This window comes from Gossypium hirsutum, chromosome D05 (genome assembly GCF_007990345.1).
Source record: "Gossypium hirsutum isolate 1008001.06 chromosome D05, Gossypium_hirsutum_v2.1, whole genome shotgun sequence".
Lineage (NCBI taxonomy): Eukaryota > Viridiplantae > Streptophyta > Magnoliopsida > Malvales > Malvaceae > Gossypium > Gossypium hirsutum.
This window is the reverse complement of record NC_053441.1, coordinates 57,508,568-57,580,656: the sequence shown is the minus strand read 5'-3', so window position 1 is coordinate 57,580,656 and position 72,089 is coordinate 57,508,568. Positions and strand designations below refer to the sequence as shown.

Sequence of the window (72,089 nt, the reverse complement as noted above, 5' to 3'; positions counted from 1 at the left end):
CTGTTCTGACTAGACCCAAAATCGGGCTATAACAACTTTGATCTGATTTTTCCACTTCTAGACCAAGAAAACATCCAATCTCCCCCAAAATTTTCATCTCAAGACGAACAGACAAGTCATTCCTCAAATTACAAATTTCTGATTCATTATCTCCAGTTATTATCATATCATCAACATATAATAATACCAAGAGATGTGCACCTGATTCCAATTTTATAAATAAACTAGAATCTGATTCAGAAACTCTAAAGCCACAAAAAATGAGATATTGAGCAGCTTTACCATACCATGCTCGTGGCGCTTGCTTAAGGCCATATAACGCTTTCTTCAAACGGCAAACACGATTGGGAAATTCCTTAGAGACAAAGCCAATAGGTTGCTCCATAAATACTTCACGATCTAAATCTCCGTAAAGAAAGCATTCTTTACATCAAGTTGCCATAGTCTCCAACCTTTAAACGCAGCAAGCAAAATAATCGATCTCACCGTCACCATCTTTGCTACTGGGCTAAACGTCTCCTCGTAGTCCAATCCATAATTTTGAGAAAAACCACGAGCCACCAGACGAGCTTTAAATCTATCAATGGTGCCATCCAATTTTTTCTTCACGCAAAAAACCCATTTACAAGTGATCGGCTTACAATTTTCTGGTTTAAGAACCAACTCCCACGTCTCATTTTTGTCTAAAGCTTCAATTTCTTCTTTCATGGCTGCCTCCCATTTTGAATGGCTTTTGGCTTCTCATAACTTACTGGTTCTTCATCAAACGCTCAAACAAAGAAACAAGAAGTGATACTACAATGATTAAGCTGCACCTCATAGTCTCTGAGATACTCAGGTTGTCTCGTTTCTCTAGTAGACCTCCTCACTCTGTTGCTAACCACCTTCATGTCATTGAACATTTTGACTTGGAGTTGGTGTTGGAGATTCATTTTCCAACTCATCATCAATGAATGGTTGCAAATTAACTCTTGGAAATAGCTCATCCAAGTTTTCATCATCATCTTCAAGAATAATATTTTCTGCAGCAAATCTTTGAGTGGAGTAGAAAGATGATACTTCATCGAACACGACATCTCTCGAAGTAGTAAACTTCTTTGTATCCGGATCCATACACCTCCATCCCTTCCTATAAGAATCATAGCCAACAAATACACACTTTTTTGCTTTCGAATCAAGTTTAGTTCTTTTCGATTTCGGAACATGTACATAACAAATAGAACCGAAGACTCGAAAATAATTCACATTTGGCTTTTCACCATATAAAATCTCAAAAGGAGATTTCTGTGTACCTGGCCAAGGAGGCAGCCTATTTGTCACATGACATGCACAAAGAACAGCTTCCGCCCAAAGCTCTCGAGGAAGATTCTTGTCATGCAGCCATGAAAGGCAAATCGAAGCAAGATAACCAAGCTTTCTTTCTGCAACTCTGTTCTGCTATGGAGTATCTGGACAAGTCATTTGACGACAGATGCCGTTGTCAACACAATACTGAAAAAAATTATTGGACATGTATTCTCCGCCATTGTCACTTCGAAGACACTTAATCTTCTTTCCAAACTCTTTTTTAACAGCAGCTTTGAACTCCACAAACTTGGATAATGCTTCACTCTTCTCTTTCAAAAATTTCACCCAAGAGAACCTTGAGTAATCATCCACCAAAACCATAACATAACAGTGGCTGCTACAACTCAGTGTTCTCGTTGGTCCCGTCAAGTCTGTATGAACCAATTCGAGCAAAGAAGATCTCCGATTTGATGAGCTTTTGAAAGGAAGACGATGAGATTTACCATATTGACAGCTTTGACAAATCACATCTTCACGTACACTCTTCAAGATCGGCATCCCATCTAACAACCTTTTCGAATAAATTTGTTGCAGCATTTGGTACCCCACATGACCCAATCGAGCATGCCAAATAGCGACGTTATCGGTTTGGCTTGTTTTCTTCACATAAGCTTCATCTAGAACATGATACACATCAGTCAATTTGACACTTTCGGTTCTCGTATCGTCGACAACATCGATCACCACAATGCCCTCTTTTGCTACCGGATGAGTGGAGTTATCTGCAGTCACAATAACTCGATCTCCATGGTGTTCATGCATCTCTAAGAACAAAGTATCATTTCCGGTTACATGGTGAGAACAACCAGAATCAATGATCCACTCCTCCTTCTTGTTATCAGCATAATTGACAAAAGCTTTTGATGACTTTTGTTCAATAGCTTCAACAGTAAAGCAATGCTCCCATTTGAGTCGATCATCGGTTTCTTCCGTGGACACGATATTGGCCTTGGAAATCTACACACGGCAATTTCTCTTGATATGTCCAGTCTTTCTGCATCTGAAGCATTTGAAAGACTTTTTGCTTTGTGAGTTGCCATCTTTTTCCGAACTAGAGTCTTCAGATCTGCCTTTATTTCCAGACTCATTCTTCTTGTTTGGCTTCCCTTTTGAGAAGAGACTGGCATCAGATTCGAAACTTTTCACCATCTTCTTTGCCAAAGCTTCTTAATTAGAGAGAAAATTCTCTAACTCCTCCACCGAAGGCTGTGTCGACCACCCTTGAATAGAAGTGACAAAAGGCCCATACTCCTTCTTCAAACTGCGGATAAGATAACGACGCAAACGAGCTTCACTAACTTTCTCATCCGTATCTATCTCTGAAATTTCAGCACAAATATTTTTAACTTGTAAAAAATATTCTAAAACTGACATACCTTATTGTTTTAACCCGGCCAATTCGTTCTCCAACAATTGCAACCTTGCAGTATTCTTCTTGGTAAACAACCTTTCAAGCGTTTCCCAAACTTCTTTTAGAGAGTTAACATCATGAACATGATCAATGAAGCTTTACCGCATTTGACCTTCCACCTCCTTCGTGACTTGGCATTCTCGAGAATATTGGGAGGGATTGTTGCATCAGGTCAACAACCAATCCCCACAAGTCCTAGCCTTGAAGAAATGCCTCCATACACATCCTCCAATACTTGTAGTTAGTGCCTACAAGCTTCTCCATACCAATCTGATTATTTCCTCCATTTGAAACCTCCATTGCAGCAACTAGCAAAACACCCTTTCACACAATTAACCAATGAATAACCTGGCACTGACACCATAAAACAAAAAAGAATGACCGATGTAATGAAAGAAATAATAACAAGAAAAGCTTAAAGTATTAAAGAACGTTTTTGATTACTAAAAAAAAACACACAAAATTACATTAGATAAAATGACATATAAATAGCTTAACTACATGTAACGTTAAAGTTAAAAAACCTGCAACTAATAGCCCACTAAAACCTCAACTAACAAAACATAATCTGATCATATCCCTATAAAATAGGAACCAACTTATTTGATAAAGAAAACAAGTAAATTAAAAAATCCAGTAAGATGCACTAATTTTTAACAGACAGTCTATAATGAAATTGAGGTCGATTTTCAAACTGAAGTTCAGAATTTAAAGTTATGACTATTTCGATTTTAGAGACTAAATTGAAATAAATGTAAAACTTTAAGGGTATCAAAAAATGAATTTATCTAGGTTCATTCATGACATGACATAATGTATAAATGTTTAATATTGATAAATTGAATGGAATAATTGTATAGATCAAGAATTGAATCAAACCAGAGACAATTGAGGAAAAACAAAAATTACAAACTAGTCCTTAAAGTTTTAGATTGTTCGGAGTTTGCTTCGTCTTTACGAAATTAAATAATACTTAGCTATGTTTTGAAACAATATTTTATTGGCATAAAAAAACATTCAAAAATAATTCAAATTGACATTTCTTGTACAATTTCAAATTGGAGCTTTAAAAAAAAATCATGGTTTTAAAAATTCATATTAGTTTCATTTTCGTAAAAACCACGCATGAACTTCGTAAATTTAGGCTCAGTATAAAATCCATAGTTTCTAAAGTTTAGTCCAAATAACACTTTAAGAATGTCCAAAATAAAATTTATACCACAGTTCCTATCAATACTGTAACCTCCCAAACCTGGCCTAGACGTTATGGCTAGAATGAGAAGGCTACATTAGCCACCGAAATGGCTAAGCTAACTTACATTACTTATGAAAACCTTAAATAAACTCATTTTAGAGAAAACCATAATTGTACTTTAAGTTAGCTTAAAAGCATTCATTCATTAGGTTGTGTATACTTAGAATTCATTTTATTGTTGATAGTGTTGTTTTAGAAAAACCATTTGCTTGTTGCTCTCCTTTAAAAAAAATTTGATGTTAAACTAATCTAGGGGAAAAACCATTTTTCAAGTCATTTTAAAAACTTAGTTACCTTATCAATTTGTTTTTCAAAAACAAATCCTTTGCAATGTAGCAGAATCTAGGGAACAATATCAAATTTTACTTAAGCCTGATATCATGCATTATCCGGTTATTATGCTTGAGTAATCCATGCATGCAAAAATCCCAAAAGAAAAGTTATCAAGCCACAGACTAGATATAATTAAAAATTACAAACCAAAACCATTAGAGATTGATTAATACTTATTAGAAAAATAATTCAAGGTCCAAGGTGATTCTTCGAATGCCAAGTCTGGTCTTAATTTCGAGGTTTACGTGAAAAGTTTAACACTATTAGGGGTGAGCTTATGAAAAGCTCAGTGTGAGTCGAACAATTATTTAAACAAACATAAATATCAAATACAGTGAAACATATTAGCTTTAATAGAAGAAAATAAAACCATTATAGGAATTTCATATCGTTACATAGCCATTATTAAATTGATGTCAAACAGTGTATGAGCATAGTTCATAATTCATTCGAGTGACAATCATTAATTTTGATACCATTCAATACAAAAAAATACAATGCGTAGCATAAACCAATAACATTCGAATATGTCGTGCACATGATGCAATGCAAAAAGGTTCCTACCCATACCATCCGCTACACACCACGTGTTCCCCAGAACCCGTCTATCAAACTCTAAAACATTCTGAGCATAGCTCAATGTGGTAAAACCACCGAATAATCAATAATGCAAAAAATCTGTCGGATATCAAATAGTGCTATACAATCACCAATAACATATAATATGCGATAAAATTACCAATCCCCTCAGTACTCCAGGTGCAGTGCACTAACTACGAATAATGCGGGCTTAATATGCCGACGGTACTCCACAGAACTACTCCGTCAACCAAAAAATCCCAACCCAATGCATATGCAATATGTTACACAATCTCATACATAGTCATATCACAATACTTTTCACATTCATTTGACATGCTCAGCATGTCCTCAATAATCACATACTTTCACGATTTATCAAAGTGAACACTAGTTTAACCATATGATTTCAAAGTAAATTTCTAGGTTTTCAAGCGATTTAAAGTAACTCATCAGGTGTAACACCCCAAACCCGGCCTAGACGTTATGGCCGAATCTGGTGATGTCACATGAAAAGGGATTTGAAGACAAGATTGTCGAGTTTAAGAAAAATCGTTATAGTAAGTTAACTTTTATTTAATTATGAAAAAAAACTAGTTGATTTGCTTTAAAACTTGTCTCTTAGCGAAAACTTTTGTAACCAATTAATTTAGGGAAAATCATTTCTATTTACGAAAATCCTTATTTTTTAGAAAAAAACCGTGTTTTGTGGAGTTGCAGTTTTAAAAAAAAACATAAAAAATAGTATAAAGTCTAAAATTTAAAGCCTATTAGTCCATAGTCCAGAAGATACATCAAAACCCCCAAATAATTAATAAATTCTAGGCATTAACAGAAAACAGTCTGAAATTTACGTGTGGCCACCGTCGAATCCTCCGCTGCACCTACCCATCAAGTTTGGGGATTACCTGTATAGATTAAACAGAGAAAGGGTGAGTTTTCTCAAACTTAGTGTGTAATCCCCATAGAAAACATGCATACAGATAATCAATAGAATTCAGTTAGATACAGTCTGCGTCCTAGGCCCATCACACAATCAGTTTGGGCCTTAGCCCGTTCAGATACAGTCTCAGAAATACATTAGGGCCTTGGCCCATATCAGATTCAGAATGTAGATATAGTAAATTAGAATCCTACCCACCAGCCTCTATACACCATCTCCGTCCAACCCTACACACCATGTAGGGATTAAATTAACCCACCCATCCTTACACACCATGCTATACTGAAATCGACACATAATCAGAAGGTTGCAGCTGAGCTGCCAGATAACTGGCTTAATATCCCTTTAGACACTTCCTCCAAATATCATCAACCCACCCCGATGCAATGCAACATACAAAATATGCCATGCCATTATGCAATTAATAGTACATACATTTAGATATTATAAGTCATGCTCGTTATAGAAATCAGCTAGACAGATCACACATATAGGCGTCTAAGTAAAGGTTACTGACCCTACAGTAGGTCCATAGTCGACTTGGGCGACCCGTGCAACCTTACAGAATTTTTCAAAAAAATGGGCTCACACGCCCACGTGGCCCACTCGGCCCAAATTGGCCTTGGCCACGTGATCCATTTTCAGTGTAACCTGTGTTAGCTAAATATTCATATATGTTATCACAATTTACTTATGTGTTCCTTCAAAGCTTTCTACTTGAGTCACTGTTACTAAATTATTTATATCTTGTGCTACAGAATTTCTAATTAAAATTCGCTTGATGTCTTTAAAAATAGACTCAAATACCTTTCTACCATAAAATTTTTAGAATTTTTGGTTCAGCTAATAAGTACAGTAAAATCTTCAAACTTACCCTTGTTCTGCTGTCTGACAGCTTTGACCCTTCTTTGCTAAAAATTAATTATCTTTTAGTACAAAATTTGGATGAAGTTCCCATTTGTTTCTATTGAAAAAAAAGACTCATTAATAATTTAAACATGTAAATTTTAATTCCTAATTACTTTTCTCCAATTTTTGATGATTTTCCAAAATCAGAACAGGGGAACCCGAATTTATTCTAACCTTGTCTCACAAAGTTTATTATATCCCACGATTTACAATTCCATTACTTACACCGTTTCTTCTATGAGAAACTAGACTCAATAAGATTTAATTTCATATTTTTTTCATCCTCTAATTCGATTTCCACAATTTATGGTGATTTTTCAAAATTAGTCTACTGCTGCTGTCCAAATAGCAAGCAATTTTAGCTTTTCACCGAATCCCTTTTTTTTTTGCGTTTCGGGTACACACCTGGTTTTGTTTGATGCTAAAACAGTCCCCAAGCACTCCAAAGCCTATAATCAAGATACTAAACATCAATTTAATGGATTTACAAGCGAATTGACAACCAAGAACGAACAGAAACCCAACATACCACCAACGATAACCCCCCATTTAACTATTGATAAGATGAGAATACTGAATTCACCAGTCCGAGCCTTCCCCTATGCCCAAATCGCAGAGAAAAAAATTACCACTTTAGTCCCTAGGAGATTCATGATAAAAACAAAGAGAAACGCTTACCGAAACTAAGCGAGCACTAATCGCGTGCGAAAATGAAGGAAAAATAAATGGATTAGGGAAAAATCAAGAAGAAGAAAAAGAAGAGAAAGATGAAAAAACTTAGAGAATATCGACAAGAGGAGAGGGAGAAGAATAGACGACAGAATTTTTTTGGAAAAGAGAGTCAAAATTCCGTTCTGGGAAAAAATAAAATAAAATCCCGAAACCCCTTAATCTTCTCCCCTAATTCCCACTACACATCCACTACTCAGAATCCCCCTATTACACAACTATATCCCGAAATCTGAGCAAAAATAATAATAATAATACCTTTGCCTACATAAGGATTTGAACACAAGACCTTCACCATAATAACACACAATTTAACCACTAGACCAGCAAGCCCATTCTGATATAATTTTCCCAACAATCAAATAAAAGCCTACTGAACAAGAGTAAAGCCTAATTCATTCAAAATACCAAAATTTGCCCAAGCAAAGACGTGAACTTGGGACCTCCCAAACACTCCCAGAACACATAACCACTAAAGCAGACAAATATTTTGTGTCATATTTTTACAATAATAGAATTAGAAATTTTAGGGCGTTACATCAAGATTCAGCCATAACGTCCAGGTCAGGTTTGGGGCGTTATAGTGCATCCATAGCCAAAGACAGATTCCAACTGCAGGTATAGGTTGTATAATCTACATGCAAAAATAGGCTTCATTTGCAGGACTTTTTGCTGTGAACCCATAGCCAAACCTAGAATCCAACTGTGGGGATTTGCTGTGTGTCCACAGCCAAATGATAGTTATTATCTACGGATGAGTATTGGTTTATCCACAACCTAGTGTGTTGGAGAAGGGATTTTAGGCGAACTCCCATTATGATATGTAACGTGGGGTAGGGTTTATTCTGTTAAAACCCAAAATTGTATGGCATCTTCTAAATCATGTGCATACAAATCTAGAATTCTATTATGATATATTTATATATATGTTAATATTGTGAATGATGTGGAAATTTGATATTCTGAAATTACAACTATGAATATTGTGATAATATTGGTAGTTAAACTGTAATATCGACATTCTGAACTGTTATGTGACTGTGATTATTTTATGCAATATTATTTAATGTGTCTTACCAACCGTTTGCATTGAATTTATTGTGAATGAACTCACACTAAGCGTCAAAGCTCACCCCCCTTAAATTTTCATCCTTATAGATAACCCACCAGGATTGAACGTGGGCGTGACATTTGTAAGGTCTTGACACATTATTAAAGTAAAAAAAATTATTTTAGGTTCATTATATGATTTTTTTTATTTTCTAAGACTACAATAAATTGTTTTGCACTGTGGCATGAGATTTAGATTTAAGTTTGTTTTGTTTTGCATGACATTTAATTTAAGTTTTAATGTTTTCGAATTACGGTTATTAATGAATTATACATGAACCCCGATTTTTATTAAAAATAAATAGTTACCACTTCCTGCTTTTAAAATGTAATTAAGATTTCAAGTAATAAATAATTTGGAAATTAAATAAGCTTTTTTATAAATTAAACAAACGTTTTAAAGATGTCTATTTTTAAAAACTCCGATAATCCTGCTAGGCCATATTTATGGCCGATGTAATCCAAATTCAGACTTAACCTTTACGTCGGAGTGAAGAAGTTACAAATATGTTATTTTCTTATCGTCCGCAAAGAAATTTTGTAATAAAATTGAAAATTAGAAGTTAAAATTCAATTCATAAAAACAATACTAGATAATTGTTAGAGGTGTTTTTAGTTGGATTTGGTCAAAGTTAAGCCTTGATTCAAACCAAACTTAACTCTAATTAGCCCATATAAATGGTTCATTTTACTGTTTAAAAAATATAATTAAATTTAAATTTATAAAATTTATAAATATTAATAGAATATTATTTTTAAATTTTTTATTATTGTTAAATCCCAAGATTAAAAACGTAAGCTGAATCCTGCCCCGAAAGTCGGCTGTCTAACCACAAACTTATAACTTGGGTGAAAGTTCTCTTTGTTTTATGTTTAGAAGTTAACAATAAATTTATTTAAAATTTAATTATAGAAATATATAAATATCAATATAACATATATTTATATTTTTAAATAGTAAAATAGGTTAAATTGGGCCAACTTGAGATAAAACCTAAGCTCAAGCTTGACCCAAAGTGGGCTGCCTAGCTATGAATATCTCTAAATATGGTATACTTGTGATGCGGGTTAAAAAAAAGTTAACATAAATTTTTTATATAAAATCTATATTTATGAAATATTTATACACTAATGGAATTTTGGTTGAAATGTTAAAGTTGAGGCTTTAAAACTTTGATATTTTTAGATTAAATTCTACTATTTATGAGTGCTTTTTCTCTTAAAATTATTCTAATTGTTTTTTAATATATTTTTATAAAAAATATAAAAAGAAAAACATCTTAATAATAATATTTGTTACAATTTAAAAAATAACATTTATATGAGTATTATGGAATACGGTATGTATGGTTTGTTCTGTTATGTACAAGCATGTGTAATATTTGTTATACGCTCACGCATGATATGTTAACTCTGGTATCTGTTAATTTGTTTTACCTAATATTCTGTCTGTATCTGGCTATGGAGCGGGATTTGTATTATGAGGAGGAAGTGTTCTGTGTGAGGAAATATCTCACCTATATACTGGCAACTCTACTGCGATTATTCTGAAAAGTGTCGTATAAACACTATACCGTGTGTATGGCTAGGTGGGTGTTTTATACCCCACGTGGTGTGATGGGCTGGTCAGAATTGGTGTGTAGAGGACGAGGGTAGGATTTTGCACATTTGTATCTGTATAATTCTTATTCTATAAAAGGTTTACATTTGTATCTGTTATGCATTAGATTGATTCTAAATTTTTGTTTATATTCGCGTTACGCACTGAGTTTCAAAACTCACTCTCTATTTGTTTGTTCTGTTCAAGTAACCCTTACATTTATGTGGGTCGGTGTGACGGAAGCTCAATGTTGACCATATTTCTATAAATTTTCATTCTTTTAAAATTAGTTCAAACTTTTCTGGTTTTGAGAGTTTTGTAATTTCGGGACTCTTTGGACTTTTTGGGACTATTTTTGGTTTTGGATTTTATTTTGGTTTTCTAAGCGTAACAACCGATAAAATAGTTTTCCTGAAAATGACAACTTTTCTGAAATAACGATTTTCAAGAAACAATTTGATTTGCCAAAATATGACATTTTAAAGAAACTCCACTGCAAAACATTCGGTTTAATAGAAAGGCATAAGCAAGCAACGATCTTAAATCAAATAAGTATATCAAAAAGTTCTCCAAACAAATCAGACATACTATGTAATAATGGTTGCGATGATTTGCCAATAACAAGGAAGTCGTTTTATAAACTTTTTTTTTGTAACACATCCAGATTTGGCCATAATGTCTAGGTCGGGTTTGGGGTGTTACACTTTCGATAAACTGGTTTAAATTACTTTATGTTTAATTTGGACTTTTAAGAATTTAAATCGTAAATTAGTTTGGACTTTGCTTTCGTTTTAGCATGCTTTTCCAAATTAAGTAGTATTAAATTTCTATTTGCAAAATGATTTGTTGCAAATTAAACCACGATTTTCAAAACCTTATAGCTCAGTAGATTCCGTTACAAAATGATACAATCACTTTAATTTTTTATTGTAATAAAGTAGTAGTTTTAATAATAATTTTCCCTAAAACTGGAAAACGATTTATCAAAGTGAACACTAGTTTAACCACATGATTTCAAAGTAAACTCTTGGGTTTTCTAGCGAGTTAAAGTAATTCCTCAAGATTCGGCCATAACGTCCAAGTCAGGTTTGAGGTGTTACAGTGTGTCCACAGCCGAAGGCAGATTCCAACTATGGGTATATGTTGTATAATCTACAGGCAAAAGCATGCTTCATTTGTAGATTTTTTTGCTGTGAACCCACAACCAAATCTAGAATCCAATTGTGGGGGATTGCTGTGTGTCCACAGCCAAATGATAGTTATTATTTGTAAACCAGTAGTGGTACCCAGTGTGTTGGAGAAGGGAGTTTAGGGGAACTCCCATTATGGTATGTAACGTGGGGTAGGATTTATTCTGTTAAAACCCGAAATTGTATGGCATCTTCTAAATCATGTGCATACAAATCTGGAATTCTGTTATGATATATTTATATATATCTAAATATTGTGAATGGTGTGAAAATTTGATATTCTGAAATTACAACTGTGAATACTGTGATAATATTGGTGGTTAAATTGTAAAACCGACATTCTAAACTATTATCTGACTGTGATTATTTTATGTGATATTATTTAATGTGTCCTACCAACCGTTTGCATTGAATTTATTGTGAATGAACTCATACTAAGCGCCATAGCTCACTCCCCCTTAAATTTTCATCCTTACTGTAACACCCCAAATCGGTCTAGACGTTATGGCTGAATCCGGAGTGGTCACAAGGTATGGTTTTGAAAATAAGGTCTTTTTGTCAAATCATTAAAGATTCATAGTTCATATTTCTTTATAACCATTTTTGAAAGTGTTACTTAATTCATTTATTTACCAAAACATGATTTTTAGCAGAAGTTTTTGAACCGTTATATTTTAGAAATCCAGTTCGTATTTTCAGAATAACCTTTGTTTTCATAAAACCGTGTTTTCCATTATGCATCGCAACAAAAGAGTCTAAAATCGCATCCAAAACCAAAATAAAAACCAGCAGTCCGGAGAGTCCCAAAAATTACAAACTCTCAAATGAAATCGAAATTATAAATAAAACATAATTTACTAAGTAAAATAGTTCTCAATCAAGTGGTCACCACTGAGCCTCCGTCACACTGACCCGTCTAAGTCTGTGGATTACCTAAACAAAACCGACAAACAAATGTGAGTTTTCGTAAACTCAGTGTGTAACCCAACAGAAAAATACATGCAATACGTGCAATAAACTCATACACGATCAGATACAATTTCAGATTCAGATTCAGACCTAAGTCCTTTATAGATTCAAATAATAGAACATATATGCATATTAGAAATACAGAATCCTAACTCCATCCTCTACAAACCAACTCTGACCATCCCATCACATCATGTGGGGTTAAAAACACCCACCAATCCCTACACACCATATCGTGCCATTACGATACATGTCAGATAATGTATAGCCAAGCTGCCAAAACATAGGCGATGACCGCCATATAGAACACTTCCTCCACATATAGAAATCCCACCTCAATCAGATATATATAATCAGAGTTATCATGCTCACATGCTCATACATATATATCAGATATATATATATATACACCAGACTAATCAGACATGCATAGTAGTATCATATTTAGAACAAAATATCAAACTAACAGATCACATAGTTTTAGGGTTTGGTTAGCCCTTACTGACCCTACGGTAGGCACAAAGTCGACCAAAATGACCTGTGAGACCCTACGAAAAATTTTAGAATTTCGGGCCCACATGCCCATGTGGTCAACACACCCAGATTAGCCCTGTCCATGTGGTTCACATGGCTTGGCCCAAAACCCACATGCACATGTGGCCCAAAACCCACAAGCCTAACTTGGCCTAGCCTGCGGGCCCACATCGTCACACGGCCATGTCTTCCTCACGACCCTACCCTCGTCAAACACATGACCGTGTCCTACACACAACCAACCACACAGCCAGGCACATGCCCTTGTGGTGTCGATAGTAAGGTGTTTTAGATTTCATCGAAGCTCGATTTTCTGCATTTCGGGTACACACCTGATATCGTTTTGATGCACAAGCACCCCCGAGACCATCGAACCTAAGAAATAGCATCCAGAAGCCCAAATTCAGTACACTTACGAAACTCAATCCAAAACCATTCCACAAACGGAGCCTTACAATAACCAACAAAGAATTTGAAACCTTACCGCCGACGAACAGACACCTTTAACGCTCAAATTGCTGCAGGAGTACCAATTCTTCTTGCCCTTCCCCTAACCGAGAGTAAACACAAAACCCCCATTAAAACACTAACCACTATAGATTATTTCTTTTTACTTTTTACAATGAAAGTTGATACATCAATAGATGGGGTGAACTTTACTAAATTCCATTCACCGAAGCTACCAATTTTCAAGTTTGAAAAATTAGTTAACTTGCGTGAATTTTTGGATGGAGTTCAGACATTTTTCAATTGATATGTCTTCATAGAGTTCTAAGATCTATCACTTAACTTAGAAACTCACTTTTATTCACTCGATTTTGAGTTCAAGAGATCAAATTATGACTATTTTAATGATGACTATGTGAGATAGGTCCAATGCATTATACAAACCCAATATATAAAAACTAATGGATTTATAAGTTTTCTTATAATAAGCTTAACAAAAATATGAAAACTAAAAATATTTGGAAAAAAAAAACTAAAATTAAACTAAAAAGTCAAGAAAAAGTAAATATATATATAATGAATGCTATTATGTTTTTAATTTAGTGTTGTTATTATGTTTTTTTTTTAATTCTTTTAATTTTTTTGAATAAAAAACAAGGAAAAATTGTCGTGGATTGTTCTTTGTTTTAAAATTGTATGAAAAAAAACAAACAATGTGTAAATTTTGGTTAACCGCTCAAATTAACCGAAAACAATGAAGCTAGTTAGTAGGTTTCAAAAAAAAATTGGTTTGATTAATGATTAAGGGTTTCAAAATTTCAGTTAATGATAGTTTTGTACGGGTATTAACTGAATCAATTGTTTGAACACCCTTAGGTGACGAGATCGAAGAGAAAGAAGAAGAAAAAAAATCACTTAGAGGGTAAGGAACAACTCTCACACACCAAGGGAAACTTCAAGCTTGCAAAGACTAGAAAAAAAAGAGATTTGAATAAATTTTCATAAATTCTTCAACTATTTTCTCTATAGATTATTTCTTTTTACTTTTTACCAATGCGAGTTGATACATGAATAGATGGGGTGAACTTTATTAAATTCCATTCACCGAAGCTGCCAATTTTCAAGTTTGAAAAATTAGTTAACTTGTGGTGACTTTTTGGATGGGATCCAGACATTTTTCGATTGATATGTCTTCATAAAGTTCTAAGATCTAGCACTTAACTTCGAAACACACTTTTATTCACTCAATTTTGAGTTCAAGAGCTCAAATTATGACTATTTTAATGATGATTATGTGAGCAGAATTTTTGGATGGGATTATGACGGAAATTATAACTATTTTAGTTTAAAATTACTTCTTAATTATACTAATTAAAGTTTCAAGATACTTGAATATTTTATCTGGATGTACTTGATACTTGAATATTTTATCTGGATGTACTTATCTAGCCTATGTAAAGGCCCTTCATGTTCATTAGAGATGCAATTGTTTTTGTTTATTACTAAAATTTCCAACTCTAAAAGTTAGTTTCTTTGTGCAAGATTTGTTTCTTGTGATTTTTAGAAGTATTTTTCTTCTCAATTTTTTAAGGAGTCATGGGAATTCATTCTTCGTCGTTCAATTTGCCAATCATTATTTCTTGGTGGGTTGATTAAAGCCATTAATTGAGTTTGTCCGAGTTTATATCTTAAAGGTTTCAATTGAACACTGTCGTGTGTGAAATGATATGCGATTTGTGCAAGTATACAGTTGAATCACGTAATAAAGTGATGAGTGAGTATCGTTCCCATGGGGATCAGATTGAGGCACACAATTGGTCAAGTTATTATAATAAAATACGATTAATGCCATGGCAAACTCAATGATAAATATATAGTTGAAATTAGTAGAGTAATGGTGTAAGCAATACGTGGAGTTAATAAATAATTGGTAATGTTGTGGCAAACTGAGAGTAGAAATCTAATGATAATTATGAGAATTACTACGGGAATATTATGTAAATGAACAAATAAATAGCTAATAATGATGTGGCAAATATACTATGGTAAGGTATAAAGGATATACGATGTGGATTTGGAAAGTTGATTACCCAAAATCGACCCTTACTGTCAATAATGCCTTGGCAAAATCGTATCTACTTTAAAGCACAAAAGAGTACTAAAATGGCCTGACTCTCGTGAGAGCAAAACATCAAGTTACCTTGCCTGTGTCTAAAGACTTTTTAGATACCTTGCATGGGTTCCTTCTGTATGATCGTCACTCTATGTATAGAGTCTACTACAAGTCTCCATCGAATACTTGCTCATTTCATTTAATTTTAATCCAACCAATCCAACCCTTTCAGAATTAGAATGAGTTTATAAGTATGCGAACAGTCTTCTATGTTTAGAAATCATTTGCATTTTAATTAAGAAATAAGAACAACCAAATGAAACAGTAAAGTAAATTAGATATATACTGCATCCACAAAAATAGTTTAAGGTTTCATCAAAAGTAATCCCAACCCTACGAGATTTAGCTCATGGGCTGAGAAATAAAATTCAAAAGCAAAATATTATCCGACATTGTGTTCAACTACTTCAATATTTTGAAGGAACGCTAATGGAAATAACGAAAGAACTTTGGGAAACAACTTTCACTTGCCTAGTCCACACTTCGGTAGCACAACATCCTGTGATGGCTAAAAAGCACTTCCTTCGACTTCCTTTCCTTTGCGCAGCTAAAACCTTATTCACACCTAAGGATCCTTCCCATTTTTTTCTGCCATTTGCGAGATCCCCTTTATTGGCTTTTATAGATAGATTAGGCTAGTGTCAAGTAACAACTTGTGATTATCTTCTCCTCTTTTAGGGAGATTTATCTGGTACAAGTTTTAATTTCAACTGAGACTGTTGCGCAAAGAAATGTTAACTTTGTCTTCCTGGCATTGTCACGGCATCTGTTCTGGCAAACTGTCTGCACTTTTTCCTTGAAAAAACTTCACTCATTTATTTCCTCGTTCTAAAATATGTTCTTGCCATACCAACACACAAAAGAACTCCACCATATTAAAAACACATAATTCCAACACAATCTAAGTCCTAATGCAATATTAGAAATGCTAACTAAAATGTCTTAAAATGCAACAAAATGTACTTAAGTACAAACAATTAGTTAGGTCTAAAGGCATGAAATATAACTCTTTTCATGAATTATAAGACACTTATCCATCTATATGTCATATCCATCGTTTATTCATTCCATCTTCCACTATTTATTCTATAATTTCTTTATTTCTTTATTATTTTTAATATTGATTATTTATTCTTAAATTTATCATTTTAGTTATTTTCTTTGTTTTTTCTTGTTTTTCTAAATCTTTTTGGTTTCTTGTTTTCAAGTTAGATCTGAATCTTTCTTTCTCAAGCCGAACAACTTGAATATGATCTATTGACATTATTCCCCTTATCACAAGTTTGTTTTGAATCTCCCTTTTGGTTTTCTCAACTCAATGTGAACTAAACTCTATTTTCTTGAAACAATAATGGATCCTATTTCTTAGTTAATTAATTTATTTTTTCTTTGATTATTTCAATCTTCGGTAATTATTTATTAAGTTTTATGTTTATTTAATATGATTGTCTGCCTACCAAGTTTTAACAATTTGATAATCTTGATTTTTTTTGAAGAGAATATTAATGTTTAGATCAAGACTAAATAGATGAAGATTAACTTTAGTAACGTCAGTATAATATCCCAAACCCGGCCTAGACACTATGACTGGATTTTTGAGGAATTACATCGACTACTTTGAAAAACTAATTAAAAATCAACTTGGTTACACGTTCTGAAAACATAAAATTTGGCAAAAACCTCTCAAAAATGTTTAAAAAAAATCGAAGTGTGAAAACCCTTATTTAAAACTGAGAATTTGAATTTGAAATCATGTGTTTTAGAAGTACTAATGTTGGCAGATCATTTCCAAAAGTAAGGAAAACATTTGTTAAAAACCATTTAATTATCTATAGAAAAACACTTAAGTGATTACTTAAACTTTGCAACAAAAATTTCCAGAGTTTTAATTTTGAAAACCTAATTTTAGTTTGTTAAATCCTACAATTTTGCAGTTTAATGTTAAAACACCAAAATCCAACCAACATCACAAGAACCAAAGAACAAAGCCCCAAAACAAATTTACAATACAAAATTGTAACACGCCAAACTTGTTTCCATCGCCAGATTAGGGTTACGAAGCATTATAGTACAAATTAAAACATTTAACTTACAACAAAGTATTCATGTGTTTGAATTAATAACATTCAATAACACAACTTAATTATAGCAAACATACACTTACGGGCCTTAATCCGAACCTACGGGGCCTTAAAAATAGTTTGAGAATATTCTAGGATCAATTTGAAATAAAATAGAAAATTTTGGAAAACTTGAAAACAAAAGTCACACGGCCATGTGGCCAAGCCATGTGACATAGCCTAGACCATGTGGACATTCAAAGTCTGGACACACGATCGTGTCGCAGGCCATGTACAAAACCGTGTTACATACTGACTTGTGATACACAGCTGTGTCGTGAGCTGAGTCTTAGATTGTGTGAAACCTATACCTAAAATAATAATGACATAGCCATGTGACAATCCATGTCCCAGGCGGTGTGTAGCATAAGTTGCTTCTAAATCAAGCCGTTTCAATTTCAAATCTTGTACACCAAGACACACCATTTCCACAAACATTGAAATAACCAAAACACATTTAAAACATACCAATTCCATCAACCTATAAGACTAACTAATGTACCAACAAATATTATACCATTCAACATTACAAATTCATTTAATTAACTTAGAGAAAACATACCAACAACCATTTCAAAAACATACCAAATCAACCATCCTTTAATATCTAACCAATATGTCAATGAAGGTATCACAATATACATATCAAACTTAATTCAATTCAACATCTCAAGATCATAAATACCAATCATGCCAAATAACCATTCCAAAAACATGCCATTTTAACATATGATATCTTTAATCAATAAAGCATGCATAAGGGTCCGATCACACATATTTACACCATTATTTACATGCTAGCAACTAACAACATTAATCACAATAAGCTTGACACAACTCAAAACAAGTCAAATTACTGGAATGACCGTTAAACCCCATTACATGTCATTTACAACTATTTACCAAAATAACGAAGAACTATTAAAATGTTGAATGGATAGTGTGATCATGCTCTAACATGATTCCAATCGGTCGAGCTTCTGATGAACTACAAAATAAAGAAAAATAACTATGTAAGCAACTAATGTTTAGTAAGTTCATATAAAGGAAACTTAACTTATTGAATATTTTAAGTTAAAAAACCAAGCATAATTTCATTATGTTTTAAGCCAACTTTCCTTTCCTATACACACCACCTCACAAGGTTAGTTGGTTTAAATATCATATATAATTCGAATCAAAACATGGTATAAAACATATCTACATTTCACTTTCATAATTCACCACTCATACATATATACTAAACCATATTTCCTTTTCAATTAAACATTTCATCATCATCAATATCATTACTCAAATATGATAGTTCATTTCATGTAATCACATACCCCTTAAAGCTTTATTTACCCATTAAACCAAATGAAACAACCTCGAATACCTGGAAAATAATCATATAATCATTTAATTCTCTAAACACACCATAAACATATTTAATTAGACTGAACTTGGCAATGAAACCAAGCTATCTACGTACCTTCATTTTTAAAAGATCAAGTTATAATATAGTTCAATATTTTTTAGACTACAGTTTAAGCTTGTTCTTAGTAATATCATCATTTATTATGTATGAACAATTTAAATTCATGCTTAGAAGGTCATCGCTTATTTTGTATGAATAGTTTAAGCTCATGCTTCATTGGATCATCATTTATTTTTTGTGAATAGTTTAAGATTGTGCTTAAAGCATGATCGTTTAGGTTGAATAGATTAAGCTCCATCTTAGGAGCATTAGATGAATAGTTTAAGCTTATGCTTAGGATCATCATCATTCTGGATGAACGATTTATGCTCATGCTTAGGAGCAATGTGATAATATAAGCTTATACCTAGGAGAGATGCTTTTCATTGGCTTCTTTGACATGTGGCTAGAGTCCAATCATGACCATTCTGATATTCCAAAAATAGATGATTGCCCTCAATCCCTTCGAAACTCACCATCTTACTTCTACTTAGAGCTAGTGTAATAGGATTGAAAGAGCCAAATTTGATGAATTTGTCCATAATATTGTATTGAGAAACCAAAGCATTGATGTCAAGTTTGATAATGCCAATTCTTTTTCAAAAATGATTTTTTCTTCTTTATGGAGTTGTATGATTTTTTCTTTCAACTCTATGATGTTCTCAAGATGATGGCTAATCGACTGATGGTATTTGCAATAGTTGAAATCATCTACTCGATTGGCTTCCTCATGTCATTTTTGATAACTATCATATTTAGAATTATTTTAGTATAGTTTCCATAGCTTTTTAGGAGGTAATTTTAGTATTTAGGTTCGTTTTTATTGCATTTTTTATAGTTTTTATGGATTAATTATATTTTATTTCAATTTTGTTGAGAATTTCTAATTTTCAAAGTTAGTTTAGACTTGTTTCTTCTTTTTTTTTCCCATTTTAGGTCTCAGAAGAAGAATAGAAGACTTGGAGCATAGAGCATAAAGTAGTAAAGAAAAGTCTTCCACTCCACCGAATTTGATTCACTGCGGTGGAGCATGCTCTATAATTCAAAAATTTTGGTAGCAAGTAGTTCATTCCACCTCAACTTCTGCATCAGGTGGAGCAACATGATTAAAATCCCTAAAAACAACGGTGATGATAGGGGTGTGCATTTTTCAGTTTTAACGAATTAATTTATCAAACCTAATTAATTTGATTAAGAAGTTGATCAATGAATCTAATTTGGTTGGAGTTAGTTAAAGGTTTTTGAAGATTTTGTTTACCAATTATTTTAGTTTGAAATCGACTAATTAATCGAATGAATTGATTAACCGAAATCAATAAAAATATATTATAGGCCCAATATATTAGAGATAGGTCCAATACATTATACAAACCCAATATATAAGAACTAATGGATTTATAAGTGTTCTTATAATAAGCTTAACAAAAATATGAAAACTAAAAATATTAGGAAAATAAAACGAAAATTAAACTAAAAAGTCAAGAAAAAGTAAATATATATATATGCTTTGTAATGTAATGAATGCTATTATGTTTTTAATTTAGTGTTGTTATTATGTTATTTTTTTAATTCTTTTAATTTTTTTGAATAAAAAACAAGGAAAAATTGTCATGGATTGTTCTTTGTTTTAAAATTGTTTGAACAAAAACAAACAATGTTTAAATTTTGGTTAACCACTCAAATTAACCCAAATCAATCAAGCTGGTTAGTAGGTTTCAAAAAAGAAAATGGTTTGATTAATGATTAAGGGTTTCAAAATTTCAGTTAATGATAGTTTTGTACGGGTACTAACTGAATCAATTGTTTGAACACCCTTAGGTGACGAGATCGAAGAGAAAGAAAAAGAAAAAAAATCACTTAGAGGGTAAGGAACAACTCTCACACACCAAGGGAAAATTCAAGCTTGCAAAGACTAGAAAAAAAAGAGATTTGAATAAATTTTCATAAATTCTTCAACTATTTTCTCTATAGATTATTTCTTTTTACTTTTTACCAATGCGAGTTGATACATGAATAGATGGGGTGAACTGTATTAAATTCCATTCCCCGAAGTTGCCAATTTTCAAGTTTGAAAAATTAGTTAACTTGCTGTGACTCTTTGGATGGGATCCGGACAATTTTCGATTGATATGTCTTCATAAAGTTCTAAGATCTAGCACTTAACTTCGAAACACACTTTTATTCACTCAATTTTGAGTTCAAGAGCTCAAATTATGACTATTTTAATGATGATTATGTGAGCAGAATTTTTGGACGGGATTATGACGAAAATTATGACTATTTTAGTTTAAAATTACTTATTACTTATATTAATTAAAGTTTCAAGATACTTGAATATTTTATCTGGATGTACTTATCTAGCCTATGTAAAGGCCCTTCATGTTCATTAGAGATGCAATTGTTTTTGTTTATTACTAAAATTTCCAACTCTGAAAGTTAGTTTCTTTGTCCAAGATTTGTTTCTTGTGATTTTTAGAAGTATTTTTCTTCTCAATTTTTTAAGGAGTCATGGGAATTCATTCTTCATCGTTCAATTTGCCAATCATTATTTCTTGGTGGGTTAATTAAAGCCATTAATTGAGTTTGTCTAAGTTTATATCTCAAAGGGTTCAATTGAACACTGTCGTGTGTGAAATGATATGCGATTTGTGCAAGTATACAGTTGAATCACGTAATAAAGTGATGAGTGTGTATCGTTCCCATAAAGATCGGATTGAGGCACACAATTGGTCAAATTATTATAATAAAATACGATTAATGCTATGGGAGAGTCAATGATGAATATACAGTGGCAATTAGTAGAGTAATGATGTAAGCAATACATAGAATTAATAAATAAGTGGTAATGTTGTGTCAAACCGAGAGTAGAAATGTAATGACAATGATGAGAATTACTATGGGAATATTATGTAAATGAACAAATAAATAACTAATAATGATGTGGAAAAGAATAAAGGATATACGATGTGGATTTCGAAGGTCAGGATTACCGAAAATTGACCCTTATTGTCAATAATGCCTTGGGAAAATCGTATCTACTATAAAGCACAGAAGAGTACTAAAATGGCTCTCCTCTCATGAGAGGAAAACATCAAGTTACCTTGCCTATGTCTAAAGACTTTTTAGATACCTTGCATGGGTTCCTTCTGTATGATCGTCACTCTATGTATAGAGTCTACTACAAGTGTCCATCGAATACTTGCTCATTTCATTTAATTTTAATCCAACCAATCCAACCCTTTCAGAATTAGAATGAGTTTATAAGTATGCGAACAGTCTTCTATGTTTAGAAATCATTTGCATTTTAATTAAGAAATAAGAACAATCAAATGAAACAGTAAAGTAAATTAGATATATACTGCATCCATAAAAATAGTTTAAGGTTTCATCAAAAGTAATCCCAACCCTACGAGATTTAGCTCATGGGCTGAGAAATAAAATTCAAAAGCAAAATATTATCTGACATTGTGTTCAACTACTTCAATATTTTGAAGGAACGCTGATGGAAATAACGAAAGAACTTTGGGAAACAACTTTCACTTGCCTAGTTTACACTTCGGTAGCACAACATCCTGTGATGGCTAAAAAGCACTGCCTTCGACTTCCTTTCCTTTGCGCAACTAAAACCTTATTCACACCTAAGGATCCCTCCCACTTTTTTCTGCCATTTGTGAGATCCCCTTTATTGGCTTTTATAGGTAGATTAGGCTAGTGTCAAGTAACAACTTGTGATTATCTTTTCCTCTTTTTTGAAGATTTATCTGGTACAAGTTTTAATTTCAATTGAGACTGTTGCGCAAAAAAATGTTTACTTGGTCTTCCTGGCATTGTCACGGCATCCGTGCTGGCAAACTGTCTGCACTTTTTCCCTGACAAAACTTCACTCATTTATTTCCTCGTTCTAAAATATGTTCTTGCCATACCAACACACAAAAAAACTCCACCATATTAAAAACACATAAGTCCAACACAATCTAAGTCCTAATGCAATATTAGAAATGCTAACTAAAATGTCTTAAAATGCAACAAAATGTACTTAAGTTCAAGCAATTAGTTATTTAACACCCCAAACCCAGCCTGGATGTTACGGGCAAATTTGGCGATGTCACATGGTGGTGTTTTTCAAAACCGAAGCTCATGTTGAAAAATGGTTACTTTGCTTAAAACATTTTTCGATTAGAGGTCGTCGTTATCTTTTGTTAATCCCAAAATAGTGATTTTTATTCAATTGTTAGTTTGCAAATCATTATACGTTGCGGAAGCTTTTTAAAACAGTTTGTGACATTGGGGTATTTTGCTAAAACACATGCATTTCTTTTCAAAAATCCGTGCTATATCTACCTCTAGCAGATGTAAACATGAAGTAGTGTTAAATCCAAATTTAAATAAAAAATCCATAGCAGCAATTATTACAGATAAAAACCCCAAATAAAGACTTAAAAATAAATATCATTAGATACGAAACAATAAAAAGGAGTCGTGTGGCCACCGCTGAATCCTCCGCCACACCGATCTACCTACGACTGGGGATTACCTACACAGATTAACAGAAAGGGTGAGTTTTCAAAACTCAGTGTGATTTTCCTAGTGCAAACAAACAGACAGTACACAAAATAATCAGACAGAAAACAGAATAAACTCAGTCCGGCCTAAGCCCTTTCCAGTATCAGTGACAGTATTGGTTTGGGCTTTAGCCCATCTTAGTACAAAAGTAATCATGCATTTGGGCCTTGGCCCATTACAATATTAGCAATCAGTACATTAACAGATTATGCAGTATACAAGTCCTACCTAGCCAACCTCTACACACCAACTCCGACCAACCCTACACTCCATGTGGGGATATAATCAACCCACCCATCCCTACACTCCATGTAGTACCAATGGCGACACTATACAGTAATATGCAGCTGAGCTGCCAGTAAGTTAGGCTCAAAGCCTTCCAGTACACTTCCTTCGATCAATAATAACCTATCCCCATGCCATGCACCACACAATCATGTCATGTCATATCATGGTATCATATATGCATGTAGTACAGTTTAACAACATGCTCTATACATAGAGATTCAAGCACAAGACCTACAGCATATTTGCACCCCACTTAACCACTAGACCAGCATGCCCATTCTGACATATTTTACCAACATCTATTTATAAGCCTATTGATCAAAGATATGATTTTATTCATTTAAAACTAAAAAATTGCCCAAGCTAAGGCTTGAACTTGGGACCTCCCAAACACTACCAGAGCACATAGCCTCTAAAGCTGACAGATATTTGTATAAAAAATACGAAAATAAATATATAAGGGATTTTTGGGGCGCTACAACTCTACCCCCTAAAAGAAAATTTTGGCCTTGAAAATTTACCTGATCAGAATAGGTGAGGATACTGCTAAAGCATTACATCCTTAGACTCCCATATGGCCTCCTCAGTGCTATGGTTACGCCAAATAACCTTAACCAGTGGGATGAATTTTCATCTTAGAACCTTTATATCTCACTCCAATATCTGAATTGACTCCTCCTTAAAGGTCAGATCTAGCCTAACCTTGATTTCCTTAATAGGAATAATATGCGTAGGATTAGAGCGGTAACCTCAACATAGAGACATGGAACACGTCATAAATTCGATCTAACTCTAGAGGTAACTCCAACTGGTAGGCAACTCATCTCACACGTTTCAGTATGCGATAGGGCCCAATAAACTAGGGCTCAACTTGCCCTTACGACCAAACCTTAATACCTTCTTCCATGGTGAGACCTTGAGAAAAATGAAGTCCCCCACAGAATACTCAATCCCTCGACTCTTTAGATCGGTGTAGGACTTATGCCTATTAGATATCGCTTTCAGTTGGTCCTGAATTAGTCTAACTTTATCCTCTGTATCAGAAACTGGTTCAGGCCCCAAAATACGCTGCTCGCCTAACTCAGTCTAACATGAAGGTGTGCGACACCTACGACCATATAATGCCTCATAGGGTGTCATTTGAATGCTAGACTGATAGTTGTTGTTATATGCAAATTCTACTAGCGGTAAGTAATCCTCCTAACTACCTCGAAAGTCAATCACACAACTTCTCAACATATCCTCTAGTATCTGAATCACCCTCTCTGACTGACCGTCAGTCTGAGGATAAAACGCAGTACTAAACTCCAATCTTGTACCCAAAGCTTCATATAGCTTCTTCCAGAACCGAGATGTGAAATGAGGATCCCTATAAGATATTATTAAAATTGGTACCCCATGTAATCTCACTATTTCAGACACATACAATTTAGCCAGCTTCTACAGAGAGTAATCAGTACAAATTGGTATGAAGTGGGCGGATTTGGTCAATCAATCCACGATGACCTACATCGAATCCTTTTTAGTGGGTGTGAGGGGTAACCCACTAATGAAATCCATAGTTACATGCTCCCACTTCCAAACTGAAATCTTGACTGGCTGCAACAATCCCGAAGGTAACTGCTGTTCAGCCTTAACCTGCTAGCATGTCAGACACTTAGCCAAAAATTTAGTAAATTCTCATTTAAGACCTGGCCACTAGTATAACTCACGAAGGTCTCTACATAGATTCTCCCACAGATATAGAGCACCCCTTCACTATTCAGTCTAAAATCCTTGGTATTCCCACTCTCAACCTGTCAAAAACGAAGACCCAACAACTCATTCTCTACTTGTATACACTTAATCTACTCTATCCAAATCGGTTTAACCTGAAGTTTGGCCAACAGACTACCATTATCAAATAAAATAAGGCGAGAAAACATCACCCTCAGTTCAGTCATAGTTTTACGGCTTAGTGCGTCAGCCACCACATTAGCCTCACCAGGGTGGTATTCAATAGTACAGTCGTAGTCCTTAAGCAGCTCAATCCATCTATGTTGCCTAAGATTCAGCTCCTTATGAGTGAGAAGGTATTTGAGGCTCTTGTGATCAGTGTAAATGATACACTTTTGAGTCTATGGCGTATCTCATTAAGGTCACCTTTTTATGTTTATGGACAACCAATTGGCTCTAATATGTTAAATGTTATTATACTCAATCACTTCAACTCCAAGTCATGCGTAAGATAATTCACCTCATGATTCTTAAGCTGATGAGACGTGTACACTACCACCTTACCTTCTTACATCAACACACATCCTAAACAGACATGTGATGCATCGGTGTAAATAGTAAACTCTTTTCCAGACTCTGGCTATATTAGAACAGGGGCCTCAGTCAGTACAGTCTTGAGCTTCTCAAAGCTCTCTTATTATGAATCAGTCCAGTTAAACGGTAAGCCTTTACGTAGCAGCTTAGTCAAGGGTGCGGCAATTAGAGAAAACCCTTTACACAAATTGTCGATACCCTGCCAATCCGAGAAAACTGTAGATCTCATATACAGTCTTAGGCTGCTTCCAATCCAAGACAGCCTCAATCTTTCGATGATCAACTCTAATCCCCTCAGTAGAAACCACATGTCCCAGAAACGTTACTTCACTTAACTAGAACTCACATTTACTAAACTTGGCGTACAGTTCTTTTTCTCGTAGAATCTGTAGAACCACTCTGAGGTGTTCATCGTGCTCATCCTTAGTTCTCGAATACACCAGTATATCATCAATAAACACCACCATGAACTGATCTAAATAGGGTTGGAACACACGATTTATCAGATTCTTATTCAAAACAATACACAACCATTTAAAAACTAACTTCAAGTAACTGAGCGGTGAAGAAACGAACACTTACCAAAAGAGTGTTAAAGAACATGTAGCAGATGATGACAAACGAAACCAAGAAAGAAGGGCAACCACACTTCTGGTAGCAAGGATGAACCAAACGAAAATCAATGAGAGAAAATAATAATCTTTTGGTAGAGAAGTGATAAATTGACATTAGAATTAAATGCATAAAGAACCCAAAATTCGGCAATAAAAAAAGCAAGGGAGGAAAAGAGAAAGTAGACGGTAGTAACAGTTTAGGGAAGAGCACTTTTGCAGTTGGGAAGAACAAAGTCGAAAGAGAGAAGAGAGAAAAAGAAAAAAAAGAAACTAGTAGGAACCCTCAGCAATATTTGACCCTCTAGAATGGAAAACAGTCAATAGAAACAAATTGAAAAGAAAAATCAAACCCCAGCTGAAATTTGAGAAAGCAAAAGAAATTCAATTCGGCACTAACTCTCTCTTCATATCTCTAAAATTTCTCCTTAAAATCCTCTCTACTAACCCACCATAAACCTCTCAACAACCGAAACCAACCCTTAGTCAACCTCTTCAGTATTTTGGCTGGACCAAAATACCTACACGACACAAGTAATAAAATAAATGCTCTTGATCGCACAAAGATTCGAACACAAGAGCTCCTGCATATTTACACCCCACTTAACCACTAAACCAGTAAAACCATTCTGACATTTTTTACCAACATCTATTTATAAGCCTACTAATCAAAGATAGAGTTTTATTCATTTAAAACAAAAAAAATTGCCCAAGCTAAGGTTTCAACTTGGGACCTCCTAAACACTCCCAAAGCATATAACCACTAAAGCTAACAGATATTTCTGTTACAAACTTACGAAAATAAATATATAAGGGATTTTTGGGGCATTACAAGTTAGGTCTAAAGGCATGAAAAATAACTCTTTTCAAGAATTATCAGACACTTATCCATCTATATGTCATATCCATCGTTTATTCATTCCATCTTCCACTATTTATTCTATAATTTCTTTATTTCTTTATTAGTTTTAATATTTATTAATTACTCTTAAATTTCTCATTTTAGTTATTTTCTTTGTTTTTCTTGTTTTTCTAAATCTGTTTGGTTTCTTCTTTTTAGGTTAGATCTGAATCTTTCCTTCTCGAGTTGAACAACTTGAATACGATCTATTGACATTGTTCCCCTTTTCACAAGTTTGTTTTGAATCTCCCTTTTGGATTTCTCAACTCAATATGAACTAAACTCTGTTTTCTTGAAACAATAATGGATCCTATTTCTTAGTTAATTAATTTATTTTTTCTTTGATTGTTTCAATCTTCGCTAATTATTTATTAAGTTTTATGCTTATTTAATATGATTGTCTACCTACCAAGTTGTAATAATTTGATAATCTTGATTTTTCTTGGAAGAGAATATTAATGTTTAGATCTAGACTAAGACGCTATGAATGGATTTTTGAGGAATTACATCGACTCGTTTAAAAAACAAATTAAAAATCAACTTACTAATATGTTCTGAAAACATAAAATTTGGCAAAAACCTCTCACAACTGTTAAAAAAAACTAAAGTTTGAAAACCCTTATTTAAAATTGAGAATTTGAATTTGAAATCATGTGTTTTAAAAGTACATATGTTGGCAAATCATTTCCCAAACTAAGGAAAACATTTGTTAAAAAAAATTTAATTATTTATGGAAAAACACTGAAGTGATTACTTAATCTTTGCAACTGAAATTTCAAGAGTTTTAATTTTGAAAAACTAATTTTTAGTTTGTTAAATCATACAATTTTGCAGTTTAATGTTAAAACACCAAAATCTAACCAACATCGCAATAACCAAAGAACAAAGCCCCCAAAACAAATTTACAGTCCAAAATTATAACACCCCAAACTAGTCTTCATCGCCAGATTAGGGTTACAAAGTATTATGGTACAAATTAAAACATTTAACTTACAATAAAATATTCATGTGATTTAATTAATAACATTCAATAACACAACTTAATTATAGCAAACATACACTTACGGGCCATAATCCGAACCTACGGGGCCTTAAAAATAGTTTGAGAATATTCTATGATCAATTTGAAATAAAATAGAAAATTTTGAAAACTTGAAAACAAGGGTCACATGGCCATGCGGCCAAGCTGTGTGACATAGCCCAGACCGTGTCGTGAGCCGAGTCTTAGATTGTGTGAAACCTGCACCTAAAACATTAATGATGCACAACCATGTGACAACTCGTGTCCCAGGCAGTGTGCAGCAGAAGTTGCTTCTAAATAGAGCCATTTCAATTACAAATCTTGTACACCAAGACACACCATTTCCACAAACATTGAAATAACCAAAACATATTTTAAACACATTTAAAACATACCAATTCCATCAACCTATAAGACTAACTAATGTACCAACAAATATTATACCGTTGAACATTACAAGTTCATTTAATCAACTTAGATCAAACATACCAACAACCATTTCAAAAACATACCAAATCAACCATCCTTTAATATCTAACAAATATGCCAATGAAGGTATCACAATATACATCTTAAACTTAATTCAATTCAACGTCTCAAGATCAAAACTTAAACCTATTTTAATCATGCCAAATAACCATTCCAAAAACATGCCATTTTACCATATGATATCTTTAATCAATAAAGCATGCATAAGGGTCCAACCACACATATTTACACCATTATTTACATGCCAACAACTAACAACATTAATCACAAGAAGTTTGACACAACTCAAAACAAGTCAAATCACTAGAATGACATTTAAACCCTATTACATGTCATTTATAACCATTTACCAAAATAAAAAAAGCTATCAAAATGTTGAATGGATAGTGTGATCGTGCTTTGACATGATTCCAACCGGTCGAGCTTCTGATGAACTATAAAATAAAGAAAAATAACTATGCAAGCAACTAATGTTGAGTAAGTTCATATAAAGGAAACTTAATTTACTGAATATTTTATGTTAAAAAGGCAGGCATAATTTCATTATGTTTTAAGCCAACTTTCCTTTCCTATACCCACCACCTCACAAGGTTAGTTGGTGTAACATATCATATATAATTTGAATAAAACATGGTATATAACATATCTATATTTCACTTTCATAATTCACCACTCATATATATATACTAAACCATATTTCCTTTTCAATTAAACATTTCATCATGATCCATATCATTGCTCAAATATCGTAGTGCATTTCGTGTAATCACATACCCTTTAAAGCTTTATTTACCCATTAAACCAAATGAAACAACCTTGAATACCTGGAAAATACTCATATAATAATTTAATTCTCTAAACACACCATAAACATAATTAGATAACATGTTTAAAGACATATGAATCATATAATTACACCAAGGAATTAATATTTATTCTCAAACTATAGTAATCAAAACATTCATCTCATATGATTCAATATAAACAATGGCTCAAACCAAAGCAATCAATGCTTATGTACATAGATACACAAATATATCATTGTATATAAATCAAATTCAAGAGTAATTTAACATTTAAACATAAAATTTCACAGCATGTTGAACTACAGCAAAATGACTTCGATACTTGGGTTTCCCCCAAACATCGAAATGCTAATAGAGGCACTGTAGTGCAAATACAGTGGCACTGAAGTGCAAAGAGAGGCACCAAAGTGTAAAGAGAAGAACCAAAGTGTGATCCAGTACAAGCATGCATACTAACCCTATTGGCATGCCAATCGTATCCCTAAAACACACACATATATATTGTTACACTACAAACTTACCTTGTAACATTCCAAAAATTAGGGTTTAGCAGAATCGGGTTTGTGAATCGAGAAAGAGTGGTCATGCCTTAATTTTTGAGATTATCTATGCATTTTTAGGAAATCAATAAGGTGTTGGTTTGTTGGATAAGTGTTAGTCAAACATTCCATGAAACCCAAGTTCAAATCCCTTCTCTCTCACTATTTTTATTATTTTGCTAATTTTGCCTTAAACCCTAGAATGTGGCATGCCTTATTTTTAAACTAAATCTTGTAAAATGATTTTAAGAATGAGAAAATATCATAATGGTTAAAAGAAATATGAGAACACATGAAAATTAAATGAGGTCCCAATTTCGAATCCTTTCCTTTACGAAATTTTAAATTTCGTAAAATCCTTTATTTTTTTTAAATGTATGTGCGATCCATACCCTTGAACCCTAAGTATAAATAGAAATTTTTATTGTATTTTTCAGCCTTTAATTCAAATTTTCCCTACTCTATCCGTTCACCATCTTCCTCTCCACTTTTCTCTTTAATTTTCTTTCTTTCTCCTATTGTTGTCGTCGCCTACACCTCCCATTTACCAACTCTTTCTTCTTCTTTTTGCATCAAGATTGTACACCATCTCCTTTACTCTATTCCTACCATTTTTTCTCATCTAAATCATCCCCAATTCTAAAATCTTAAACCCAAGATCAATCTTGAACATTGCCAAGAAAGTGTCATTGTCGTTTCTTTTAACTAGCTTGGGAAGATCTCTTTTCTCTTCAAATTCTTAATTAATTTTGTCAATTAAAAAGAAAAATTTTTAGATCTGGAATTTGGGGGATTTTAAATGAATTCAATTGTATTTTTCTAGATTTTAATGAGATTTCAAACCATTTTAAAATTCTTCCCCAATTTTGGCCACCATGGGTGGTGGTGCGTACGCCTGTGTGCAAGAAAGGAGGTTGTTTTGTTTCTTGGTTCTTACCTATATTTTTCCATCATTAAGTTGAGTTCTTGAATCCTCCTAATAAAAGATTAATCACATGTTAATTATGGAAAGATACAACACCCCAAACCCAACCTAGAAGTTTAAGTCAAATTTGGACGAGCTACACCAACATGTAGAAAACTAATTTCTTTTCAAAATTTTAACACTGAAAACCAGAAATTCATTTTAGTCGACTTAGGTGGTTTTTTTATTTTTGTGTAAGAAAATGACAAATATTGATGAGATTATCAAAAGAAAAGCAATGCAAGTCCAAAAACAAATTACAGCCTAAAAGATCAAATCATAGTTATATCAATGTAAAACATCCACCTAAATAGATTAAGATAAGACAAAGGGAGAACTACCAAGCGTCGCGTATAACCAAACTTAGATACAAATAAATAGATTTTATTATATAAATCAAAGTAACTCAAAGAACTTAATAATAGTTTTATAGCTAGTATGGAATAGATCGAGAATATCATGAAAATTTCCATAACGATAGTACAATAGAACCAAGCACAACAGAATGAAGCAGAACATAACAAATCAAATAGAATAGAACCGAAGAGAGCAGAACAGAATAGAACAGAATAGAGCAAAGTAGAAAATGTGTTATGCAGATGTTGTATTTCTCAAATAGATCAGAATGCAGAATTATCAGAAAACATCCTACCAAAACTCCGCTACAATCCAAAATAGAGTTCCCTCAGAACTCGTCTAGCCAAATCACACCAACAGATAACTGTGGATGGTGCCACTAGAATTTTGTAGTTAAGACTGCCATATCGGTTACATGTGGTCAAGTTAATATAGTACAACTAAGCTGCCGAAACAGAATTGAGGATAAACCTCAGATAATGCGGATCATTAACTGCCAGTAACTTTTACCTTTCACATCAACCCAAATCCCATGCAACGTGTCATGACATACATATGCAGAATCAGAGTGATGAGCATGTAAGTTATGATATCTTTCAATAACAAAATTAGGAGACATGAGAGTCCATGTTTTGGAAAATAGACCTATCAAACCTCAACAGATCATATCATATTTGCCATGAAGTCACATACACGACAATAAATCAGAATCAGTAACAATTAGTCTAACATTTTCAGATATTGTGTATTCCACATCTATAAAGTAAAACAGAGGGTTATAAATTAGAATCAGTAACAACCAATCTAACATAATCAAATGTCACATATTCTTTATCAATAGAGTAATGCAGAGGCATACCAACAAACTTAATAGAATACAGATTGTACCTGGATAGTTTGCGCACGACCATGTGGCATTGATAGTCCTATTCTTCGACGACTAAAATTTGAAGAAGAAGATATTTTGATACCCACTTGATACGAACTCGATGTAGGAGTAACAAGGATAAATTCAGGTCCCTAAACGACAAGCAATTCCCTAACAAACGATTAATTCGCAGTCAAACCACTAGAAACTAACATTCCAAAATTGAAGTTATGTTAAAGAACTTTCGACACCAAAACTTTAAATTGAACTTACCAGCCAGCAAATTAACTAGAAGGAGAAGTTAAACCTTATACACAATTAGTGTAACGTAACATAACAAAAAGAAGGTTGCTTGAAAATAAAAAACCAAAATGAGGAAACTGAAGATCGAAAACAAAATGATAGAAAACATTGTAGAAAAAGAAAGAACAAAATAAAAGTAAAAGCAACGGAGGTTTCTAGAAGGCTTTAAATAACCAATCGAAACTAACTACCTTATAAAAAATTCAAAAACAAAACATTCCCTGTTGCTTTCGCTGAGATTCGAACACAAGACCAAGGATTATGCAGAAACTTAACCATTAAACCAACAGGCTCATTCTTGACCTCAATTGACTAAATTTAACTTAAAAGCCAAACATTCAAGGTAAGGGTTTAAGAAAAGTAACAAATTTTCCAAAAACAAGATTTGAACCCAGAACCTAACACATATAACCATAGCAATTAACCATTAAGCCAGATCAATTTACTTGTCAAATTTTCCAAGATATAAACTCATAATCGAGGGATGACCACTCTTGGTTTCAAAATCTCATTTCTTCTAACCTAATTTTTGGGATGTTACAAAAGACATTCTTGATCAATTAGCCATTCGAATCTTATAATTTGAGAAGTATAAGTACGATTAATTGTAAACTAGTTTGTTATTTTGGCATAGTTGTTGGGTAAAGGTTATGAATTGGTTAAATAAAGAAAGTTAATCATTGATTAACTACTGATTTTCCAGTATATTATTGAATTAGGTGCTGACCCAAACACCCCCAATCATCCATAAAGGTGAAGAACGATTGTACGTACGATTTGCATCGATACAGTTTAAGGAATCTAACTAGTTTGGATTCATAAAGTAGTTTTAATTTCAATGATCAGTTTGAACTCACAAGTGGGTGTTTGGGGGTTGGCTTAATGGTAAATTGATTGAATTTATGCTGCATTTTGGTTTAGGTTCGTTTAAGGAATTATTAAGGAAGATTGGAAGATTCACTAGTATGTTGCGAGGAAGCAAAAAATAATGAGTGGGTCCTAAACTTATAATTTTTTTTGAAAATGTTAAATATCATGTTATATGTGATAAATTAGCTTGTTGATTGGATTGCCTTAATAGCCAAATTATTGATTTTGTGAGTGGCTGAACCAATTATGTTTTGAGCCTTAAAAGATTAACATGTTGGCAAAATTGCTAGTTTGATAGTATGAATGTTTGATTGAGTTTGTAATTGCATATTTGAATTATAAGATATGAGAATGTTTGACTGAATGATATAATGTGTTGAGATATAAAGCTTATGTATGATTAAATGCATGAGATATTTTTTATATTGTGTATTGAAAATGGTGCTATTTAAACACAATGGAAATCTATAAAGTATGTGTAATTGAATGATATTGATTGATACCAACACAATGGTAATTGAAACTTTGGAACACTGTTTCCATTTTCTAAAAGTATGAAAGTATGTGATTATTGAGGACATGCTGAGCATGTCAAATGAATGTGAAAAGTATTAAGATAGGATTATGTATGAGATTGTGTGACATATTGCATATAAATTGGGTTGGGATTTTGTGGTTGAAGGAGGAGTTCCATGGAGTACCAAAAACATATTCAGTCCACATTATTCATAGTTAGTGCACTGCACCTGAAGTTTCAAGAGAAATCATTGGATCTATGGCTTTAAAGCTTGGTTTATATAAAAAAATGGTGAATCTCATAATAGTGAGCTAAGTCATGATTTTAAAATAATTTTTAACTTATTTTGGCATAATTAAGAGGTTTATAAACTTGATTTAACAAATCCTTAAAGGAATTGCATGAATCAAGTGATTTTTCTTCTTGAGATAGAAAATGAGCATGATTTTTTGAAAAATGTTGATTTTAAGAATTGACTAAAATTAATGGCCTAGATCTATAATTAAACCTTACTTATGAGATTAGGAAGTAATAATTGGGGATTTAATTGAACTAAAATGAAGTAACTAAAAGTTTAAGGTCACATGAGGTGAGTTCGGTAAATTTAGAAGTGGTGAGCTGCTATGTTAGTTAAGAAGGTTAATATGTTTGTGAAAGTAGCAATCTGTATATTTTCTTGTTTTATGCAAAGCCTCTCAATATAAAGGTGCATCTACAAGCAAGGAAAAAGTCAAGCAAAATGTGGTATAGGTTTGACAGTATCAACAAACAACTAGTGAGTGTCCTTACACACTACGTCAAAAACACGAGTTCGCATGCTAATGAAAGCCAAGTAAGGCATACAAACTGTCTGATTTAATGTGTGAAGCTGATTAAAATGATATGCGAACACTGTTATATTTCTATGCAAGCCTCTATAGTTATTCGAGCCCCGATTTGTGACCTGCAGACCTTGCTAACATGTATGTATGCAAGCCTAAGATGTGTGCTAGCTCTAAATTGTTTGCAAAATCTATTACCTTAATGCATGCGAGCCTATACTTTGATGTGCAAGTTTATATATACATGTTGAGTGAACCCATGTATCATGCGTACTTATATATGTGATGCGAACCCTAAGATCATGCAAACCTATATATGTGATCAAGCCCTATATTACATGCAAGCCAAAACATGTTACGCGAGCCCCTGTATTATGCTAGTTTAAATATATGGAAACCCAAATGTTGCATTCGAGCCCTAAATATATGTGAGCCATAAGTGTTATGCGAATCTATGTTATTACGAACTTATATATCATGCGAGCCCTACAGAAATGTGAGTTGTGTTATTAAGAACTATTATATGTGAGATCTACTATATTGTGGGCCTTTTAAATTGTGTAAAGTGAATGAAATAAAAATCATATGTTGGCATTGTGAACACTTGAAACCGTTAGATATCATTGGCATGTCATAGGATTGTGAGTACTCACCATTTTTACTATATGATGGGGCATTATGGCCTGAAGATAGCATTGGAGAGATAAGGGAATGTCGAGCTTAGCTCCAATTTTGAGGATAGTATGGAGTGTTTGGAGAGTGTGAGCATTCATACTACACTTATCAAAGATAGCGCATGACTCTCTATGTCATTTGGAGTATTCTAAAGATCTACTTATCCAATGCATATATAATATGATTATGTTTCATATTCACAAATTGCCATTATTTTACTATGACGAGCATGATTATTATATTTTATGTGAATTGTTACAACATGTCTAAATTTTAGCATGACTGATGTGTTTTATGTGTTGTGTGCTTAAGCATTCTCTGAGCTTCAATAAGCTCACACTCCTTGCATATATCTTGCAGATAAGTAGCTCACGTGACTAGCTGTGAAGCATGGCAATCCAGTGATGCAACATAAGGCAAATCCATTCGAGTATGTGATTTGTTTTTACAAACCCTATAGTTGAAGGCAATGTGGGACTATCCTAAGGAATCAGATGTAGACCTAGAATTTTTAAATAAACTTTGACAAGTTGTAAACAGATATTACGAACTATTTAAATTTTGGATTTTTGGACTTTATAAGTGCTTGATTGAATGCTTGATTGTTTGGATTATAATACATGATTTTGCTAGGTAAATTGATGAACTAACATACTTATGTAAAACAAGGAGTTCGCCGAATTTTGAGGTACGCCCTTGAACCAATTTTTTGGTTGAGATAAAGTGATAACATAGAATGCATGTTATAGAAGTAATAACGCATTGAAAGAATACTTACGAGCCAACCTAGCATAGTGTGAGACAGGGGTCATAAGGGAATAGGACCTTACCATAACACAGTGTTCAACAATAGGGGTGAGTTCGCCAAAGGTAGGTTTCGCCAAACAAAAGTGTGTTCACCAAAAACCATAAGTTCCCTAATAGAGTGTTCGCCAAAGTATAGGGAGTCCGCTAGTATAGACTAGCCCTATATAACCTAGTGTTTGCCATTAGGAGGGAGTACGCCAAGCAATAGAAGGTTCTCCATAGTTAATGCGTACGTCAGGATAGTGAGTTTGCCTTATTAGGTAGGTTCACTAAATAGAGGAGTTCGCAAGTGAGCCAACGACTTGAGTAGTCTATTAAAATAAAAGGGGAGTTGTGTGTCTAGGTTTGCCAATATTTAGGGATCACAGGGTAGTAGCAAACTAGTGGTTCGTAGGGCTAGCAATGAGCTGGGGGTCGCGAGGAGGTCTTCAGCTGGTGCTCGCCAGGTTGATGCGTGCTACTAGGTTTCTAAGTGGGTGGGTTCACAGGTGACCTAAATATGAATTTTTTTTCTTCATTTTTTATGGTATGTTTAGAAAGGCATGCAATTAGGATTAATTGTATTATGATTTATGTTGAAAATGTGTGGCCTGCATGGTTGGTTGGTCTGTTTTGTAGTATTTTAACAGAGAATCATTTTGGTGGCTAATGTAAGTTTCAAATTTTGGGTCAGACTGTCTCGTCCAAGTTTGGGGAACCACAAGCTCAGCCATGATACTATAGTGGAATGACTTCATGACTAAATGAGTTTATAATTAATAGATGAAAAGTTGAAACTTCAAATATAAATCATTTGAGCCCTAATTGTATATGTCCAATTAGTCCCTTCACTAGCTCGTTGAAACCATAAATGAATTGCATGTTTGAATCGAAATGAATAGAAATAAAGAAATGACAAACATTCAGGAATGATTATACATTTCTTCGAAATGGAGAAATGAAATCATTTGGAAACGAAAATGAGAAATGATTCATTTTCAAATGTAGATGAATATACTTAAAAATGATCAGGAGAATGAGTTTATGTTTTTCAGCTATATAAAATCTAGAAAATGAAAATAAATCATTCGATCATAATGAACAAGTTGAATTGTGAAATATTAAATATATTTTCTCAAAAATTCTATTGAGGGTAAAATTTGGATGAGAAAATTATTTAATATAAAATATTGAAGTTTATTTTGGGAAATAAAAAAATAGAATTGAGTTGGGTCAAATTACAAAGTACTGAGTCTAAATGCTCGAAAAGCACTCATAGTTGGATCTAATGTGAGAGAGATCCAAAATCCCTTCATGGAAAACGAATGGGCGACAGGGGATGCCATCCAACCTGCTCCTACTCTAAGTAGGAAGTTATTTTTCTAGTTGAAATAAGCTTCTACAATTCCACAAGGGTTCTATCTTCTCTTCTTAAAAATATCTGGCATCAGTAGGGATTTATATACAACTTTGAGAGATTGTTACTCTATTGAAAAATAAGGAGAATTTATTCTTAACTATTAAATATATTTTTCCAAAATAAACATTTCTACTGGTTTCTATTAAATAAGAGAAAATTTTAGGTTTCACCCCGAAAAGAATAAAAAGCTTTTTCAAGTTTTGTGTTTTGATTCAATTGGTTCAAGTCCACACTTCAAAGCATTTTGTGGTATGAGAATAGTGAAGAAGATCATTTGGTTTAAAGCTAGAAAACATCAAGGATTTGCTTATTCAAAAGCACATTTATGATTTCAGTTTAACATTTATTGCCATAAATATCACAAACCGAGTCAGTTTTCAAAATTTTTATTTTCCTCTATAAATAAAACCATTTTCAAACTAGATTTTTCCAACATGATTTCGGTATCTCTCTTCTCGAATCCAGCGATTAGGTCGCGAGTGGGGTGTTACATCGACGCAATCACAAGTTTCCAAGAAGTGAGCGACATGTTTACATAGATTTCCTTTACCATCAAACTATTGCAATTTTGGAGGTGGATAATGTTCAGGCATATTCAAATGATAAGCCCTTCAAATGTATGGCTTCAAGTATGTATATGAAGGTAGAGCAACACTTTTGACTTGATCTTTAATGGTTTCTTTAATGAGCTCCTTAACTTGATCTAAAGAAACACTTTAAAGTCCTTCAACAATTTTGATTCCAACAACTTTGTGAAGAGGATGTTGAGTTTCGTAGGAAAAGGTTTGGTTACTTCCTCTAAGATGTTCAATTTGATCATCCATTCCTTTTATGCTTGTAGTAAGACTCTCCATCGTTTTTGCTAGAGATCTACTTATTCTTCTAAGAATGTAGTGTCAGTTGTCATGACATTCATCACTCTAAAATTTGGTTCAGGGGGGATGTTGGAATATAATTTTCACTTGATTGACTCTTTTTTCTCCTTAATGATAACTGGTGAGCTACACTTGATCCATGAGTAGAAACTTCTTTTAAATCATGAGTTGGGCGAAGAAGCATCAATAGAGTGGATTGTCATTTACCATTAAAGAAGTCTATTGAAATAACTCTTAAAGAGCTTTTTTCTTTTGTTTAATTCCATAAGGATAAGCAAGAACATTGGTGCTTGATGATGAAGTGGAATGACTTGTAGGATTAGCTTGAGCAGGCTTGTGAGCTGGTTTGCTAATGGTTATCTTATTTGAGTTTAATGCAACTTTGAACTTTAACTTTTTGAGAGAATAGATAAAAGTCAAAGAATGTCCCAACAAGTGTATTAGAAACTTGTACATACAAATTCAACATTATTAACACAAGACATAAGTTTTCTATGAAATTGTCTTCTATGAAATAAATATTATTCGTGTTTTACTAATTCAACCAGGACTCTCATCTCTCTCCCTATAAATAGATAGTGCTAGTAAAGCTATTAACACAAGACATAAGTTTTAAATATTGTTACTCTGCTAGAAAGTAGTGAGAATATATTTCAGAAAATAAATTTTATTTTATGGGAATTACAATTCTATTGGTTTCTATTGAGAGAGAATTACTTTGCTATTAAAAGTAATAAATCATTTCTGGTTTTGTGTTTAATTTGTGATTGTTCGTACCCACACTCAAAGCAATTTGTGGTACGAGAATAGAGGAGAAGGTCTAGGATCCATCATGCTCAAGAGTCGATTATGTTTAGGGAAGGTTATAGCATTCCTACAACGCTCAACATTGGTACCTTATTAATTATGTAATTGTCAAAAAATTGTAAAATTAAAAAATTGGAAATCTAATGTTTAATTGTGATCTCTTAAAATAAATTACTTATTTTAAAGTTTTATTAAAATTTCATAGTAAAATAATTTTCATTATCTCCTAATATCCACAAAAATATTTTTTAAAGAAAACGAAACTCGTGATACACTAATTGTTGGAAGATTCCACCCAAAGCAAACCAAGGACTAATCATAGAAAAGTTAGTGTATGTTAAAGTGATGGCAAATTGTGGAAAATGTTTCTCATTTAAAAAGATGAATTGTGACAAGTACTTTCATGGTGATTAGGAAACAAAGAAAATGACTTTAAAAAAAAGTCAGGAAAAGAAGAAAAACACAGAAAATTATAAATAAAATGGCTTGTCCACATTCATAAAATTTATATTTTATTCACAGTTGGAATTATAAATTCATAAAATGGCTACTCTTTCTTTTCTATTATTTTATTTTTGATTTTTTTTGTCAAAATTTGTCAACTTATTTATTTTGTTGAACTATGTATTTCATTCCTCAATAATCAATCGCTTCAACTATTATAACTAATTTTAAAATTGATTTTACCAGGGGCGTATAGCTAGGGGCATGGGCTTTGGGCAATTTGTCATTCAGCCTTTCTTTATGCCTTTTTTTAAATACAATTTTTTTGTTTTAGCAACTGAAATTTTTTAATCTTAGCATCTCAAAACAAAAAAAAATTCTAAATTTAACTAATTTGAACAAGTCGACTCGACTTGGCCGAGCTAACTCAATCTATATCATCTATTTCTATTGAGTTTTGCTCGACCCTACCCCAAAGACCTGTCAATGTTGTTAAAATTGAAATATTTAACTTGTTGGAGAAGACTAACTGTAGAAAAGTAAGTCCATGCTAAAGTGATATATAACTCCAAAAACCATCTTAAAATTGATTGCATGCCAACAAATTTAATGTCGACGATTTTGTTTTTTAGTTTTTTGGTGATAAGCCTGAAATTATAAAAGATAATCATGAGGTCTCAACAATTTTTCAAATTTCTTAATTGATGAAAACAAATTTAAGTATCTCAAAATTAATTTCATTAGTGGTTCACCGCCTTGGAGGCCTGTGTCCTATGAAAGTATATTTTATAAATTAACTTATTATTAAACATTAAAAAGATATCTGAAAAAATATTTTTTATTAATTTTGTGTTAAGTCACCAAAATCTATATTGAACAAATCAAATTACTAAAGAAATCAACACAGGATGGTCTAAAGCACTTAAAAATATGTTTTTAGATCACTTTAAATTTCAAAAAAAAAAATTTAAAATTTTGTTAAGTGTGATCGGCAAAAAAATCACCTTTTATATAGATATATTAAAATTCTTATAAAAAGATAAATTTGAGGTTTGCGTTGAGTTCTAGAAAAAAAAGCAGGTTTAAAATTCTTCCCTTGTATAAAACCCTGATCTCCCCTTAGAAGTATAATGTACATTGCCGCTACACCCAACACTTATTTCTTTTCTATTATTTCATTTTTGCAAGGATGAGACGTTTAAATTTATTCAGGTCATTATTTTACATGATCCTCTCCATAACTACTTTTATTGTGTGGTTAAAATATGTTGTTAGTTATAAATTCATTCTTTATACTTTAAAAGTTATAAATTCAATCCCCTATTTTCTCAATTTAAATTTTATAATTTAATTATTATCACCTTTGATATTTTTACTTGTGATAGAAAAAAAGTCTAATATTGAAAGAGCCCATCAATATGAATATGTTTCTCTCTTTTTTTCTTTTCCTTATATTATTTATAAATCCTTTTTTTAATATCATAAAAGTTGGTATAATTTAATTATCAATAACCTTTTCCTAACCCTTGAATTGGAGTATAAAACAAATTTGAGCACAATTAAACTCACATTTTCCTACACTGACAATAATACCAATACTAACTCAACTAAAACTTAGTCAACCATATATTTTAATTTTTAAATATAATAAAACATGTGCATCTAGAATAAATCTAGTATATATATAAAATAGTGTATCGGGTTGCGTGGCAAATTTTGTTAATTTAAGTTTAGACATGGATTGCTGGTTTGATAATAGATGTGTTTTTTTTTTTGTAATTTTTATGTCCAGGTTCATCGTTGATATTTGTGGAATTGAATTGCAATTGGAAAAAATAATTTTTAAGATATTTTTTAAACACTAAATGTTAACTCTATTACAATTGAGACGTATTTAATTTTTTTTTTGTTGAATATAAGCTTAAAAAATTAAGCGCTCATCAGTCCAAATGAAAATTATCATCAGCCACCAGTGACTGTCTAATATCTTCTTCAAGCTAGCATCTCACATAATGCGGAGGATCTTCCAAGGTAACCAGCTGCTCAATTATGCCTCCATTTGCCTTAGCTATGCAATCAACAACTTTATTGGCATTCCGCTGAATATGTCGAAATTTGACTTTCCAATTTTTGGAACACCAATCGTGAATCTGTCTTACTTCGGTAGCACTACTTATTGTAGTCAACCCGTTACAAATAGTTTCAATCAACATTGCGTTGTCACTTTCCATCTCAACACATCTGAATCCTAACTTTAGTCTTTTAAGAATAGCTCTGGCTTCAATCTAGGAGATATCATTCATACCTAATAAAAAGATTAAAATAATACATTTACTAATAAAAAGACTAATTTAATCCATTTCCTATAATACAAATATATCTTCAAATAATTTAAAAGTGAATTTTATGTTTGGGTTTTTTATGTGTGAAATATTGATGGATTCTAATTAAGTTTTGATTGATAAACTAATAAATGTAATTAAGTCTTCTCAGGTCTACATTAATTCATAATGACTAGGCTGGGTTTGGGGTGTTACAAAATCATTTTTGGTTTTGTGCTTAATTTGTGATTTTCCGAACCCACACTCGAAGCAATTTGTGGTACAAGAATAGAGGAGAAGGTCTAGGATCCATCATACTTAAGAGTCGATTATGCGTAGGGAAGGTTATGGCATTCCTACAACGCTCAAAATATTATGCAATTGTCAAAAAAAATTAAAATTAAAAAATTGGAAATCTAATGTTTAATTGTGATCTCTTAAAATAAATGACTTATTTTCCAGTTTTATTAAAATTTCATAGTAAAATAATTTCATTATCTCCTAATATCCACAAAAATATTTTTTAAAGAAAACAAAACTCGTAATACACTAAATGTTGGAAAGTAAAACCAAGGATGAGGCTAGTTGGAAGATTGCACCCAAAGCAAACAAAGGACTAATCATAGAAAAGTTAGTGTATGTTAAAGTGATGGCAAATTGTGGAAAATGTTTCTCATTTAAAAAGATGAATTGTGACAAGTAATTTCATGGTGATTAGGAAACAAACAAAATGACTTTAAAAAAAGTTAAATAAAATTGCTTGTCCACATTCATAAAATTTATATTTTATTCACGGTTGGAATTATAAATTTCATAGAATGTCTACTCTTTCTTTTCTACTATTTCATTTTTGCAATGATGAGACGTTTAAAATTATTCAGGCTATTATTTTACATGATCCTCTCCATAACTACTTTTACTTGTGAGAGAAAAAAAGTCTAATATTGAAAGAGCCCATCAATATGAATATGTTTCTCCTTTTTTTTTTCTCCCTTATATTTTTTATACATCCTTTTTTTAATATCATCAAGTTGGTATAATTTAATTATCAATAATATTTTCCTAACCTTTAAATTGGAGGATAAAACACATTTGAACACGATTAAACTCAAATTTTCTTACACTAACAATAATACCAATATCAACTCAGCTAAAACTCAGTCAACCATATATTTTAATTTTTAAATATAATAAAACATGCGCATCTAGAATAAATCTAATATATATATAAAATAGTGTATTGGGTTGGGTGGCGAATTTTGTTAATTTAAGTTTAGACATGGATTGTTGGTTTGATAATAGATGTGTTTTTTTTTTTGGTAATTTTTATGTTCGGGTTCATCATCGATATTTTTGGAATTGAACTGCAATTGAAAAAAAAATTTAAGATTTTTTTAAACACTAAATGTTAACTCTATTACAATTTAGACGCATTTATTTATTTTTTTTGGTTGACCATAAGCTTAGAAAATTAAGCGCTCATCAGTCCAAATGAAAATTATCATCAGTCACCAGTGACCGTCTAATATCTTCTTCAAGCTAGTATCTCACATAATGCAGAGGATCTTTCAAGATAACCAGCTGCTCAATTATGCCTCCATCTGCCATAGCTATGCAATCAACAACTTTATTGGCATTCCGCTGAAAATGTCAAAATTTGACTTCCCAAAATTTTGGAACACCAATCATAAATTTGTCTTACTTCAGCAGCACTACTTATTGTAGCCAACCCATTACAAATAGTATCAATCAGCATTGTGTTGCCACTTTCCATCTCAACACATCTTAATCTTAATTTCAATCTTTCAAGAATAGCTCTAGCTTCAATCTAAGAGATATCATTCATACCTAATACAAAGATTAAGATAATACATTTAATAATAAAAGTCTAATTTAATCCATTTCCTATAATACAAATATTCCCCGAATAATTTAAAAGTGAATTTTATGTTTGGGTTTTGATGTGTGAAATATTGATGGATTCTACTTAAGTTTTGATTGATAAACTAATAAATGTAATTAAATATATTATACGATACAAAATTATTGTTTGATTCTTCCATAAGTCGGTTTAGGACACTTTCGTTGGGTGACTTACCTGTAAGTCTTCTTACGCCTACATTAATTCACATTTACTTTTGAAATTCTATGTAGAAAAAGGATGTATGGAAAGGTGTATATAATTAGTAAATATATATATATATATGTATATATATATTTTATAGCGTTACTATAATTTTAAAATATATTATTGTTAAAAAAAATTTAATTTCATATAAAATTTTAAACATATTTTTATTGATTTTTTTAGAGAAAAATATATTTTGTTGATTGTTTTAAGGCTTACAATTTTTTAAGTAGTTTTAAATATTTTATAAAGTATTTAATTTTAAAAATATATCTTTTTAAAAGGGAAATTCATTAATTCATTTAATAAATAAGATCATACAATTTGAAGGGAGAAAAATAACAAACACGTTGTATGCGTTGAAGGACAAGCTCTATCAATATAACAAAAACTTCAGTTTCAGCATCAATAGATCAATATGGCACGTTGGCGATTTGCTCTGTCACAACTCAAGCACAATATATTAGGAGTGATTGCAAACATTTAATATAATAAGGAAATCAGCAACAGATGGTCCAAAGCACTTAAAAATATGTTTTTAGATCACTTTAAATTTCAAAATGAAATTTTTTTTAATAATTTTTAAATTTTTGTTAAGTGTGATCAGTCATAAAAAAAACACCTTTTATATTATTTTAAAATTCTTTTCAAAAGATAAATTCGATGTTTGCATTGAATTCTAGAGAAAAGAGTAGGTTTAAGAGTCGGTTATGTGTAAGGAAGATTGTACTAGCCCTACAACACTCAAAATTGGTACTTATTAATTACGCAATTGTCGAAAAATTTAAAATTTAAAATTGGGAAATCTAATGATTAATTATGACCCCTTGAAATAAAACACTAACTTTTCGAGTGAATTAAAATTTCTTATTGAAAAATTTTTTGATATCCACAAAAATATTAAAAATGTTTTTAAAAGAAAACAAAACTCGTAAATTCACTTTATTTAGAAAAAAAGATATCTCCAAATTAATTTGATTAGTGGTTCACCGCCTTAGAGGCTTGTGTCCAATGACAGTATATTTTATAAATTAACTTATTATTAAACATTAAAAAGATATCCAAAAGAATAATTATTTATTAATTTTGTTTTAAGTCACCAAAATGTATATTGAAAAAATCAAATTTAGTGAGTTTTAAGTCACCAAAATCTATATTGAACAAATCAAATTTAGTGACAAAATTAAATAAAATTTTAAGTTTACTTGCAAAGGTAAATCTGAGTTAAATGGTAAATTTACTTATATTTTCAAAGTGTAATGATAAACATCAAATAAAATATAGTGATAAATTTCAATACACTTATAATATAGTGGCAAATTCACACTATAACTCCATAATTATTGAAGCTTTTATCCCCAAATCTTCCACAGTTTGTGGAAGAGCTTGTCAATTACTGAGGCCCATTTGTGTTAATAAAGTTAACATTTACTATTTAAAAAAATAATTTTTATTTAACAGAGTTAATATTTTTAAAGTTTTATGATTTTATAAATGAAATATTTCTTCTAGAATTAAACTAAAATTGAAAAAAAAATTTAAAATATTTTTTACACAATAAATGTTAACTCTATTGTAATTTGGATATATTTGATTAAAGTAACTAAAATAAAACATTTAATAATAAAAGGAGGACTTTTAACTGTATTTTATGCTTGCTTTTTTTATGTATGACGTATTGATGGATATTGATGGATATTAATTAAGTTTTGATTGATACCGCGACATATAAGGGAAACCTAATTAATATGTAAAGTTGACCAATTTTGATAAAATAAAATTAAGGATAGGACTAAGATTTTTAAATAAAAACAATAAGACTTAATTTTTAAGTTTTTAAATATAAGGACTAAATCTCAAATTTTATCAAAGTACAAGGACAAATAGATTATTTCAACCTTATTTTGTTTAAAAAGTTTTTTACATTTATTAGATCAAAATATTTTGTTAGTGCTTGTACTTTGACAACATTTAAAATTTAATCCTTGTGCTTAAAAAGTTAAAAATTAAGTCTTCTCACTTTTCTAGTTTAAAAAACTTAGTCCTACCATTAGGATTGTAAGTATTTTCTATTAAAATCTGTAAACTTGGATATATGCTGAGTAGACTGCATTCATATACTGTTGCATATGATTGATAATAAAAAACCTATTAAGCTGAAATTTTTTAATGGAATTAAGAATTATTGGACTAGAATTTTCAAATTAGAAAAATAGGAGGATTGGATTTTTTTTTAACTTTTAAATTACAGGGACTAATAGCATTTTTAAACAATTTATTAAATAAAAGAATATATAGTAATTATTAAAATATATTTTTAAGTATTTTTAATGGATTATGTGGAGTAACGTGAAGAAAATTTAGGAGAAATTTTGAAAATTCGATTCTTTGTACGTATTTTCTAAAGAAGAAGACTTGACATTTATTTTGAAATTTCTTCAAAACTTTGCTTTCCTTTTTAATTTTTAGGGTAGTCTTAAATTTATCAAGTTTATCAAGTGTACGAGGGTTGAAACATATTAAAGCATGCTCTCTGGGCTTTTCTTCATCATCCAAACTATTTTATCAGCTCAACTTCCCTTTTCCTACTTTTTTTTATTTTCTTGCCTTATTCCGTCTTGCAATCATGAACTACAACGCTGGCTTTCATCTTCTCTTAGCTTTATTCATACCATGTTCCGTACTTTGCTTGGCTATGACAGTCAAGAATCTCAACTCCGATCAGTTTGCACTTCTCGAGTTTAAGGATCACATTGCCGGTCCTCAAAATGTCTTGGCAAACAATTGGACGGCCTCAACCTCTGTTTGCAATTGGATTGGTGTTACTTGTGGCATCCTCCATAAAAGAGTTATAGCTTTGAATCTTACAAGCATGAATCTTAGGGGTACTATCCCTCCACACCTTGGAAATCTTTCACTTCTACTCTCACTCGACTTGAGTAGCAACCATTTCTATGGCTATCTCCCTAAAGAATTGGGCCAATTGCATCGTTTGAGGATCCTTCGATTAAGCTACAACCGTCTTAATGGAGAAATTCCATCATGGCTTGGGAACTTACAGAGAGTTCGAACGCTGAAAATGAAAAATAATAACTTTACAGGCACAATCCCTGAAACACTTGTTAACATGTCTAACCTAGAGATCTTGAACTTGGAATTGAATCAATTATCTGGCCAGGTTCCATCTTCCATCTTCAAGATTTCTTCTTTGAAATCTATTAGTCTCACCAGCAATAGCCTATCAGGTAGTTTGCCTAATGATATGTGTCAACATCTTCCCAAGCTTGAAGAGCTTTACCTGAGTTGGAATGAATTATCTGGTAACATTCCATTTGGCATGGGCAAATGCAGCAACCTTAAAAGTTTGTCGTTGTCCTATAATCAATTTATGGGGATCATTCCAAGAAGTATTGGAAATCTAACACAACTCCAGAAATTATATTTGGGGTTTAATAATCTAGAAGGTAATCAATTTCCTTGATTTCTTAAATTTAAAGTATTTTTTTATAAAAGAGTTTGATTTTTAATAGATAACAAAAGGAAAAACTTTTTTAGTTCATTTGATGAAAAACATATGCTGAAATATATTAAATCTAACATCTCCAAATTACTGTAGAGCAGAAACGAAAACCTCTTTGACTTATGCTAACAATATAGGCAGTTTGACATCTTGATTTTTCGACTAAATATGTGTGCAGGTCAAATTCCTGAGGAAATCGGTAATCTTCTTGGTTTGGAGCTGCTTAGTATTAAAGAAATTAAAGGCCTCACAGGTCAGATTCCAACTTCGATCTTCAACATTTCTTCTCTGAAGATCATTGATCTCTCCAACACTGGCATATCAGGTAGTTTGCCTAATGATCTTCCCAAGCTTGAAGTGCTTTACTTAGAAGATATTGAATTTTCTTTGTTTCTTTAATTTAAAATATTTTTTCATAGAAGAATTTGATTTGTAATAGATAACAAAAGTAAGAGCATTTTATTTCATTCAAGGCAAAATAGTTAATTTGATGGGAAAAAAAATATGCTTAAAGTATTTTTAGTTGAAGAGTTTAGAAGGTATGTTTTTTACTTCAATTTTCAACTATGTTTGCAGGTCAGATTCCATCAAGTATTTTTAATTCAACTATGGTCGAAGTAATAGCTCTATATGGCAACAAATTAGAAGGTATGTTTTTCACTTTAATTTTTTCCAAACTCGGAAAACATTGTGTTGAATTTGTTTCTTCTATTTATGTCATATACTTTTATCATTTCAATCTGATAATAAACAATAACATTTATATGAATTGATTTATTTTACTGAATAAACTGATCTATTTTATATAAGTAAATTTTTTTTTTTAAAAATCATTAGAAATCCTTTGTCTGTACAAGAAAAGAAACCAATGTGGAAAATATATTTATTTAAAAAAAAATGAAACAACGATATATATATATACACATTTATATACATAGATTCTCATATCACCTGTTGCACGTGATTTTTAACTAGCCTTTAAATAATGTTTTTTCTTTTTTCTAAAAATTATTCTAATTAGTTTTTTTTTTATTTTGTTATTCAAATGGTTGAATATAATTAAAATATATTAATTTATATAATAAATTTTCAAGTTACAATTAAAGTATATGTACCATATTTAGTATACAGTATAATTTTACTTCATATAATTTTAAAAAATATTATTAAAAATAATAAATAATAAATATAATTAAAATATATCACTAATTTTTTGTTAATTCAAAAATAGTGCTAATAATTTTTTTATCATCATTAAATCATCTGTACAAAATCTAAAAATTGATTTAGTGTTAACTCAATTTCATTTTTTTCTTTTCTTGATACTTAATAAATTGATCTTCAAAGATTGTAGATGATATATAATTAATATTAATATAATATATTAGATCATATAAATATATTATCTATAAATTTATTCATCAATTATAAATTTACTTGTTATATAATTATTTGGAACTAAATTACTTTTTTTTTTGTTTTTTTAACGTGAATATCTATATTATTATTAAATCTTTTAATTGAGTTGGTGTCATGAGTCAACCGGGCACCAACTCGGTTAGGAAAATTACAAAAATACTCTTTCGTATTTAATATAAGTTATAGTATTTTAAGGTATTTTAGTTTTTTATTTTTAAAAAACTTATGGTGATATTTGAATCCACATCAATACATAAATCCTTAAATTTATCACTTAAATTTATGATGTCACAGATTAACTCGACACCAATTTAGGAATTGACAACAATATCATTATAAATAACTTTATTCATTTAGTGTTCTTAATTTGATGTGTTCATATGTTTAAATTATGTTTTACTTACAATTTAATCTATTTTTATTTTAATATGGTAGATATGCTATGTGTTATTATTAAATAGTTTCAAATTATACATTTCATTATTTATCATAAGTTATTTTAAAACACAAATTTATGTTCTAAATACGTGGTTCTCATACACGTATGTGTATGATAAAGTTTCTAATAATAATTTAAGTATAAAGTAATTCAATATAAATTTTAAATTTTGATTATATAATTTTTTAAAATAAGTTTTTTAATAGAATCAAAATTGTTATTTATAAGGATGCTAAATTTTCTTATGAAGTGAACTTATTTAAGCAAATATTTTAGTAAAACCAAAATTCTTATATAAATCTTAAAAGTAATAAAATTAATTTAAAATAACAAATTCAATAATATAGTAAACAACAAAGACTATATAATTATCAGTTCAAAAGTTTCTCAAAATCCATGCATTTATATATATTATACATATATTTTTAATGGCTTAATGCACAGTTTATTCCCTACAGCATATTGCTCTTTTTCTTTTTCTTTTTTTAACTTTGGTCCTTAATGTGTTTTTACCCACTTTAACATTAGGTGTTCTTGGTTTCATTCACTGGGCGTTAAAAGAATAGATTGAGATATCTAATCATAAATTGCCATGTGGCATATGTTAGCATCATGATGGCATCATCATCTAGAAAACAAACCAAAAAATCTTTAAAATTTCAAATAAAATTATAAAAAATAAATACATTATAAATATATAATTTTTTTAAAAATATAAAAATTTGTTAATTTTTAAATTTGTAATACATAATAAAATTATTAAAAAATTGTTAGAAATTGTTAAATATTGTAAAAAAATTATAAAAAATTATTAGAAATTATAAAAGACGATAAAAATTTGAAAAAAAGTTAAAAACTAGTAAAAATTGCATAACTTGAAATAAAGTATATATTCGCTAACATTTTTAAAAAAAATTAAAAATTTGATATTAAAATTGTATATTGTGGTAGAATCATTTTTTATAAAAAATATTTTAATAAATTTTAATATTTTAAAATATATCAAATTTTAGTACTTTACCAACTCCCTAATTCATAAATAAGAAGATAATACACTTCAGCATACTTGAACCCACATTCTCCTACATTGGCAACAACGCACATGCCAATCAAGCTAAGACTCAATCGATAATTTTTTAGATAATTAAACATGCAACAATAGTTCTTAAGATATTAGTCTAGACACAAATAATTTATCTTGAAATAGTAAAGCAATATTTGGAATAATTAAAAACATAGATATCAAGTTTATTTTATTTTTCAAAATGCCATACTAGACACAAAAACTTTTTAATAGTGTTAGTAAATGAACCTAAAATTTTCAATTCAAAAAGTAGAGAGACTAAATCACAAAAAATAAAAAATATAAAGATTAAATTTCAAATATATGAAAAATACAGAAATTTTGAGCAAATAATAATCGTTAAATTTTACACTATAATTTAAGAACAATAAATAATTAACCCAATAAATAAAAATCATATCAGTTTACATTAAAAACAATGGCTTTAACCTTTTTGTTTCCCAAATCATAACTAATTATTATTCAGTGCCAGTCTCATTTTTAAGATTGATTAGATGCCACATTCCCAAATCTATATGTTTTGTCTATACAAATCACAAGACTAATTACTACTTGAAACTTCTTAGTATGTCTCAACTTTGTAATTGATTTCATCACATTTTTCCATGCCAAAATTTTATTCTTAATTGATTTAAAGTTTTACAGTTTTTATTTTAATGTATAATATATTTTGTGAATTTGGTATTCAATGAATATGTATACTAAAAGATGATATTTTACAGGTAATTTACCACCCATCACCAATGCTCCAAAGCCTGAGATTCTTTTATTGTGGAGAAATAAACTTAGCGGAAACATTCCCAACTCTATCTCCAATGCTTCCATGCTTAAGGAACTAGACTTGGCACATAACTTATTCTCTGGCCCAATCCCTAAAACGCTTGGCAACTTAAGACACCTTGAATGGTTCCGAATCAAAAACAATAATTTGATCACAGGATCTTCTACCGATCATGAGTGGAGCTTTCTTTCTTCTTTGACGAATTGTAGGAATTTGAGCACAATAGATGTTTCAGGAAATCCATTGAGTGGTGTTCTTCCTACTTATATCGGGAACCTTTCAAAATCCCTTCAATACTTTTATGCCTCTAATTGTGAGCTTCAAGGCATTATTCCTATGGAAATAGGTAACTTAACCAACCTATTGCTTTTACAACTTCGCCATAATAAATTAAGTGGATTCATTCCAGCATCAATAGGAGGACTGCGAAATCTCCAAGGTCTAGATCTTTCCTCTAATAAATTAGGAGGGCCCATCTCAGAAAGTTTTTGTGATTTGGAGAGACTATACGAGATGTATTTAGGGTTGAATAAGCTACATGGATCCATACCCTCTTGTTTGGGTAATATTACTTCTTTGGGATATCTTTACTTAGATTCCAACAAACTGAGTTCCACAATACCCTCAACTTTGTGGAATCTTCAAGATATCTTAAAAATAGATTTATCATCAAACCATCTTCACAATTCACATGCTATTGATGTCGGAAATTTGAGGAGTCTACTGAAACTAAATTTATCAAGGAATCTTCTCACGAGGGATATCTTATCCACATTTGGGGGTCTTATAACTTTGGTTTCATTAGATTTATCAAATAATATACTACATGGTCATATCCCTGAATCATTTGATGGGTTGATTAGTTTGGAATTCTTGGATTTATGCAATAACAATCTCTCTGGAGTCATTCCCAAATCTTTGGAGAAGCTTTTATATCTAAAGTATTTTAATGTGTCTTTCAATAGACTTGAAGGGGAAATTCCCAGCGAAGGATGTTTTTCAAACTTTTCTAGCACATCATTCATAAAGAATTATGCACTTTGTGGTCCACCTAGACTGCTAGTCCCACCTTGTAAAAACGACATCCACAAAAACTCCCAAATGATTATATTGCATGCTTTTAGGTATGGTTTACCAACAATTGGTATTGTCGTAGTATTAATAGTCTTAACTATTATGTATAGAAGATGCCAAAGAAGGAGTACAGCTCTACCAATTAAAGATGATTTGTTGTCTTTGAAGACACCGAGAAGAATTTCACATGCTGAACTTTCACGAGCAACTAATGGATTTGAGGAAAGCAATATGCTTGGTTCAGGGAGTTTTGGATATGTATATAAAGGGAGGCTTTCAGATAGAATGGAAGTTGCAATAAAAGTTTTCAATTTGCAAACAGAGGGAGCATTTAGGAGTTTTGACATTGAATGTGATGCTATGCGTAATATAGTTCATCGTAATATTGTGAAGGTCATTACTTGCTGCTCAAGTCTTGACTTCAAAGCCTTGGTGCTTGATTACATGTCTAATGGAAACCTTGAGAAATGGTTACATTCTGAAAATTGTTTCCTTGATATCATACAAAGGGTCGACATAATGATAAATGTTGCAGTAGGCATAGAACACCTCCACAATGGACATCCAACACCTATATTCATTGTGACATAAAACCAAGCAATATTTTACTAGATGAAGACATGGTTGCACATGTTGGAGATTTTGGCGTTGCCAAATTGTTGGGAGAAGGTGAAGTAATGAAGCAAACCATGACTCTTGCAACTATCGGGTATATGGCACCAGGTGAATTATTTTTTATTTTTGTATGATTATTTTCCTAATTTGCATTTTATATTTTTGTTTCATGTGGATGTGGATATATATTTGAATAAGCATTTTAGAAATAATTGAGGATGAATGATGTTGTAATTATACTTGAAATGCAGAATTTGGATCAGCAGGAATCGTTTCTATAAAATCTGACGTCTATAGTTATGGGATCGTCCTTATAGAAACTTTCACAAAGAAAAAGCCAACTGATAATGTTTTTGTTGAAGAAGAGAGTATAAGGCATTGGATGGAAAGTTCATTGCCGAAAGGAGCGATAAAAATTGCAAATGTTGATTTATTAAGAAGAGAGGATGAGTACATTGTTGTTAAAGCAAATTGTATTTCATCTATCATGGAGTTGGCTTTGAATTGTTCAGCTGAGTTACCGGAAGAAAGAAAAGATATGAAAGATGTTGTGGTTGAGCTGAAGAAAATCAAACAAAGGTTGCTAAACAACATCGATCATTTTTAACAGAGATGGTGAGTAATGAGTACACTTGTGGTTATTAATTTTATCTTTAATTCAACATTTTTAATCTATTCTGGAATTTTAAAATATTACCAAAAAAATTGAAATCTTTTGCCATTCATGGTATAATTTTTAATCTATTCTGGAATTTTTAATTCAACATTTTTAATCAAACAAAGGTTGCTAAACAAAGTTATTTTCTTTGTTAGATTGGATTTTCTTAGTTTCTTTTTCCATTCACGGTATAATTTTATTTTAATCTTTTGCCAAAGATTTTATTAGGGTCGAAGCCAAAAAATCCTTTTAGGGGTGAAATTAAATTGTAATTTTTACTATTGTAAAAATATAATTTCACCATTTTAATAGCCTATATGTAACAGCCCGATTTTGGGCCTAGTCGGAATAGTGGTTTCGGGACCACAAATCCGACGAGGGAAAATATGGTTATTATTATATTTTTATGGTCTACAATTTCACGGAAAATTTTCGTAAAAATTTCATTCGAAAATTTCGACGTTTGGGCACTCAATTTAGTCAAAAGGACTAAATTGTAAATAGTGTAAAAGTTGAGTTCTATATGTAGAAGTATCTAATTGATATGAAATTTTAAATTGGAGGTCTTTATGTGGTAATTAGACCATTAGTTAGTTGATGGACAAAAATAGACATAAGAAATGAGAGAAATAGATTTTTTTAAGTGGGGGCATATTAGTCATTTGGTAATAAAAAAAATAAAATGGGAAAAAGATGACAAAAATCATCATCTTCCTCATTAGTTGCTGCCGAAATTTGAAGGAAGCCATAGCTAAGGTTTCTTTGCTTTCTCAAGCTCATAGTAAGTGCATCCTAGCCCTGTTTTTAATGTTCTTCGCATTTTTGGAATCCTCGTAACTCGATTTAGCTTATTCTAGCAATAATTCGTGTTAGGGCTCATATTTGGAAAAATACCCATAGGTGAAATGTGTTTATTTTGCTGTTTTATGGTGGAATATGAAGCTATAAATTATGTTAAACAACTTTTGCTAAGCGATTTTAAGCGAAAACGGGTAAATAGGCATAATCGGTAAAAATAATTATTGTTCATAAGTGTATGTTAGAGTGAGAATTTGATGTTGCCATAGAAGGGAAAAATGTTCAGCATGTCATAAAACCTAAGAATAAGTGATGAAGTTTAATTTCCGAGCTTGGGGACAAAAGTGTAATTATGCAAAAGTTTGGGGGCAAAATTGTAATTTTTCAAAAAGTTGGGTGGTGGATTATTTTAATGAATGTGAACATTAAATGAGTTAAATTTGCTATTATAGATCAAGAAAGACGTGAAGATTATCTCAAACGAGGAAAAGAAAAGATAGTGGAGTGAAGTGCAAAATTACGATATTTTGCACCGAGGTAAGTAAACACGTGACTTGATGTATTATTTTGACATTAATTGATATATGTTGAGATTTATTTGGAATTAAAATAAATGTTTGGCCATATCCTAAAAGTGTTGTTAAATCGGGAAAGGTGGTAAAGGGTTGCAATATATGATTTATGGGTTGAACACTCGGAATAAGCCGAAGTATGTTGTACATAAAGGGGTTGCTGTGTGATGATTCCCCGATTCATTGGTGGTGCTATGTGCGATATCCACCGTATCTTTGAAATGTGAAAGGGGGTTGCTATGTGCTGATTCCCCCGAGGGGTTGCTAAGTGCTGATTCCCCGGTTCATTGGTGGTGCTAAGTGCGATATCCACCGTATCTCTGAAATAAAAAGGGGGTTGCTATGTGCTGATTCCCCCAAGGGGTTGCTAAGTGCTGATTCCCCGATTAAGTGGTGGTGCTAAGTGCGAGATCCACCAATAACGGTTAACATTCCGAGTGCTCAACGAAAAAGTGTGGAAGGTGAATATTGCCATATGGTGGAAATTTTTATGGGGCAAATATTGAGTTGGATACTAAATCGATCCATGTATGAGATGGGAGAAAATATCAAAAACGAAAAAAGGAACGATTTAGTTATAAACTGTGTTGAACAACAGCAGATGGGTAACTTTGAAAAATCACCATAAATGGTGGAAAATGAATGGGAAGCTGAATAATATATGAAATTGAAGCTGAATGTGTCTATTTTCATATGAAATAAATAGAATAAGCAAAAGAGTTGTATTTTTGGAGATATCTGAATTTTACTGAAACAGGGCTGGATTGATTTCGGGATCCCCTGTTCTAACTTTGGAAAATCACCAAAAATTGTACAAAAATAATTATGGTGTGAAATTTATATTCCTGGATTCCTTATTAACTCTATTTTTAATAGAAACAAGCGAAACCATTTTTAAAATTTTGTACAGAGAGTTAAGTGAATTTTTTTGAGGAAGGGTCAGAACCGTTGGGCAGTGAAACAGGGGAAGTTTTAATGAATAAAATGTACTAATTGGCTGGGTAAAAAATTCTGAAATTTTTATGGTGAAATGGTATATGAGTCTAGTTTCAGGGAAAATTTACGAAACTCAATTTGGAGCCCTGTAGCTCCGGATAAAAATAAATTAGCGACTATGACGCAGAAAAACAGTTTGCTGGAAATTGCCTAAACAATGAAGTTATTCATGAATAAGTTTATATTTTGGTGTAGTTATGTGAGTAATTACTTATTTATCATGTGTTTACTTACTAAGCTATATGCTTACTCGATTTTATTTTTCCCTTGATTATAGTGACTTCCGACAACTCGGAAATTTGGAACGAAGTCAGACAATCATCCACACTATCCTTCACACTTGGGGTATTTTGCTACTATCGTTCCGGAAAATTATGGCATGTATAGACGACCTATGAAATATGGAATCATCATGTAAATATATGTTATGGTTTGATTTAAAATGTGGTGTTCATTAATAGTTAAATTGTGAGTATTATTATAAATGAGTTTGGTTGATATATATATATATTGGATTGTGATTTAAATTTGCAGGAGGTTTAAGCAAAATTAAGCAGAAATGCTGTCGAAATTTTTTTTAAAAAACTTAGTAATACCTCATACTCTGTTCCGAGCCGGAATACGAGTAAGGGGTGTTACATTTTAGTGGTATCAGAGCTACGGTTTAGTCGGTTCTCGGACCAATAAAATATGTGTGAAAGTCAGTCTATACATGCCATCAATATATTGTGATAGTGTGATGATTTCTGACAATTTAAAATTTTGTTTTATATAGTAAATGGATCCTAATCGAAGTATGGCAGATGATGTTGAAAGTAACACGCCGGTTCCCGCACAAGGGACCGCGCATGAAGAGAGTAGACATGAGACACATGGACAGGATGAGGCTCGAGAAGCCTTCCTCCGAATGATGAGTGATTGGTATACAGAATATGTCCGTGTAAATCCGAATGTTCCACCTCCTCCACCCCCTCCTATTCCTCCGCCGGTCCCCGTAGCTCCACGAAGTGCTGAATTGGTGAGATCAAGTAAACCACCCGTTGATAGAATTCGAAAGCATGGGGCTGAAGATTTCAGGGCCAATGTTGATGATGATCCGGAAAAAGCCGAGTTTTGGCTTGAAAATACTATCCAGGTATTTGATGAATTATCTTGTACTCCTGAGGAATGTTTGAAATGTGCTGTGTCTTTATTGAAGGATTCGGCATACCGTTGGTGGAAAACATTAATAACGGTGGTTCCAAAAGAAAGAGTTACTTGGGACTTTTTCAGGAAGAATTCAGAAAGAAATATGTAAGCCAACGGTTTATTGATCAGAAGCGCAAAGAGTTTCTCGGATTGAAACAGGGCCGAATGTCAGTAGCAGAATATGAACGGGAGTTTGTCCGGCTTAGTAAATATGCCCAGGAATGTGTGCCTATGGAGGCTATTATGTGTAAAAGATTTGAAGAGGGGCTAAATGAAGACATCAGATTACATGTTGGAATTTTAGAGTTAAAAGAATTTGTGGTATTAGTTGATCGTGCTTGCAAAGCTGAAGAGCTGAGTAGAGAAAAGAGAAGGGCAGAGATGGAAGCTCGAGATGTAAGGAAGAGGTCAATGGGCAGAACATTTCAATCTCACCCGAAGAAGTTTAAAGGGATGGATCCACGACCAACCGGTTCAGTTGGGTATTCACGCAGAGACCGAGGGAGGTCATATTCCGGAACTACAACTCGAGCTACCTCAGTGGCAAGTGTGGGTAATGTAGGAAACACCAGACCTGAATGTCAACAGTGTGGCAGGCGACATACTGGTGAGTGTTGGGGATTTAAACGAGCTTGTTTCAGATGTGGTTCCCAAGAGCATTATGTAAAAGACTGCCCTGAGAGAATAGAAGAAGAAAGATTACAAAGAGCTGGATCGGGTGATGTTGTCAGTAGAGGCAGACCACCGAGAAATGTGGGAAGCAAAGCCAGTGGTAAGAGTGTGATAAAAGATGCAGCTGGAGGATCAGAAACTAGAGCGCCTGCCAGGACTTATGCTATACGCGCTCGAGAGAATGCCTCATCTCCCGATGTGATTACTGGTACATTTTCTCTTCATGATATTGATGTTATTGCTTTGATTGATCCCGGCTCTACTCATTCATATATATGCATGAATTTGGTGTCTAGTAAGAAATTGCCTGTTGAAAACACTGAATTTGTAGTTAAAGTATCAAATCCTTTAGGCAAATATGTCTTAGTCGATAAGGTTTGCAAGAATTGTCCCCTGATGATTCAAGGTCACTGTTTCCCGGCTAATTTGATGTTGTTACCATTTGATGAGTTTGATGTTATTTTGGGGATGGATTGGTTGATATTGCATGATGCCAAGGTAAATTGTAGACAGAAAATTCTTGAATTAAATTGTGAAAACGGCGAAATTCTCCGGGTTGAAACAAAGGAGCCGAATAAGTTGCCTATGGTGATTTCGCACATGTCTGCTCAGAAATACTTGAGAAAGGGATGTGAAGTTTATCTTGCTTATGTGCTGAACACGGATATTACTGGGTCGAAGCTTGAATCAGTGCCGGTAGTTTGTGAATTTCCAGATGTATTTCCAGAGGAATTGCCTGGGTTACCTCCGATTAGAGAAGTTGAGTTTTCTATTGATCTGTTACCTGGTACTGCACCGATTTCTATTGCACCGTATCGAATGGCTCCGACTGAGTTGAAGGAATTAAAAGCTCAGTTACAAGAGTTGACAGATAAAGGATTTGTGAGACCGAGTTTTTCTCCTTGGGGTGCTCCTGTGTTATTTGTGAAAAAAAAGGACGGCTCTATGAGACTTTGTATTGACTATCGTCAGCTCAACAAGGTGACTATAAAGAACAAGTATCCTTTGCCGAGAATTGATGATTTATTTGATCAATTAAAAGGGGCAACAGTGTTTTCTAAGATTGATTTGAGGTCTGGTTACTATCAGTTAAGAGTTAAAGAGTCTGATGTGCCGAAAACCGCCTTTAGAACAAGGTATGGACACTATGAATTTCTGGTAATGCCTTTTGGGTTAACAAATGCTCCAGCTATTTTTATGGACTTGATGAATCAATTTTTCGGCCGTACTTGGATAAGTTCGTGGTGGTGTTCATAGATGATATTTTAATCTATTCTCGGGATGAATCTGAGCATGCAGAACATTTAAGAACTGTGTTGCAGATTCTGAGAGAAAAGAAATTGTATGCTAAATTCAGCAAAAGTGAGTTTTGGCTTCGTGAGGTTGGATTCTTGGGACATATAGTTTCAAGTGAAGGTATTCGGGTTGATCCAAGCAAAATTTCAGCAATTGTTGATTGGGAGCCACCAAAGAATGTGACAGAAGTTAGAAGCTTTCTGGGCTTAGCTGGGTATTACAGACGCTTTGTCAAGGGATTTTCGATGATTGCTTCTCCTATGACTAAGTTACTGCAGAAGAATGTCAAGTTTGAATGGACCAATAAATGTCAACAGAGTTTTGAAAAGTTGAAGGCATTATTGACTGAGGCGCCAGTGTTGGTGCAACCTGAGTCCGGGAAGGAGTTTGTAATTTACAGTGATGCATCGTTGAATGGTCTTGGGTGTGTGTTAATGCAAGAGGGCAAAGTAATAGCTTATGCTTCGAGACAATTGAAACCGCATGAGAAGAATTATCCGACGCATGATTTAGAATTGGCTGCCATTGTTTTTGCTTTAAAAATTTGGCGTCATTATTTGTATGGTGAAAAGTGCCGAATCTTCACTGATCATAAGAGTTTGAAGTATTTGATGAGCCAAAAAGATTTGAATTTGCGGCAACGAAGATGGCTCGAGCTAATCAAAGACTATGAGCTAGTGATTGATTATCACCCGGGAAAGCTAATGTGGTTGCTGATGCCTTGAGCAGAAAATCTTTATTTGCTTTGAGAGCTATGGGTACGATGTTAACTTTATCTGATGATGGCTCAATGTTGGTTGAATTGAGAGCTAGACCATTATTTCTTCAGCAAATTCGGGAATCTCAAAAGAATGACAGTAAATTGCAAGCCAAGAGAGCTCAGTGTGAAGCAGGTGTTGACTCAGATTTTCAAATTGGTTCAGAGATTGCTTGATGTTCCGGGATAGAGTATGTGTACCAAGAAATGATGAGTTAATTCAGACCATTTTATGTGAGGCACATAGTGGTGACTTGTCAGTTCATCCGGGTAGTGTGAAAATGTATAATGATTTGAAGAAGTTGTATTGGTGGCCAGGCATGAAAAAGGATATCTCGGAATTTGTATCAAAGTGTTTAATCTGTCAACAATGAAGGCTGAGCATCAAGTACCATCGGGTTTACTTCAACCGATAACGATTCCAGAGTGGAAGTGGGATAGTATTACGATGGATTTTGTGACAGGATTGCCTTTAACTCCAAAGAAGAAAGATGCTATTTGGGTAATTGTTGATAGATTGACAAAGTCGGCTCATTTTATTCCGATACGCATTGATTACTCACTTGACAGGAATATTGCTGAAATAGGAGATACATGGGTCTATCTTATATCGATAGATCGAGATTATCGAGGTTTGGATAAGTTGCAGAGCCTTGGGTACAAAATTGAATTTCAGTACTGCGTTTCATCCGCAAACTGACGGGCAATCGGAAAGAGTGATTCAAATTCTTGAAGATATGCTCCGGTGTTGTATTTTAGAATTGAAAGGCAGTTGGGAGAAATATCTACCATTGGTTGAATTTGCTTATAACAATAGCTATCAGTCAAGTATACGAATGGCACCGTATGAAGCATTATATGGGCGTAAGTGTAGAACTCCTTATATTGGACTGAGCTCGGTGAGAACCGGATTCATGGAGTCGACTTGGTGAAAGAAACTGAAGAAAAGGTGAAAATAATTCGTGACTGTTTAAAGGCTGCCTCAGATCGGCAAAAGTCGTATGCGGATTTAAAGAGAAAAGAAATTGAGTTTCAAGTAGGTGATAAGGTGTTCTTGAAGGTGTCTCCATGGAAGAAGATTCTGAGATTTGGTCGTAAAGGCAAACTAAGTCCACGATTTATTGGACCATATGAAGTTACCGAGAGAGTTGGCCCTGTAGCATATCGGTTAGCTTTACCACCGGAGTTGGAAAAGATACATAATGTGTTTCATGTGTCGATGTTGCGACGTTACCGTTCGGATCCTTCACATATAGTTTCCCCTACAGAGATTGAGGTCAGACCAGATATGACTTATGAGGAAGAACCAATAAAGATTTTGGCTCGGGAAGTCAAGCAGTTAAGGAATAAAAGTGTATCCTTAGTAAAAGTACTGTGGCAAAAACATGGGATGGAGGAAGCTACGTGGGAACCGGAGGAAATTATGAGGAAACAGTACCCAAATCTCTTTTCCGGTAAGATTTTCGGGGACGAAAATCCTTAAGGGGGAGAGTTGTAACAGCCCGATTTTGGGCCTAGTCGGAATAGTGGTTTCGGGACCACAAATCGACGAGGGAAAATATGGTTATTATTATATTTTTATGGTCTACAATTTCACGGAAAATTTCGTAAAAATTTCGTTCGAAAATTTCGACGTTTGGGCACTCAATTTAGTCAAAAGGACTAAATTGTAAATAGTGCAAAAGTTGAGTTCTATATGTAGAAGTATCTAATTGATATGAAATTTTAAATTGGAGGTCTTTATGTGGTAATTAGACCATTAGTTAGTTGATGGACAAAAATAGACATAAGAAATGAGAGAAATAGATTTTTTTTAAGTGGGGGCATATTAGTCATTTGGTAATAAAAAAAATAAAATGCGAAAAAGATGACAAAAATCATCATCTTCCTCATTAGTTGCTGCCGAAATTTGAAGGAAGCCATAGCTAAGGTTTCTTTGCTTTCTCAAGCTCATAGTAAGTGCATCCTAGCCCCGTTTTTAATGTTCTTCGCATTTTTGAATCCTCGTAACTCGGTTTAGCTTATTCTAGCAATAATTCGTGTTAGGGCTCATATTTGGAAAAATACCCATAGGTGAAATGTGTTTATTTTGCTGTTTTATGGTGGAATATGAAGCTATAAATTATGTTAAACAACTTTTGCTAAGCGATTTTAAGCGAAAACGGGTAAATAGGCATAATCGGTAAAAATAATTATTGTTCATAAGTGTATGTTAGAGTGAGAATTTGATGTTGCCATAGAAGGGAAAAATGTTCAGCATGTCATAAAACCTAAGAATAAGTGATGAAGTTTAATTTCCGAGCTTGGGGACAAAAGTGTAATTATGCAAAAGTTTGGGGGCAAAATTGTAATTTTTCAAAAAGTTGGGTGGTGGATTATTTTAATGAATGTGAACATTAAATGAGTTAAATTTGCTATTATAGATCAAGAAAGACGTGAAGATTATCTCAAACGAGGAAAAGAAAAGATAGTGGAGTGAAGTGCAAAATTACGATATTTTGCACCGAGGTAAGTAAACACGTGACTTGATGTATTATTTTGACATTAATTGATATATGTTGAGATTTATTTGGAATTAAAATAAATGTTTGGCCATATCCTAAAAATGTTGTTAAATCGGGAAAGGTGGTAAAGGTTGCAATATATGATTTATGGGTTGAACACTCGGAATAAGCGAAGTATGTTGTACATAAAGGGGTTGCTGTGTGCTGATTCCCCGATTCATTGGTGGTGCTATGTGCGATATCCACCGTATCTTTGAAATGTGAAAGGGGGTTGCTATGTGCTGATTCCCCCGAGGGGTTGCTAAGTGCTGATTCCCCGGTTCATTGGTGGTGCTAAGTGCGATATCCACCGTATCTCTGAAATAAAAAGGGGGTTGCTATGTGCTGATTCCCCCAAGGGGTTGCTAAGTGCTGATTCCCCGATTAAGTGGTGGTGCTAAGTGCGAGATCCACCAATAACGGTTAACATTCCGAGTGCTCAACGAAAAAGTGTGGAAGGTGAATATTGCCATATGGTGGAAATTTTTATGGGGCAAATATTGAGTTGGATACTAAATCGATCCATGTATGAGATGGGAGAAAATATCAAAAACGAAAAAAAAACGATTTAGTTATAAACTGTGTTGAACAACAGCAGATGGGTAACTTTGAAAAATCACCATAAATGGTGGAAAATGAATGGGAAGCTGAATAATATATGAAATTGAAGCTGAATGTGTCTATTTTCATATGAAATAAATAGAATAAGCAAAAGAGTTGTATTTTTGGAGATATCTGAATTTTACTGAAACAGGGCTGGATTGATTTCGGGATCCCCTGTTCTAACTTTGGAAAATCACCAAAAATTGTAAAAAATAATTATGGTGTGAAATTTATATTCCTGGATTCTTATTGACTCTATTTTTAATAGAAACAAGCGAAACCATTTTTAAAATTTTGTACAGAGAGTTAAGTGAATTTTTTTGAGGAAGGGTCAGAACCGTTGGGCAGTGAAACAGGGGAAGTTTTAATGAATAAACTGTACTAATTGGCTGGGTAAAAAATTCTGAAATTTTTATGGTGAAATGGTATATGAGTCTAGTTTCAGGGAAAATTTACGAAACTCAATTTGAGCCCTGTAGCTCCGGATAAAAATAAATTAGCGACTATGACGCAGAAAAACAGTTTGCTGGAAATTGCCTAAACAATGAAGTTATTCATGAATAAGTTTATATTTTGGTGTAGTTATGTGAGTAATTACTTATTTATCATGTGTTTACTTACTAAGCTATATGCTTACTCGATTTTATTTTTCCCTTGATTATAGTGACTTCCGACAACTCGGAAATTTGGAACGAAGTCAGACAATCATCCACACTATCCTTCACACTTGGGGTATTTTGCTACTATCGTTCCGGAAAATTATGGCATGTATAGACGACCTATGAAATATGGAATCATCATGTAAATATATGTTATGGTTTGATTTAAAATGTGGTGTTCATTAATAGTTAAATTGTGAGTATTATTATAAATGAGTTTGGTTGATATATATATTGGATGGTGATTTAAATTTGCAGGAGGTTTAAGCAAAATTAAGTAGAAATGCTGTCGAATTTTTTTTAAAAAACTTAGTAATACCTCATACTCTGTTCCGAGCCGGAATACGAGTAAGGGGTGTTACAGCTCTCTTCTCCGAGGTAACCTCTTCCTATTGCCTGATGATCATTGCTTGCTTGTTCATTAAGCTACGACAGCTTGTCATTTTGTTCAATCAATGTTTAGACAACAAAATCTGAAAGGATAGTCTTTAACTTAGACTCTTCCTTCTTAGATATTTCACCCTTTAAACTTGGTATTTTCTAAACAATAGTCATGTTTCAGGTCCCTATATTATTTAGAAATTTTCCAGAGTAATGTGCAAAACTTCTTTCCTGAAAGTTTTATTAGTTCGTTAATCATTATTCCTATGCAACATGCTTGCAAAAAGATCATAACAATGGATAAGAATAAAGCTAGTTCTGATCATAACTCGAATAAAACATCAAAGATGGCGAAAGAAGGTTAACAAAGAAGTGGATTGAGAATGTGCGTTTTCACAAAAAGAAAGGAAGAAAGAAAGAAAATAAAAGAATGTATTTTCAAGAATACACATAAGAACTAGGTACCCCAGTTATCGCAGCTTGAGTTTCTCTGTACAAACTTTCCGAAGACCCTTCTGAGTTTGACATGTGTTCAGGAGATCTGCAATACTCTGTCCATGTTCCAAGACGTTGCATATCCTTTCTTATTGGTTCAAGTAAAGCAAGATAATCATATGCCCCCGATCAAAATTTGATCCACTCAAATCCTGATGTTCCAATCCTGCCCAGTACTTGAGTCGCCTTTTCCGGGTTTTCGACTCAAGCCCTCTTTGGTCTCAAAGTGCCATTTACGGGTTTTCACCTTAGCCTCCCCAAAGTTTTTTTTCTTTTTAGGAAGTAAAGCGCCCTTCACGGGTTTTCACTTTGGTTCCCCTTTCTTTCAAGTGAAGTATTTCTTGACGGAGTCTGCGTTTACAGGATTTGGTAAACTTTTGCCATCCATCTCGCATAGGATCAAAGCTCCACCAGAAAAGGCCTTCTTTACAACATAAGGGCCTTCCCAATTTGGCATCCATTTTCCTCTAAAATCTTTTTGCATAGGAAGAATCTTTTTAGTACCAAGTCCCCTTCACGAAATTCTCGGGGGCGAACCTTTTTATTATAGGCTCGCATCATTCGTTTCTGGTACATTTGCCCATGGTGAATAGCTCTTAGCCTCTTTTCCTCTATTAGGTTCAACTGATCGTACCGAGATTGGATCCAATCGGCTTTATCCAACTGTAACTCAGATAACACCCGTAGAGAAGGGATTTCAACTTCAATGGGTAATACTGCCTCCATTCCATAAACCAGAGAAAAAGGCGTTGCCCCAGTAGAAGTTCTAACAGATGTTCGATAGGCAATGAGAGCAAATGATAATTTCTCATGCCAATCCTTGTAGGTTTCAGTCATTTTCCCCACAATCTTTTTAATGTTTTTATTGGCCGCCTCCACTGCACAATTCATTTTGGGACGATAAGGCGATGAGTTATGATGCTTAATTTTAAATTTGCTACAAACTTCAGCTATTGTGCTATTATTCAAGTTCATCGCATTGTCGGATATGATCCTCTCAGGCATTCCATATCGACAAATGATTTCCTTCTTCAAGAATTTGCTGACTACTGCTTTCGTGACATTTGCATATGAAGCAGCCTCCACCCACTTGGTAAAGTAATCAATTACTACGAAGATGAAGCGATGCCCATTAGAAGCCTTTGGTGATATTGGCCCAATAAAATCCATACCCCACATGGAAAACGGCCAAGGAGAGGTCATGACGTGAAGAGGTGAAGGAGGCGCGTGTATTTTGTCTCCGTAAATTTGGCATTTGTGGCACTTCCTGGCATGATTAAAACAATCTCCTTCCATGGTGGGCCAATAGTACCCAAATCTCATGATCTGTCTGGCCATCGTGAAACCACTGGCGTGCATCCCACAAATACCCTCATGGACTTCTTCCAAAATTTTCTTGGCTTCCACAGCATCCACACATCTTAACAGTACTTGATCCTTCCTTTTTTTATATAACACTTCTCCATCTAAGACATATTCAATGGCTATCTTTCTCAGAGTTCTTTTGTCATTCTCTGTCGCTTGATCAGGGTATTCCCGATTCTTCACATATTGTAGGATACTCTGATACCAAGGACAATCATCTTTTCCCTCCTCCTCAATATTGCAGCAATTAGCCGGGGTCTCAGAGATACTCATCTGAACAGGCCTCATTGCCTCAAGTCTATTCACCTGAATCATCGAAGCTAGAGTAGCTAATGCATCAGCCATTTGGTTTTCCTCTCGTGGGAGGTAATAGAAGGTGATATCGTCAAACTCCTCAGCCAATTCAAGAACTAGTTTTCTATAACCGATTAGCTTAGGATCTCTAGTCTCCCACTCCCCTTTGAGTTGGTATATCACCAACGCTGAATCCCCGTATACTCTCAGTACTTTAATGTTCCGTTCAATGGCTGCACGAATGCCCATAATACATGCTTCATATTCTGCCATGTTATTTGTACAATCGAAGTCCAACTTGCTAGCAACAGGATAATGATCTCCACTTGGGGATACCAAAACTGCCCCAACTCCATTACCCGTAGCATTTGAAGCTCCATCGAAATTTAACTTCCATACGTGATCCATTTGAGGATTTTCTTCAGTATTCGCCACATGCATCAAGTCCTCGTTTGGAAAATCAAAATTCAAAGATTCATAGTCCTCCAAGGCTCTACTAGCTAGGAAATCGGCTATTGCACTTCCCTTTATGGCCTTCTGACTGACATATACTATATCAAATTCTGAGAGCAAGATCTGCCATCTAGCCATTCTCCCGTTCAAAGCAGTCGATTCCATCATATACTTTAAAGGATCTAACTTTGAAATCAGCCAAGTCGTGTGATACAACATATACTGCCTCAGTCGTCGGGTTGCCCAGATTAGAGCACAACACAACTTCTCAATTGATGAGTACCTCATTTCGCAATCGGTAAATTTCTTACTGAGATAGTATATTGCCCTTTCTTTCTTTCCCGTCTCATCATGTTGGCCCAATACACATCCCATGGAATTCTCCAACACTGTTAGATACAATATCAATGGCCTATCTGGACTTGGAGGTGATAAGACTGGAGTATTAGCCAAGTACTGCTTTATCTTATCGAAAGCCCTCTGACACTCTTCATCCCATTCACCCGGATTATGTTTCTTTAAGAGCCGGAATACTGGATCACATTTCTCTGTCAGTTGTGAGATGAACCGAGCAATGTAATTCAGCCTCCCTAGGAAGCCTCGAACCTCCTTCTGAGTGCGCGGGGGAGGTAAATCTCGTATTGCCTTTACTTTGTCTAGGTCAACCTCGATCCCCTTTTTGCTAACTATGAAGCCTAATAACTTCCCTGATCTGGCTCCAAACGTGCATTTGGCCGGGTTAAGCTTGAGCTGAAATTTCTTTAATCTCAAAAATAACCTTTTCAAGACCTGAACATGCTCTTCTTCCGTTCTAGACTTCGCGATCATATCGTCAACATAGACTTCGATCTCCTTGTGCATCATGTCGTGAAACAAAGTCACCATAGCTCTTTGATATGTTACTCCCGCATTCTTCAATCCGAAGGGCATTACCTTGTAACAGAATGTTCCCCATAAGGTAATGAATGTGGTTTTCCTCATGTCCCCAGGATGCATCTTTATTTGATTGTATCCAGAGAAACCATCCATGAAAGAAAACAATGAATAGCCCGCCGTGTTATCTACCAAAGTATCAATGTGAGGCAGTGGAAAGTTGTCCTTTGGACTAGCCTTGTTCAAATCCCTATAATCCACACACATTCGTACCTTTCCATCTTTTTTGGGAACAGGGACGATGTTGGCTACCCAATCCGAATACTTGACTTCTTGTAAGAATCCAGCGTCGAATTGTCTTTTGACTTCTTCTCTTATTTTCAACACAATGTCAGGTCTCATTCTCCTAAGCTTCTGTTGAACGGGTTTACAATCCTCCTTTATGGGCAGACGATGCACCACAATGTTAGTACTTAGCCCAGGCATATCTTGGTACGACCACACGAAAACATCTTTGAACTCTCGGAGCAAATTAATGAGGTCTTGCCTTGTCTTTGCGGTGATTTCAGTTCCAATTTTCACCTCCTTTCCATCCTCTAGGCTCACTATTTCTAATGATTCCCTATGAGGTAGGATATGCTTATCCTCTTGTTCCACCATTCTTAACAAGTCCGGAGATGCATCATAATCTTCGTCATTTTCAAAGTCGTGAGATCCCTTTAAACACACTTCTTGCTCAAAAATAGGCTCCGCGTTTGAGGCGGCGTCACTCATGTCATTGATATCTGAAGACCTATGAGGGCATATCAAAGAATATACCAAGAATATATAAATTTATGAATATGTTTGTGTAAAAGAATTACAAATGAAAGAATTATTTGTAAGACAATCAATCAAATGGAAAATATAAAAGGAAAAAAAAACTGACTGATCGAGATGAACGTAGACACGTATTTCATTAAAATAATGATACTTAGGCCAAATGCCTATTTCACAAAAGATTTCATATCGTTTCTAGGCCAACAAACAACAGGAATGTTTTGAGCATTACTCTGAATAAGCCCTAAAGACTACAGGGATTCTTCAGCAGTCCAATTGTTTAGCTCGCTTCCAGGCTCATAAGGGCAGATCTCCAACAAGGCCCTCCTTTCCGTTGCTTCTATGGCGTTGGTATAAACATTTCCAACATTCTTCCCATGCCGCTACCGGACACTCCACATTCAGAATGAATAAATCCTCCCGACACAAAAGATGCAGATATGTGGGGAAAGGTTAAAGGCTCACACTTAGCTTCATGTCCATTCAAACGCGCCCTTCTTTTCTCTTGTCTCTTCTCTACTTCTTTCTTTTTTTGCTTCATGTCTAGCTTGTACCCTAAACCAAATCTATCAAACTTTTCCTTCGGCATTGGTGCCTCAATCCTCCCCTGAAGATATTTTCCCAATCCTTTCCCGGGTAAGGCTCCTCTTCCTACCATCAATCGCAATCCCATCTCAGTGGTCCTGGATATTTTCGGTACTGGAATTCTATTCCCCTCCGCAATAAACATCGCGTTCACAAATTCTAACGACCGAAAAGAACATTCTAGTGCCTCATCGTTGATGTCCACATAAGGTGCATCGCTAGTCATCATTGCGATAATATCCTCCTCTGTATCTATCGTTACCAACCGATCCTCCGATACCAACTTCACCTTCTGATGTAATGATGAAGGTACTGCCCCTGCTGAGTGTATCCACGGTCTCCCCAATAGACAGTTGTAGGAAGGTTTAATATCCATTACCAAGAAATCCACCTCATAAGCGACTGGCCAATCCTTAATGGTACCTCAATTCTCCCCATAACCTCCTTTTTATTCCATCAAATGCCCTTACTATGCTCTGGCATGCTCTCATGTGCGAACTGTCTATTGGTAATCGACTAAGAGTGGACAAAGGCAATACATTTAGTACAGATCCATTATCAACCAAGGCCCCCGGGAGTGTGTACCCTTTGCATCAGACAGTAACATGCAGGGCTTTAGTAGAACCTCTTCTTCCGGATGGTATTTCATCATCATTGAAGAAGATAAAATGTCAGCACCAATATTGTTGATCAACCGATCCAGCTTGTTTACCGAAATATCGTCAGCACCTTAAAAGTGCATTCCGATGTACTTCTGAGTTTAGGAGTAAAGCTAATACAGAAATGCGGGCTGGCTGTTTGTGCAGTTGCTCTACAACACTGTATTCACTGTGTTTCAAAAACTTCAAAAACTTCAAAAACTCCTTTGCCTCATCTTCTTTTATTGGTTCATTTACCAATGGCTCAGCTTCTACTGCTTTCCCTTTCCTCTGTTCTTTCTTCCAATTCTCTTCCCTGGACGACTCAGCTTGAGCGTCATGTATTTTCCATTGCGCGTGTAAGAACCTATTTCCTGGTTTCTTTCTGCTTCTTTTCCCAAAATGGTCACATTACACCCGTAATTCCACGGCACCATTTGTTATCCCTATAAAAGAAATTTGATGGTTTCTGGATTACAATTTTCGGTGTTACCTGAGCCCTAACCTCATTACCCTTAGGGCGTGAGATAATGACCACAGGATGATTTATTTTTGGAGCCTTTGTTCCCAACTCTGTCGCGCATATGCTCCTCATTTCTTTCGCATCTTCATAAAACCTCATCTCCTTGTTATCCATCATGCTTTGAACCAAAGCCTTGAATCCTTCACATTCTTGGATTTCATGCCCTGTTTTATGGTGAAATTCACAATAATTTCCCATCTCATGCCCTTCCTCAGAATCTGAAATAACCAACCCTCTTTTCGCCATTTCTTTCCAGACCCGTTTCAATAGAGTTTTTACTTCAGCAATGTCAGTCTGACTTCTTCTCCCGTACCTTCGCTAACCATATTCACCCCCTTATCTGCGTGATTAGGTAACGGATTCTTTGCGTTAGGTGAGTCGTCAAGTTTGACAACACCTAAATTGATAAGCCCTTCTACTACCTTCTTGAAGGCAGTACAATTTTCTATCGAGTGCCCAGAAATTCCCGCATGATAATCACATTGCGCGTTCGTATCATACCATTTTGGATACGGGGGTTGTAGAGGACTCAGTAACGAGGAGCAACAACATGTGCATCGAATAAAGTCTGATACAACTCCTTGTATGACATCGGATTGGCGTGAATTGGGGCTTTTCAGTAATTTGCCTAGCTCCCGACTCTTGTCTTGATGATCCCTGTTGATTAGCAACCACTTTCTTTGGTTGATTCACGGTAATTGACCTACCATAAGCATTCACATTATTCACTTCATTTTCTCTTTTCCTCGGGGTGCCCTCCTATTATTTTCTCCTCCATCTATTTTTCCACTTTAATGGCATGCTCAATCATTTCACCATTCATGATTATATCCGAGAAGTTTTTTGAAGCGCTTCCCAACATGTGAGTGATGAACAGGGCTTTTAAAGTATTAATAAAAAGCGTCGTCATCTCTTTTTCCAAAAGTGGTGGTTGCACCTGAACCGCCACCTCTCGCCACCTCTGCGCATATTGTCTGAAGCTTTCGTTTGATTTCTTCTCTAAATTTTGCAGAGTTATCCTGTCAGGCATCATTTCTGAGACATGATTGTATTGTCTCAGGAAAGCCTGTGCTAAATCCCTCCAAGTAGCAATTTTAGCTCGGCTCAGCTGATTGTACCACTTTGACGCCGCTCCGAAGACTTTCCTGAAAGCAGTGTATTAATAATTGATCATTATTAATATGCCCGTCATTCTTC

The 72,089-nt window shown here is 33.3% G+C and overlaps 1 protein-coding gene across 1 annotated transcript; it reads left to right on the top strand.

Annotated features, from left to right (window-relative positions):
• The first annotated feature begins 47,319 nt into the window (after positions 1-47,319).
• LOC107903672 (probable LRR receptor-like serine/threonine-protein kinase At3g47570) lies at positions 47,320-55,690 on the top strand. The gene is made up of 6 exons (XM_041092249.1): positions 47,320-48,256; positions 48,491-48,637; positions 48,889-48,960; positions 51,977-53,832; positions 53,976-54,339; positions 55,633-55,690. The coding sequence occupies exons 1-4, from the start codon at positions 47,419-47,421 to the stop codon at positions 53,698-53,700; spliced, it is 2,781 nt and encodes a 926-aa protein (XP_040948183.1). The 5' UTR covers positions 47,320-47,418; the 3' UTR covers positions 53,701-53,832; positions 53,976-54,339; positions 55,633-55,690.
• The last annotated feature ends 16,399 nt before the right edge of the window (positions 55,691-72,089 follow it).

Excerpts from the sequence above, each read along its gene's own strand:
- LOC107903672 (XM_041092249.1), top strand. The coding sequence starts at position 47,419 with ATGAACTACAACGCTGGCTTTCATCTTCTCTTAGCTTTATTCATACCA. Across the intron at positions 48,257-48,490 it reads GGGGTTTAATAATCTAGAAG|GTCAAATTCCTGAGGAAATC; the intron begins GTAATCAATTTC and ends ATATGTGTGCAG. Across the intron at positions 48,638-48,888 it reads CTCCAACACTGGCATATCAG|GTCAGATTCCATCAAGTATT; the intron begins GTAGTTTGCCTA and ends CTATGTTTGCAG.